The sequence below is a fragment of the Centroberyx affinis genome, unplaced genomic scaffold (assembly GCF_046629955.1).
Source record: "Centroberyx affinis isolate AG114_WGS23_722 - 3 ecotype Tasmania unplaced genomic scaffold, CSIRO-AGI_Caff_v1 ptg002788l_1, whole genome shotgun sequence".
Classification (NCBI taxonomy): domain Eukaryota; kingdom Metazoa; phylum Chordata; class Actinopteri; order Beryciformes; family Berycidae; genus Centroberyx; species Centroberyx affinis.
The window spans coordinates 1-55,209 of record NW_027280939.1 but is presented as its reverse complement, the minus strand read 5'-3'; the positions used below and the strand labels follow the sequence as shown (position 1 = coordinate 55,209).

Sequence of the window (55,209 nt, the reverse complement as noted above, 5' to 3'; positions counted from 1 at the left end):
CAAATTTTCAGAAATTTTCCTTAATCGATTGTCAGTCACATTAATGACCAATTAATCGATTAATCATTATGTAAAAAACAGCTTTTGACATAGAAAATACAAAATGCGTGTTTTTACACCTGTCTTTATGCCTACTCAACAAGTTACTCAACCAAGCAGAATTCAAAAGAGTCGGGAACCCCGACAACAGACCACAGGCTGAAAATATACTTTCTTTAGGGTTCATTACTTTAAATTGTCTTTACATTGTGTCCAATGGAACCCAACTGGTGGAATATGCAATGAAGTCTCTGCACTGCACTCATGTTTACTTTCTGAGTGTTGAGCAGCGTTACAATTGTCCGATTGAAAAGTATCAAATTACTCTTTACCGTTACAACACATGTGAGTTCGCAGAAATTGTGGAATTTTATATTTTTTTTTACAAACGTTTTCAGAACGGGAGACAGACTGTCAGGTTGAGTACAGAGCTGCTGCATCGCCACATGACAGACATGATGTGATGCGCACATTAGACGCATTACAGAGCGATTTAGATCAATTTCTATACATTGATTAACTGTTTATGTTGCCGGCTGTACCGATATTGTAGCGCTGCCACAGTTTATGTATTGGAAACAATGGCACAACAATCTACTGGTTTATTTAAGAATAAGAGCGTCTCTACGTGGTCAGGGATGAGTCCAGTGCAGCCTGGTGACAGTCAGTCCATCCTGAAACACTCGCTCTGGGGGAACAGCTGTCCCGGGTCGGGAGGCACAAATAGTGTCCCGCCAACTTCACCAGCTGGGGGAATGCTTTCTCTTTCATCGTGCTTGTAGAGGTGCTGTATTTCAACTTTGTATTACAATGTTTACAATGAACACTGTTGTCTTTTCGGGTGTAATGCTTCCGCCAGCTTGCTTGGCTTTCTTCTTCCTCTGTATAGGCGGTGAAAGTCAAATCGCGCCCTTGTGGCGGTAAATCATTTCCGAAAAAAAAGAGAAATAGCACATAACGTACATTATCGATTAATATATGCGTGATTGATCAAATTATTAAGGGTGATTAATCGATCGTCGATTAATCATTAACATCCCTACTTACATGACAAGACAGGAATTGGTGTTTAACCCCCTGTCAATACCTGTTAGTTACAGACTACGGTTTCAACCTTCAGATGTGATCTGAGAGAAGAGGAAGAAGGGAAAAAAATGCGATAGGGAGGGTGGGAGAGGGAGAGAAAAGAAAGAAAAAAGAAAATCAATTATGGAAAGAACTAAGAAAGATATAGGGAGAGAAAAAATGGGGGAAAGGGGAGAGGAGAGACCGCAGCGAGTGAGGGAGACGGGTCGTTCTAAGTCTGTTTCTCATGCATAATGTAGGTTTGTGCTTTCCCACCAGATGTTCTATGCTGCATTCTCACACCACCAAACTGGCTGAAGTATAAACAATACATGTGGGGTGAGTGTGTGTGTGTGTGTGTAAGAAAGAGTGAGAGGATGTGTGAGAGAGAGAGAAAGAAAGAGGGAGAACGGTAAATATGAGACACGCTTCAAATATAACATTATAACATGTCTCAAATGTTTTTCTGTAGGTTATTCAATTACAAAAATCTTAATCCTGAAGTGTGATTGGTTGCAGAAACTGAAAAAGTGGGACTTCTATGATATGTACATCTAATAATTGTGTTTACCAGAGAAAGTGTAGAGTCGAGAAGAAATGTGCAAGAGTGTTAGGAAATCAGAGAAGCCGTTTAAGGCAAAATTAAACTTAAAAAAAAAGAGAGCGCAACAAAGAAAAATGTACATGTGCAAACCACAAACCGTCGGAAATACAAAGTTTTTCCGATGGTACGCGGACTGTCCTGGGTAACTACACAAGACGATTTCTACTAGCAGAAACACAGAAATAGCAGAGAGTACGGATCTAAAATTACACACAGTCAGCATGAAGCTGTCAACAAACCGCTTCGAAGTACCATAAACCTCGACAGAAATTTGCTTTTCATCCTCTCATTTAAAAGTCTAATGGAGCACTCATCCCTGAAGTGGGATTTGTGAGGTGAAGTGAAATTGACTTGATTCTACCTGAATCTAACCGCCTGCCACTCTCAATGCTTCTGCACCGCACACAGAGATTTTGCACTTCGCTTCCACTGTTTATTTCCGTGAGATCCTGTTGTGTTTGTGCCATGTGTGTCAGTATGTACTGAGTTACTATGATAGTTGTCAATATGCCTTTGCACCAATGCCACCAAAACCAATTCCTCTTCATCTACTGGGTGTTTCAGAAGAAGAAGGAATACAAATTTTTATAGTAATGGAAAACAAAGCTTTATAACTTTAGTCATTTTTAATTTATTTAGTCAGTTGTCAAATTTCCAGCCATGACCTAAAGCGTACCTGGAAACGAGAAAAACATTTAATAATACAGCGAGTATTAATAATGTATATAAAAATGTACAGCTACTTTTGAAACAGTTTGTATCATCCTTGGCGAGTAGAGTGATGCATGAAAACCTAACAGTCACAAGGAAACGGCATTTTGTTGGAGTCTTGCTTCTGTAATTCATTCATGCATTTCCAGTTGAAACAGGATGTTGGGACGGGACATGATGTGGCGTGGGACTGTTTAAAAGTGTTCAAAAGTTCAAAAATGCTTTGCACTTGATACTGAACTGTCACAGAGTTTAGTTTCTTCAAAATGAATAAATTCCAGGCACCGGGACGCAACCATGGTGTCTTAGAAAAAGGAAATAGGGTTTTTGGGGGTGAACAGCCAGGGTGAAAATGCACTTCATTGTGACTTTAAAGTTTGATGTTTCACTTTCAGCTTTACTTAAGCTGAAAGCGCATGTGATCATTTACATGCTGAAAACATTTAATGAACCAAGGGAGCCTAAAAGATGAAAATAGTATTGCTTGTAAAACCTGATTCCATAGAAAAATCCTGAGCCAACTTCCTTGTCATGTTTGCACCTGGATGTATTCTGGCAATTCTGACACGTTTTTTGGATGCACCTTGGCTCAAGCTGGGGGACACACTGATCTTTCAAACGTGTAAGGAATCTGGAGAATACTGAAGATTATTTTTTCATTTTACACAAGGCAACTGAACCGTGTCTTTCTTCATATCTCCTATATACAGAGATTGCGGGTAATATAGATGTAAATGTTCTAGGCAAACCATTCCCAATCTCACTGAGAGAAGAGATTTTCTTCCCCCCCCGACACTAGATACTAGAGCTTCCTACTGACCCAAATCTGTTATCTGTCTGATAGTAATGTGACATGATACACTTACTGAAGATTATGCCCCATGTGTGGTGTGTGATACATCTATTAAATATGACGCACTGTGTAGGTGCAATGTTTGACACACCTATTGAAGATGATGCTGTGTGAGAGTGTGTGTGTGTGTGTGTATGTGAGTATGTGTGTGTGAGTGTAACACTTATTAAAGATCCAGCTGAATGAGAGAGTATATGAGAACCACGGTCACCCGGCGGTTAACTGTCACTCTCTATAAATCTAACAACCCACAGTAACAACTTCAAATGCACACTGGGACACATATAATCCTCAAAAGGTGCACATAATACCACACTCACACACACACACACACACACACACACACACACTCTGATGCACTCACATCATCAAAGGCAGATACAGAGCAGCACATGCACAGAATCTTCACAAGGTGCACATAACACCACTGTGCGCGCGCGCGCACGCACGCACACACACACACACACACACACACACACACACACACACACCTTTGTTCTTTTACAGTGGCACACTTAGTGTTATGATAATGTACTGATACAACTATTGAAAAATACAACTTTTCACGGCATACAACTACTGCTCCATCCCCAAGAAGAAGAATTGCAAAAGTTTATGGGTAAAAGGAGACGGATGTTGACATCTGATAGCCAGTGCCTCATGCTCGGAAAGCCTGGCATAACAAAATCAAATGAAGGCAAACTGCAGTCTGGACTGATGCTCATGCTGCTTTTCTTCATGTGTTCTTAACTGGTATGAACACCAGAGAAGGTAAATTATGACAAAGAGCACAGACAAGTCCATCACGCTTAGCCAAAAACAAAGAAAAGCACAAAAAAAATCTTCCACTGCATTGTGAAATAAATAAGACCTCTCTTAATACTCTTTAAGACTTTACATTTACATATCTGAAGACTTCTACATACTTTTTAAGGACCAAACCAAAACAAAGAAACAAAGCTGGCAAAAAACAGCCTATTTGTGATTAAAAATACCTACTGAAAAAATATAAATGGCCAGTATCAGAAAAAAGACAACAGGAAATTAATTGTTAAGGGACATGAAGTTCAGTTGTGTTATGTAAATAGATACAATGAAAAGATTTAATATTGTAGTACAAATCCTGTTCTGCATTAATCTAAGAGTGAACATACAGCTGCAGATAGCCTCACATACACAAACACTCTGCATCTGGCTAAATCAACACATGCAAGTCTGTAGTGGTCAGTAGTTTACAGTTCTGTCTGTGTTGTGCTTACGTCCCCCACAAACTGTGACTGACACACACACACACACACCATGCTTCTAACTCACCGCTTCGAGGTCTCCTTCGGCAGGCAGTTTGCGGTTGTCTGCGTTGTTCTCTCCTCCTCCTCTTCCTCCTCCGTCATTATGACTATTGGCCTCCTTCTCCTTCTGCTCAAAGTACTCCAGGAAGGAAGGCTTGGCTGGCTGCATCGTCTCATCTCTCCCTGAAAAACACACAATCAGAGTAAGATTCAGAATCAATTTGTTCACCAAGTGCAGCAAATGCACAGGAATTTGTCTTGATCCTGGTGCAGGACCATACTGACAGCTAACGAAAGTGACAGAAGTGCATCCTAGCACACATGGAACAGGAATTCAGTATAAGAGGAGAGATGCCAGACAGTGGAATACACATATCTCAGTACATATACACATACAATAATTTATTTCTAACAATAAACAGACTGGAATTTGGGTAGATTCACGCGTGTCCTTAACCCATCCTAACTTAAATTACTGGTTTGTTTCACTCTAGAATCAAAACATGAGAGTTGTAAAGAAACCTTTTACAGCCCTGAAATACATGCAAAACTTGTGTTCAGCTCTCGTATTCTGTCAATCCTTGTTGTTAACACTCAGACAACAAAGTTCAGTGTCAAAAAATATCTCAACCATAGACTGTAAAAAAAAAAAAAGATGGACACAGTGAGTGTGACGTCACCCATAGGTTTCTGAAGGGCGGTTTTGAAGCCTGGAGATTATGTTTACGGTCCCCGCCGAGTTGACATTTTTTGGAGCCAGAGTAGCCAAAGCGAGGCCGAGGGTGGAGCCAAGGTGGAGGGGGTGGAGTTTGGGTTGTCTGCAGAGTCGCAGCACTGCCTACTATTGGCCTATAATCGGCGACCTGTCAATCACTAGGAAACCAACCCCGTTTCATATCCATTATATCCCGTTAATGACTCAATTATTTTGAAAATCACCATAAGGACACACATTAGAAGAAGTGAAATTAGCTACTGAGACCATAACCTCTTGTCAAAAAAATGTATAGACTTGAGAGGTTGGGTTGTGGTCCCATTGACTTGCCATGGAGTTGGGCAGTTTGGAGTCTTTTTGGAGCCTCTAGTGGACGTTAGAGGAACTGCTGCTGCTACACTTCAGGATTGGCTTCAAAATTCACCTGCGGTTTTGGCCGCTTGGTCTTAACTCCAGACAGAGACATTAGGGAAGTAGGGAAACCGCCCTTCAACCGAAGGACCTGGGTTCCAGTCCTCATGTCAGCAAGCATCTGTCCTGCTGAAGTGTCCTTGAGCGATTCAGTGAATCCCAGACAGCTACAGGAGTGCTGCACTGACCTCCCTGTGGTGTGGGTAGGCAAAAGGATAATTTCCCCTTCAGTGATCAATGGGGTCATAATTAATATTTTTAGTGTCCGTTAGCAGGAAATTACCATAATATATCTGCAGGGATTTGATACGGTTGCTGATCAATACTAATGACTCAACGATTACTTGGCCAGGTTCTGAGATTTCTGGCTTTCAAAATTCACTTACTACAGTTGAGAAAGAAAAGGCATCAGGGGCCTCATGGCAGTTCTAGTCTACAAGACTAGAAATACAAGGCTATGACATGCAACAGGGGCTGCGAGTCAGATTTGAATGCACTATATGCTCTTTAGCCCACTGAGGCACCAGGACAACCTTTACAGCCAGTTTAGTAGTCAACAGCATGGTCTGGCTGGAGGCTTCATCTTTTATCTCCCTAAAATATGGCCTTATGAATAATGGTAGCACATTTTCAAAATTAACACAGTTATTTATAATGACCTTTCAGTTGATTTTCATAATTAACAAAATTTATAACAGTGCTTCATTTTATTTAATTCACAGAGATGTTAAACTTCAGGAACTACAGCTAGACTGACTCATCTCTTACTAAGCAATCACATCATTCATAATGTCAGTTAACTTCATTTTCATAATTAACAAAATTTATACTGGCTGCAGCTCACCTCTTTTCATAATTAATAATATTTATAATGCTGGTTCACCACATTTGCATAATTAACAGCAACATTTACAGTGTCATTCATTTAGGCCCAATCCACTGAGGCTCTAAGCTGCTGGAGTGAAAGTCTTGGCTGCTTGCATTCTCTCATCTTGCCCAGAAAAAAAAACTAATTTTAAGAAGTGGCAGTTTACTTTGTTTTCATAATTGATTCACACAATTATTAGTATTGTGGAAAAAAGCGTCAGTGTTTTGTCTCTGCCTAAAGGAAAACACCAACATCATTTAGAATGGTGGTTTACATAAATTCATAATTAAATTACATGACAACAACGATGGCTTTTAGTCACTTAGTCCTGTCTCTCTAATAAAACAAAACAAAACAAGCACGCAATCCATTACAAGCTGTGATCAGTTTGGCGCTTGTTAAATAACTCACCTAGGATTTGAACTCGGGTCTTTGGGTGGTGAACTTAGCGTACGCTTTACCAACAGAGCTAAACTGAAAACAGCATTTAACAGCGGCCCATACTTTTTATGAGCAATATTTTGGAAAATGGAAATGTACACAGCCTGCTGCTTTGTGGAGCCTGCTCTTGTCTGCATTTATTTGCACAATGATAAAAGATAGAAACGGAGTACAGTGATAAAATACGATGATTAAGAAAACACAGAAGGAAGAGATGCAATCAACAATCTGTGCAGCGACGATAAAAAGCATAATGGGGATTATAAAAAAAACATCTCACCCAAAAACAATCCCCACTGCACCAGACAACAGAAGCAGCATGGTGGAAAATAGCAGAACAATAAGATCCATAAAATGATAAAGGATGACTGGGAAATGAGCGGGAGGGTATATAAGAGAGGGAGAGAGAGAGAGAGAGAGAGAGAGAGAGAGAGAGAGAGAGAGAGAATTAGTGTGTGGAGTTTCTGGGTTGAGACTGAGGCAGTTTGGTTCATAAGACAAGTCCTTGTCTGCATTCCTAATTTCACCCAGGGGAGTCAATAAGTAGAGTAAAGCAACCAGTGCATCAGTATAGCTCAGTATTTGATGCATGGCTTTAATAAGCTGATGTGGTGTTTGCTATAGTGGCTGAAGTGGGGAGTCTCACTGTGCTCACATAAGGCCATGCTGTAAATGGTGTGTGAAGAATTGCTCTATCTTCTAACAATTAACATCCTTAAATTTCTGTAATATTACATTATTCAACTCATAGACCATTGTTCATTTGTATCATGCCGATTACTTAGAGATTATTCAAAGATTTACAGCAGTCTTGTATTTGTATTTTGCCATTTTGTTATCATGGTATCAGAACGATATCTTATTTACCGACTAGTTCAAAGGTCATATGGATGAAAATATAGCCTAATAATTGGAATGTCAGGATTGTGACTGTCGGAAGTAAGCTGTAATGATCAAAGGCTACGTACACTCTGGCAGAATCGGCTCACACTACTCGAACTAAACAAATTCACACTCAAATTCAGTAGTCAATACCTAATTTTTTTTCCAAGTAGTGAGTTCGGTTGTAGAATGTTGTTGTCGTCTTACTCTGCATTCAGACCGCTACCAAACACACTGCCATGGTACTGTCCATCTAAATGCCAATTTGAACAAAGTTTTACCAGCTGTAGCGGCAATAGTCCTGTAGTTACTGCATATGTGGGACGTTGTACACACTGTGGACGCACTCATTCATAATTAGCTTCCGATGGGCGATGGCTACAGCTGAACTTTTGGATGGAAACTTTTCCATGTCAAACAACAAGGAAAGAAGGCAGCTGTTGTCAACATCTGATATTTAACTGGTGCTCAAAGATGAATGCACTTCAGGTGGTTAGTTACTAGAGATGCTGGTGGTGTGTATGCAGAGTTAGGGCTGATACTGATGATTTCTGATGGGACACAAAGTTGTTGACTCATCTTTCCGCACTCCTAGCATCTCCTTAGAGGTCTGCATGGGCCTGGAAATTAAGCCCGAGCCCACGACGTTCAGGCCCAACCCGAAACTATGCCCGACTGTAATGCAACATTTGAAGCCCAAACCCGACCCGAAATCAAAATGTTCCTATTTAAAAGTCATAGCCTCGTGGTCCATGTATTTTTTGGTCATTTGGTCATTTTCCATTTTGCTGGTTAGAAACGGCAGATACTACAACATTTATAAAGGACTTGATTTTCCCTTTATCATTTGTAAAACAGAAAAATGAAGTAGTAAAACAAAAATGAAAAAAGCCCATTTTGGTACTGTAGCCGCTGTGCGTCTTTCAGCACCAGTGACGGAGAGGAGAGGAGAGGAGAGGAGAGGAGAGGAGAGAGGAGAGGAGAGGAGAGGAGAGGAGAGGAGAGGAGAGGAGAGGAGAGGAGAGGAGAGGAGAGGAGAGGAGAGGAGAGAGAGAGAGAGAGAAAAGTGCTCAGCAGAGGGAGGGGGGCTGTGTGTGCCCACAGAGCTTCAGGAGAAAGCCAGGAGCATAAAACATTGTGCTTTTTTCCACGCATGAAAAAAACAAAAAAACAACCGAGCTCGACCCGACCCGAGCCCGAATTATTTATTTAAAAACCAAGCCCGACCCGGCCAATACCCGACATACTGTCTCGGGTCCCGTCGGATTCGGGTCGGGTTGCAGACCTCTACATCTCCTAGCTGACCTCACTTGTGGCTTGATGAGAATTCCTTCCCGTGAATCCGGCCTTCGGTCTTTTGCTGCATGTCCTCCCCTCTCTCCCTCCCATACCTTACTGTCTCTCTCTCACTAACTCTGTCAAATAAAGCATAAAAATGCCAAAAATAAATCTAAAAAAAGAAAAAAAAAAGAATGAACAGCTCTGAGTTTATTCTCGATAGCTGCTGCCAGGTGACTCGGCACTTAATTAAGCTGCCGAATGCAGCGACCTTGGGAAAGTCAGTGTGTATTTAAAGAAACCAGCCAGTTCTCCCAATATGGATGTTATCTCTACATAATCATAATAATGAAAGGTCGGACTCGTAAAAAGCCATGATCTGCAGTCTCTTTGTTGTACTGTAGTTTATAGTCTTGTTTTTGGGTAGTTTTAGCCAAGCACAATCTGATTGGCCATAGATTCGCTCCAAGTGTGCTTCAAATTCCCATAAACTGTGATGTGACCTGCTGTGTTGGTTGGTTGCTATGCCAACTCATGTGGTCACCAAGGAGTTAGTACGCAGTCTCTTTTTTCCTGCAGTTTTTTTTTTATAGTAATGTATGCACCTTACATTAAGAGAAACTTTTCAGTGACATGCGTTGGTAATTGTTGTATAAAAGCTGTACTACCACCAAGAGTGTTCTTTACTGTGACTATTATTATTCTTTATTACTGCAATAATTGTGTCACCGTCCCAGACCGTCCTCTCACTGCGATATTATCTGTGTATGGAAAATGCACAAGTGAACACAATCATATAATTCTTCATCTACGATCTTGAGAATCTCCCAGTTATTGACAGAAGAAAGTTACCCTGTTCCTTTTTTAAGTTACTTTGTCTGTTATGTAACTCAGTTTAGGAAGTGTTAACCAGCCTCTGCTCAAGATGCTCTTTCTAAAAAGTGCAAAGTATTAGACTGTGAAGTACTGTAATGTTCTCAGACGCCATGTGAGGTTTTGAAACATGATTTTTTACTTTAAATCTACCTTAAGACATCGCTCTAAGACAGTAATGCGTGCAGAATAATTAGTAGAGGAGACAAGCATTCTGAATACTTTGAAAAACATTAGGAACACTTGATCTGTTTGAATTTACAAGGTATCTACCCACTTTTAATACCGTTTAAATTTTTTTGTAATATAAATAATGCGCACCTCAAATAGCTCAAATTTTTCAAATGTTAATGAAATACATTTTGAAACACAACCGCCTCTTCTCAGTCTGGCCTGAATCCCATCTCTGAGCGAGAGAGACATAACTTACAATTGGTAAGGAAACACATCTATAATTTACCTCACCATGCTGGGGTGAAACCATACTGATAAAAACACAGAGAAAAACAGATGGTGAGATGACAGACTGAGACTACTGGGTGAAGGGAAGGAGAAAGGGAAAGAATATGAGAGGAACAGAAAGGTGGAGAGAGGGGATACATGAAGACTTTTTTTTTTTTTTACCTTTTCCCAGCCTACATGAGGATTTTCTATTAATAAAGACTATTAATAAAGCATTTCTGCTTTATTAGTATACAGTGGAGAGAGACAAGAAAGATGAGGGAGAGGATGGGTGGCATCTACCAAAGGTCATGAGGTGGATTGCCACAACCGCACATCTTCCAATGAAAATATCCTCACGTCAGTTTTCTTTTACCTCTTTTTCATCATCCTGACAACAGATGGTTCAGACTACCTGACGAGGGGATGGAGGCCAAACTAGAGGTAGCAGGGGAACATGAAGAGAATAGATTACCTGTTACAGGTGATGGGAAGGGAGGAGAATTGGGATTATGTTCTTTTCCAAAATGTCTGTCTTTACATGCCCAAACAACTTTTCCTTTACCTCCCTCATTTTTACAGTGCTTTTTTTCCACTGCTCATGTCCCTCATCATGAATATATTTCATATCTATCCTGCATTATGGCTGCAGTGGCCACTGCTGCACATTCTACTCCTAAATATAGTGCAGTAACACTGAACATGATATATGTTAACGCAAAGCCTTTGCCTCCAAAATGTGAACAACTCCTTTTGGGTGTGAGCCACTGTTGAAGCAGCAGATTCACTGCTGTATACAGTATAACATGTGACTTCTATAAAGGCTTCATCTGTAGATTTTACTAGCAGTGCTGGAGAGAAAAGCAAGGAGCTGACGGTGTCATTACAGGAAGCAACATGCACAGAGATGATTTTATAGCAATCTAATAAATACTTTTAATAGTTAGCCAGCCAAAACACACCACTGCATATACACTGCAGGGTTCAGAAACAAGGATTGCCTGATGGCCCGGGGCCAATAAGACACTCACTTGGGCCAGTTGATTAGACTAGTGCCTGAAAAAAAAAAGTTTCTGGTCTTACTGTTTCTCACCCTGTTATTCAAGCCTGTTATTTCTGCCTCTCTGCTCTGCCTCTGACTCACTCTCCTCTCTGTTGTGCCTTTTCTGATCCATCAGTTTGGATGCCACCTCAGAGTTAGTATGTGTGAACAGACATGGTGACAGGTACGCTGAATTACAAAGCAAAAAGTAAAAAGCTGCTTCCTTGTTTCCTCGGGTTGAAAATGATGATCAATCCCGTACCGTACTCATTTATAAGAATTACACACAATTACAGAAAACACTCACTCAACTCCCATGACAAGAGCTGGCAGCACCTAGCGTCTATGGTGGCAAAGCGGCCAGCTGAAATCACCAATCTCTGGAGTCATCTGACAAAAGCGATAAATGCAACTTGATGGATGTGTTTATCCAAAGAAACTTAGAGTACCATCGAGCTCATTTAATTTTAATAAAGGCCTCAGTAGGAATGGAAGCCCTAACCCTGGCAGTGCTAGTGCCTTGGTCTTCTCACTGAGCTACACAGGTAGTGGAGCCTCTAAACTCGGCTACACACACACCACAGATTTAGGACAGGAAAGATTTTAGCAGGAGTGGACTCCAGAGAGGACCGTCGCCTGCTCTTGCAACTTCCCAAAACAAAATAAAACTTTAATAAAAGAAGAGAGAATTACAGCCATCTCAACTCAGCAGACACAGAAAGCAATTAAATCTTTATAACCAAAACCTTCAGAAGAGAGTGATAGGCTAGTATTCACTTTACCGCTGGCAGCTGTTGTAAGTTGCTCTGTAAGAATGCGTAAGCTAAATGTAGAATGTAATTGCTAACTTACATCCATTTATTCACAAAGCAAAGCATTTCAAGGTTGGAGAACATTGTGAAGCTACAGGGAGATGGAGTAGTCAATCTATCGGATTCATCTAACTCAACATAATGGTTCCATCTAAATGCATTTAAAACAACAATGGTGAAATCTAGATAACGTCAGCTGCTGTTTATATGTATGTGAGAGACAGGAAGACAGATAGAAGAAGTGTGGAAGAAGGAATCAATGACAATGCTGCATCCGCCTTACGGTGTGTGTGTGTGTGTGTGTGTGTGTGTGTGTGTATGACTGGGGGACAGAGCAGTGGCAGAAAAACAGATCTGCACACTGACTGCATGAATAAACTTGCTTTTACTTGTGTAGCCTACATTTTATGTAAACGTAATAAGTTGATTTTACTTTTGTAATCTGTGATCTTAAATGCATTTCAGGACTGAGAGTTGTAATTTACTGTTTTGATGTAGCCACTTTCACTCAATCTGCCTCATCTACTTCTACTTGTCAGTGATTTCCTACATTTCGCAGAATTTCACCACCGCTTTCAACAGCCCCCAGAGAACGGGTGTGAACTTGCTGCATTCAGTTGTGGATTATAAATGTGGGTGGAGAGAGCGATAGTGATAGCGATAACAATGGCATAGCAATAGCAAGAGAGTGAGTTTTTCCAGTTGAGAAAAAGTGAAAGTCTGTGTCCCTTGGTAAAAACACAACATGTCTTGTGGCTGCATTGCATTCTGGTCTATTGAGGCTACTGTGGGTGGAGAAATTGGCCCCTCTGCCCCTTCTGTGATGGATTTCTCCCTGAATGACTATTGAACATCGGTGCAAAATGGCGGCTGCAGAAAGAAGCCCTCGTTCTTTGATTCTGAGGGACTGACACCAAAACCTGTCATTTACTGTTGATGTAGCTGTGCTGGAAATATCTTGGAAATAATCTAACCACTTAAAGATACACCAAACAACAAATTGGGCCCAGAAATGCAAGGTACATCACCAAATCTTAAAAGTGTTAAAGTATTTCTATGATTTTTCCTTTAGGATCCATGAGTGCTTTGGCAACACAAGTATACTTGTCATGTTAATAAAGCCATTCTGATTGTGAATGAGTTAGTGAAATAGAGCGGAAGACAATGTGAGATAAGTGAGAAAGAGAGCAAGATGGCTAACATGCATTCTAGTGTGTGCATGTAAGTGTGGGATGGAGGCTAATCAGTGCAAATGAAAAGGCTTTTTATTGTTCAGCACCATTAGGAAAGATCAATATCTGATCTAATATCTTATCCTGGTCCTCAGGGCCCCTTCAGCATCAGACCATGGCCATTAGCTCAGGACGGACACACACACACACACACACACACACACACACACACACACACACACACACACACACACACACACACACACACACACACACACACACACACACACACACACACACACACACACACACACACACACACACACACACACACACACACACTGAAGATGCACTTGCGTAAAACACACACACAGGCAGACACACACACATAACCTTGAGCAAAAATGCACAGACAAACATACATACACTCAAATGCACAAGCAAAAAGGACGCAACGGGAATACATATGCAGACACGCACACATACACACACACACACGCACACACACACGCGCACACGCACACACACACACACAGCTGAAGGATATTGGAGTGCTAATGCAATTATAAAGTCTAAATGTTCCTGTGTTAATGTGGTTTTAACTTCCAGCAGTAGAGATCCATACTAACTCAATAGCAGGACATTAGACAGGAGACAGTGGTGTGTGTGTGTGTTTAGGTGAATGTGTGTCTAGGAAATATATGTTGCCACTGAGTGTGAGTGTCTATGTGTGCAAGCTAATGGCTCAAATGATTGTGTGTGTGTGTGTATGTGTATATATGTTAATAGCTGCATGCGCGTGTATATTTCTATGTATTCACATTAGTCTCAAATATGAGTGGGTGTAATCTAGTGTCTCTAATGTATATATTGTGTATGTGTATGTGCGTGTGTGTGTGTGAGAGAGAATGTTTATGTGTGTGGGTTAATGTCTCAAATATGTGTGTGTAATCTAGTGTCTCTAATGTATATATATATATTGTGTGTGTGTGTGTGTGTGTGTGTGTGTGTGTGTGTGTGTGTGTGTGTATGTGTGTGTGTGTGTGCAAGGTGTCTGAGTTATAGCGTCTTCACTCTGCTTCTGCATGTGTTTTAGCTAGCATCCCCTGTGTGTGTGTGTGTGTGTGTGTTTTAATCAGCTCCATTAATCAGCCAGCAGTGGTGAGCAGACCCATACACTGTTCCTCTGCAGATGGCTCATTACTGTGTGGCTCAATTCCCATTACTGCTGAGGATTTTGACCGCTCCAACACAGCGCTGCAGGGTGGGAAGTCACCAGCAGCCACCAGCCAACATGCTGCTAAACTTTTTGTTGCTGCTGAAACGGATTAGATGTGGTTAGCAGTTGTAATATTACAACATAAATTTTTCGTTGCAGCTTTGTTTTCCACCATGAAAACTTCACAGAGAGCAAAGTAGAATAAGTGCACTAGCGCTTTTTAGATAGAGCGACAGTAAATACACACATCCAAACTCAACTCCATCTAGTGTCTCATTGGGGCTGATTCTGTGCATGCGTCCCCACAGACACACGAAAGCACCCACAACTCTTACGTTCACACTGCAAGCCTTAGTGCTCAATTTGGATTTATTGCTCAGATCCGATTTTTTGTTTGGCTGTTCACATTATTTTTTAAATGTGGCCAATATCAGATTCCAGTGTGAACCGGTCACGGTCCTGAACTGACCTGCATGCGCAAAAGAACAATAACAAAGACGTCACACGCAGCACGGTGTCGTATGGAAGTAAACATGGAGGCCACTGAAGTCAGCGTTTACGGTTTCATTTATAAGTTGATGTGCAGTGGAAGCCAGCGAATTCATGAGCAGATGATAACGAGGATGAGGCTGAGGAGAAAGAGAGCCAAATTTTTAATTATGGCTTTTTGTGGAGCAATGGCTGTTACTTCTGTACGGTGTGTGTGGATGCGGAGTCGGGAGTGGTGGGATCGTGACGTGAATGGCTTCACCGAAACAGATTTCTTCCAAAATTTCACCCCAAATACTTATGAGGTCTAACACCTCACTGTCCCTCCACTGACTACCTCCATCACAGCTGTCTTCCATGTTTATATTCACAGAGTGACTCCCGCCAGCGCAGAATTGTGACAAATGTTGATCTCGAGTGACGTAAAAGTCCCATGAATTCCGATATGACTGTTCAGACTGAGGTCGCACTGCAAAATATCAGACTTGTATCTGATTTAGGACCACATATGAAAGTGGCCCAAATCAGAATTGAAAAGATCAGATTCCATGTAGGGTTGAACGATTTAGAAAAAATATCTAATTGTGATTATTTTGACTGATATTGCAATTGTGACATGATTTGCGATATTAGAGGGAATGATAATTTTTACATCATTATTCTCATTTTAATTGAAAAACATATTAAAATGATTATGGTGTGATTTTTGGGGGGATCTGTACCAAACAAAGATGTTTTCTTAAGTCTGTAGAATATGATGTGTAGTCCAGGACATCTCTGCAGCACCACAATATTTAATTTAAATTGGTATTTTGACACACATTTCGGCTTTAACAAATATTGCGCCTCCTGCGATTTGAAAATTGCTGTAGGCCATATTGCGATTTCGATAAAATTTCGATTAATTGTTCAGCCCTAATTCCATGTGATTTGTGCTGTTCACACTGTTATGAAAAAAACTGATCACCGAGTCACATATGAGCAAAAAAATCAGATTTGGGCCACTTTTGCCTGCAGTCTGAACGTTATTGAGGCGCTTCATCCCAAGCACCCAATAAATCCAATGCATGTGAAATCTGCAGTGCAAAGCAACTGAAACAGAATGATGCAGTGCTCACGGCTTCTCTCACATGAAATAAATGAACTTCCAGTGGAGATTAATGCATTCAGTGCATCAAATGTGATTATATAAGTTTGTCTACTCCGCCAGCCACTTCGCCTAGTTCCCACCAATTATCTACAGGTTGTTTTCAACACTAAAAATAATTATTTGGCGAGTAAAACAGTGGCCAAATTTTGGTATCCATCAGCTTCTGTGGCAGGTGGACAAATAAGCTTATTTCCTTCCCTGCAGCACTGGTGTAAGCGGATAAACAATTTTTTAAATATAATTTTTCATGGCATTTCTGCTTTTTTACCTACAGTTGAGAGAGACGGGAAAGGGGGAAGAGAAAGGGAGATGACATAATACATTAGGAGGTTGCAGTTACATGGTACGCGCCTTAGACTGCTGAGCCACCAGGACTCCCCCATAAGCAGATAAACTATTGTCCAACACACATTACATATCGCAAGCACAAATGGGCGAGCTCAAACAGACACATCCCAACACCTGCCGGCAGATGACGCACACACACATATATATATATATATATATATGTATATATACGTATATAGTGATCCTCCAGGTCACAGAAAGACAGTCAGGGACCCCGGGTCATTGTCATGGTGTGACTGTGCCCTCTAGTGGCTGTGAAGGAAGCATCACTCTGTTTCAGTAGCTACCTGCCTCAACATCCAGCTTCCAATGGTTCACAGTGTAGAAGAGCAAGGGCAAGCACTACAGGCTGCTTTTATTTACGCCATTGAGTATCCCCCATCTGAATTACTAGGAGGAACACAACCATTAAGTGCCTTGCTCAAGGACACTTCAACAGTTGGGGTGGAGGGACGAGAAAGTGTTTCTCATTCCCTTTCGCTCTGGATTGCCGAGCCAATCCAGAGGTTTGAACTGGTGATGTTCCCGTCACATACCTGCTTTTCTAATCCTCAGCAACAACTGTTCTAGCAGTGATGGTGTATGCTGAATTTGAATTTGTACACATAGCAGCAGAAAGCTGAATAAAATTACATATTTACTTTAGATAAAATAAAGCACAAGAATCAAGGTTAAAAAGCATAAGCATTAGCATGGGAGAAGTGTTCGGTTAAGGAGCCTGTGTTCAGTTCTACAATGGTTAGGTCTAGTTTCATCGACCACCAGGTTTGACAGCAGCTTATTGCTGTTTGTTCTCTTGTCCCGTTGCATACACTAATGAGTAAGATCCTTAAAATTCCATAGCATACTAAAATTCAGTGGTCAAATCTTCCAAAATGTTTAAAAACATAATATTCTAAGAGCGCAGATGATTGCATGCAGCTGCCACCCTGCTATTGACTGTGGCCATGGCTTCCCCTTCCTTGCCGATTTTGAAAACACACTGCATCACAAACATAACGTAAACGTGTTCACAATAGACAATTAAATAGGTACACATTATTATCATTCATATGAATTTGTAGTCTAACACTTCTGCCTCACCTCACTGTAAACTCACTCATTTTCTATTGGCGGTTTGTGATCCCCACACACTACAGGACTTGTTCAGGAACATGTTTGACATGTTGGGAGCGGCTTACATTAGTGTGTGAGTCGATCAGGTGGTTAAGACTGAATCTGACTCCTCACATTACCAGACTATCTTTGTTGACCATTGTTCCTGACTAAGCCTCCGATCTGAATTCCCCCCCTTCCCAATTCTCAGAATGGCTAAATCTGGTGTGAATCAGCCTGATAATCCCCTAGCAACTTTTTTTTTTTTTCTAGTGCCAGCATGTTCCTCCTCAGTTCATTCCTTACACTCTGTCTAACTCTCTCTCTCTGTATGTACAATGTCTCTATTTCACTTTTCTTCCTCATCCTCTTTGTCAGAGTTGATTATCCCTCTTACATATATATTTATTTAAAGATTCATGATGATAAATGATTGACACATATTTTGTTAACAAAGACACGATACGTAACCGCCGTATGTGTGTGCACTTACTTTTCATAGTACCAGCTTCTTCCTCATCCTCTTCGTCGGAGTTGATGACCATGGTGCCCAGTTGTGACACCATGGTCCCCGTGTCTCCGTGTGCGATCATGGTGTTCGCCGTACCGCCTAACGACCCTGTTAACGAGCCGGCTGCCCGGATGGTTCCCGAGTCGCCCGTCCCCGCCCGCACCATGGTGCCCTGGTCAACCTCATCGTCATCCTGGAACATACAGACAGAGAGTAAAGCCTTATTTCAACTGGATTCATTTTACTGGTGAAGATGTAACTGTAACTGTTACCAACAGCATATGTCATTTTAACTAACTAACTAACGTCCATAATTTTACAAGCCTAGAGAGTAGAAAAAATCCACAGCAAATTATCTAAATGAACACACTTGCATCTTTTACCTAGGGTTATTTGCCTTGTAAAAAAGTTACATCAGGTAAAGTTATCTAGCCCAAATAGAAACCCCCCCCCCAATATTTTGCAGTTCAGTTGACATTTTATGGTAGGAGAAGTCTGTTTTTTCATCAACCTGGAGCTCAAAGAAACTTTTTGCCTCAGTCCCAGGCTCAACTTCAGCCCCTTGGCCGCTACAGATGTATTATAGAAATGATGGCCAAAAACTAATGCCATCCAAACAGGGCTTAAGAGAGAAAAAAAGAAAGAAACTGTGAAGAGAGACTGAAAAAGATAGAACACTATAGACCAATTACAGTATCTAGAGACCAATACAGAGAACCAGGGAGTCAATTTCCCCACTGCAGTTAATTTGCTTAATTTGCACATGAAATGATGTAGCTTCTTCTGCCTGAAGAACTTTATATTCTGTACTGATGAGCAACTTCTTATTCGCACTATAATCTGTTTTTATTACGTGTCTGCAAACCAAATTTCCCTTAAGAGATAATAAAGCATATTGAATTGTGCTGAAATGAAATGGGCCTGGGTCAAATAGTGGGAGCAAAAAATTCAAATATACACTTTTATCCTGCAGGTGGGTGGGGTTTGTCAGGCAAGTGGTCGGTCACTAAGAGGTATATTCAATTACTTTCAAATACTTGCCTGTAATTGTCTAAACAGATTGCACCATCCTATGTGGTCCAATCATTTGAACTTTAAGTAGATAGCTAAAATATTGGCTCCCAAAATTTTTCCTCTGGGATAAATAGAGTATGTATGTATCTATCTGGATCAAAGACAAAAAAGAGCAGAGGACTAAACACATGGTACGCACCTTAGCTCCAGAATCTACCAGAGTACCCCATGTGTGTTTTGCATGTCCTCTGTTAATTTTCTTCTGTCATTCTGTATGTCCTGCTTCCTCCCGTCTCTTCAGTTTGATACTTTGTGAGTGTGTGTGTTTGTGTTTTAATGTGTATAATTCTGCATGTCTGTACCGAATTGTCGTCATCCTCTGCGTCCTGCTCTCTCTGTTCTGCCTCCTGCATCTTCAGTTTGATGTCCATGGCGTCTGTGATCATCGCTCTGAGGATGGAGCTGGGCTTGGCTGACCTGATGAACGGATGCTGGAGAGGGAGGGAGGAAGAGAGAAAAGAGGGGGGGGGGGGAGAGAGAGAGATTAAATGAATGAACAGAGAGGGTTAGTGAAAGGAGAGAGGGGCAAAGAGATAGGTTCCCACACATTTTCCTTTAAAGACTATTAGTATCTGTAATAGTGTTAATACTAATAGTCACAATTGTAAGTTGTGACATAGTGTGACACAGTTTTTATGGGTCTTACATGCACACTAATAAACTAATCTTAATCTGATATAGGCAATGCTCTGGCTACAGCAAATGAGAAAGGTTATAATGAGCATAAGAATAACCCAATTAACACACCTAGATTCCTGCTCAATCTTTATATTTATTTGGTTATGTACATGCTAAAGCTCTGTTTCAATGTGTCAAAACGTTCACAGGACAACTTGATCTGGACGCAGTGGCAGTGTTTTTGTTTGCCTAAATGACAACACTTGTCACATTTTTGTGAGCATTACAGCATGTCAGCAAACGCTGAGAATAATAAGCACACATAAAAGTATTCTGTAAGCACATCAGTTGCAAATTTTTCTATCTGATATCAACATGGCTGCGAGCTAGATCTCATTTTGTCACTGAGTAAATTTACACAAATAGATCCATGCAAACCTGAGTTATTAAGGGAAATTGTGTTACTTCAAACCACATAATTGCCTTAATCAAACAACTACCTTAATCTGATTATTCAAAGTACTGGGAGTATTCTGTGCATGAAAATGTACCCACTGACTCCTAAACTCCTAAACTCTAGAAGAACAGCAATAGTAGCAGAAGTAGCAGTTGTGGTATTGTATGTAACAACATTAGGCAAAGAGCACTAGAAACTGGCTGACTAAGTCTGCTAAACCTAATGTAATGATTCTTAAGACAGTAGTGGGCTGCAGGGTTTCCCACAGCGCTTTACTGTAAAACCCTACAATATCCAAAACCCCAATATTTATGCTTTTATTTTCATTGAGACCAAAGCAATGATAAACACAGTGTCCAACCATGACGTGCTGGCAAAAAGTGACACTGCAACCAGTAAAGACCATAGTATTTTGGAAACATCACACTGTCTTAATGAAGTTACACATTGTCTTAGTAAAGTTAAACAACTTTAGCTAACATTAAAGCCAAGTACAAATACCAAGTACACCTCAAAGTATTTCCTTCAAGCCATTGCAAAGCATGACTTTGCGCTGCCTTCCTCCCTGTATTTACTGGTGTACTTTGTTAGCCTACAAGCTGATATGAATTTGACTTTTCAAACACAATGCAAACTAATTCAATCGAGTTTATCTGTCCTTGCATATAACAGAACTAGAAGGTAGAAACATGTGTGTTACTAATTTAGGTATCTAAGTTAGTCAGCTACTAACACCTTGACTAACACATTTCTTGTGGAAAACCCTGGGTTGTGATATCGATACCTCTAACTGTGCAGCCCTGTTTTCAAGATTTCTGAGCAAACACTCCTACTTCATCCTCTAGCAGTAATACAGCGGCAGCAGCAGGGTTTGACATAGTGTTACCTGTAGTAACTGTGTGGCGGCTGCCCTGTTTTCTGGGTTTTTCACCAAACACTGGCCAACAAAGTCTCGAAATGACTGAGACCACAGGTCCGGGTTCCGAAACGTTGGGGGAGGGTTGGTGGGGATCATGAAGATGGCCTGGAGGGGGGAGCATATGCGCGCGCACACACACACACACACACACACACACACGCTCTAAGTTATGGAGTTCAGTCTTCATAAAGCAAAATTTCCCTCTACATCTCCACACACACACTTCCAAACACACTTCCACTTTACACACGCTTTCATTTAATCACACACGCTCCCTCTCACCTTTAAACACAAACACAAATACTGTCTCTCTAACACGTACTCTCTCTCTTTAACCCACACACACTTAAACACACACTCCCTCACCCTCATGGGGTGTATGTCTGCGTAGGGCGGCTTCCCCTCTGCCATCTCTATAGCTGTGATTCCCAGGGACCAGATGTCGGCCACACAGTTGTAGCCGATCTCCTGTATGACCTCCGGGGCCATCCAGAACGGCGTGCCGATCACCGTGTTACGCTTCGCCATGGTGTCCTGGAGGAAGGAGGAGAGACAGATAGCGTTAGAGGGAGAGAGAAAGTGATTGTCAAGCCCAAGAATGCCAGGCTGAACGGCAAGATACTTGTGTCGCTCTTCCCAAGCTGTCTTGGAGAGAACAAATTTCTCAAGAATACGAGAACAGAGAAGCATCTTTACAGTTTGAGATTGACTTCACATTATCAATTAAGATGTACAGCTGTTGTCATTTTCCAGTTGTTTCAATCAGCTCTGTACAATAGACTACACTGCTGTATGGACATGATGTGTCGTTCTCCCAACAAATCTTGGGGCTTTCCATTCTTTCTCGTCGGCCAAGTCACCATCCAATGCATCCCCGGTGCAAATTGAGAAAGACCCAGAGTGAAGAAAAAAGGCAAGAGATAATATTTAACATATTTCCTTGACTTCTCCAGATCTATTTTTAAAGGAATAGTGCACCCAAAAATTACAATTCTGTGATTATCTACTTATAAGGTAAATATTGGTCTTTTGGGCCCACAGTGCAATCCTTTGACTTCAGAACACTTGGATTATGCTGTTTGGAGTAATTTCATGGTCATTTTTTTGTCCTTTTTGTGTGTTATCGATAATGACCGATATTTCATTTGTGGGTGAACTATTCCATAGTACCATTGCCCTTTCAAAAACTTTATATTTTTCATTCTTTGCATAAGTTGTCTTTGAATTTGTCATCCTGTCATTGAACAGGATGATGCCTGCTTTATTCCTATCAATAGGACACAATTTACAATTACAATTTACAATTTACAATTTCACATTTGGCAGACGCTTTTATCCAAAGCGACTTACACATGAGATTTGCATACAACACAAGCAAGTTTCTAGATAGCACAAGCAAGTTTCTAGATAGGACACCACATCTAACATATCCAATTCATTAAATAAATAATGATTTAAATGAATATAGTTATTTTCCTTACTGTGAGTTGTCCAGCGACTCCAAAGTCGGCCAGTTTGGCCTGACCCTCTGCGTTGAGCAGGATGTTTCCTGCTTTGATGTCTCTGTGGATCTTCCTCATGAAGTGGAGATATTCCAGACCCTTCAGGGTGGACTGCACAATGGTGGCTATCTCCTCCTCTGTTAGCTACAGGACACACACACACACACACACACACACACACACAAACACAAACACAGGTAAAAAGAGAGACACATTAATCAAAGCACACCAAATCTGGTAGAGTGGGCGAAACATGAGCGCCCATCTCCCTCTCTGTTCGCTATAACACACACACACACACACACACACACAGTGAAAGAGGTACAGTGTTGGCTGACATGTCACATGTAGAGGTACTGCACTGACTACATTTCTCACTCCTTCAGTGCCTAGGTGTGTTTTCACTGTGATGCCAACTTGTATGATATCAGAGACAGACCCTGCTCCGCAACTCTCTATACAAACTACCGTGTGTGTGTGTGTGTGTGTGTGTGTGTGTGTGTTTGTGAGTATTGCATTACCGTTTTGTTGCGTAGTCGGATGATGTCAGACACTGATCCAGCTCCACAATATTCCATGACGATCCACAGGTCGCTGTTCTTAAAGTAGCTGCCGTAGTACCGGACTACATGAGGACTGGACACACAGAGATTCAATTCAGTTTGATACGTACTGTACAACAGGATTGGGACCATTTTCCATTCATTTCAGTCAGATAAAAAATATAAAATAGATCTAACTGGGTAAGTGTTCTTGAAGTGCAGTTAGTATCATTGTTCTCTAAGTAGCTGCCATAGTGCCACATTACATGGAGACTGAAAAGGTGAACACACACACATATATGTGCATTACAAACACACATGCAGGCAAACGTCTCTCTCTTCACTGAAAAGAAAAAACATATTGGTGGTGATTTTTCCACAGGGATTTCACCCTTTCCATCATCAGCTATTGTGGGAAACTCTGAAAGCTTTAGCTCTGTTTGTTCTTTTTTCTGCCGTAAAGCAATCTCCCTCTGTGTCGTAAAGCGATCTAGCAGACTCGTTGCGAAATCTGATCCAGTGGAACATAATGTAAAATACAGTCTAGGTTGCCAATCGCCGACGGTCTCATTTGTCTCAAATTATTGTGTTAATGATTTATTGATGTTAAAATGCTACACTTTTAATGAAGCCACCACGTAAGAAATAGGCAACGAAATGAGAGGGGAGTCAAAGAAATGTATGTGGTGAGCCATGCAGACATAATGTGCACCCACATGCACAAATGTTAACGTACACACAAACCATGAAGTACCTGTTACACTGCTGCATGATGGAGATTTCTTTGATGATTTCCTGAAGGTCCGACTCCACAGGAACCTGTTTGATGGCTACGATCTCCCCCGTCTCCTTATAGTGGGCCTTGAACACACTGCCGTACGACCTGCAGAGACACAGAGGAACAGGCTCAAAATGTGTGTTTTTGTCGCTGGCAGTATTTGTGAATGGGCTTGTGACCGTTAAGTCACTGGTTCAGATCCCCAGAGCAGTGAAGAAGGCACACTCTCCCCTCCCTCAACAGCTACAGTCAAAGTGCTCTTGAGCAAGGCATTTAACCCTCAAATTCTCCATTGGAGTTGCTAACTGGCCAACATTTTAAGACAATTTCCATATGCTTGTATGTAAACACCCCATAACTACTTACAGTTGTGCTCATAAGTTTACATACCCTGATTTTTTTGGCCATTTTTCAGAGAATATGAATGATAACACAAAACCTTTTTTTCACTCATGGTTAGTGGTTGGGTGAAGCCATTTATTGTCAAACAACTGTGTTTACTCTTTTTAAATCATAATGACAACAGAAACTACCCAAATGACCTTGATCAAAAGTTTACATACCCCAGTTCTTAATACCATGTATTGCCCCCTTTAACATCAATGACAGCTTGAAGTCTTTTGTGGTAGTTGTGGATGAGGCTCTTTATTTTCTCAGATGGTAAAGCTGCCCATTCTTCTTGGCAAAAAGCCTCCAGTTCCTGTAAATTCTTGGGCTGTCTTGCATGAACTGCACGTTTGAGATCTCCCCAGAGTGGCTCAATGATATTGAGGTCAGGAGACTGAGATGGCCACTCCAGAACCTTCACTTTATTCTGCTGTAGCCAATGACAGGTTGACTTGGCCATGTGTTTTGGATCATTGTCATGTTGGAACGTCCAAGTATGTCCCATGTGCAGCTTCCGGGCTGATGAGTGCAAATTTTCCTCCAGTATTTTCTGATAACATGCTGCATTCATCTTGCCATCAATTCTGACCAAGTTTCCTGTGCCTTTGTAGCTCACACATCCCCAAAACATCAGCGATCCACCTCCGTGTTTCACAGTAGGAATGGTGTACCTTTCATCATAGGCCTTGTTGACTCCTCTCCAAATGTAACGTTTATGGTTGTGGCCAAAAAGTTCAATTTTGGTCTCATCACTCCACATGACTTTGTTCCAGAAGTTTTGAGGCTTGTCTCTGTGCTGTTTGGCGTATTGTAAGCAGGATGCTTTGTGGCATTTGCGTAGTAATGGCTTTCTTCTGGCGACTCGACCATGCAGCCCATTTTTCTTCAAGTGCCTCCTTATTGTGCATCTTGAAACAGCCACACCACCTTTTTTCAGAGAGTCCTGTATTTCAGCTGAAGTTATTTGTGGGTTTTTCTTTGCATCCCGAACAATTTTCCTGGCAGTTGCGGCTGAAATTTTTGTTGGTCTACCTGACCGTGGTTTGGTTTCAACAGAATCCCTCATTTTCCACTTCTTAATTAGAGTTTGAACACTGCTGATTGGCATTCTCAATTCCTTGGATATCTTTTTATATCCCTTTCCTGTTTTATACAGTTCAATTACCTTTTCCCGCAGATCCTTTGACAATTCTTTTGCTTTCCCCATGACTCAGAATCCAGAAACGTCAGTGCAGCACTGGATGAAAGATGCAAGGGTCTGTCAGGAGCCCAGAAACTCACTAACCTTTTATACACACACACTGATTACAAGCAAACAGATCACAGGTGAGGATGGTTACCTTTAGTAGCCATTCAAACCCGTTTGTGTCAACTTGTGTGCATGTTATCAGGCCAAAATCTCCAGGGTATGTAAACTTTTGATCAGGGTCATTTGGGTAGTTTCTGTTGTCATTATGATTTAAAAAGAGTAAACACAGTTGTTTGACAATAAATGGCTTCACCCAACCACTAACCATGAGTGAAAAAAAAGTTTTTGTGTTATCATTCATATTCTCTGAAAAATGGCCAAAAAATCACAAATTCTGCCAGGGTATGTAAACTTATTAGCACAACTGTATGTGAATGTGTTCTTAGTCAATTGGCCTGGTTAAATAAGGGCTAAGAAATCTGTCCAATGTTGTTTTAGAAAACCCTGTAAACAGCCAGATTGTAAATTATTAAAATTCTGTATTTTCTATTTTAATTACTTGAAAGCAAGGCAACTTTTCTGGGATCAAAACTACAATCTCATTCCAGTTCCTGTAACTTTATTCAAGCATGAGGGATTTGTCTGCAATCTTTGCCACATCAGTCCAGGCTGCGGTTTGCCCTCAGTTCATTTTGTTATGCTTGGCATTATAAGCATGAGGAACTGCTGACTATCAGATGTCAACATCCGCCTCCTTATACCCATAAACCTTTTGGGGTCGTTTCCTGTAGTTGATTCAGATTGTTTTCTCACTCCTAACACATCGCACCGCAGTTCTCTTGTTAGAGGACTGAGACTCACATTTTCAGGCGTCTCGGAGGCGTTATTTGGTGACACCCGAGTTTGAATGGCGTTGTTGTCACCTGCCATAACAAACTTAGCTCTGAGTTTGAATAAACCACGCCAAGCATGCTCTTAGTTAACTAGTCTGATAAGGACCAGAGTAGCTGCTAACTGGCTTATGTTGCATAAAGTATTTGTATACCAAGCCCTGTAACATGAGTTATGGTCACTGGAGAATCGCTAGTGGTGGGAAGATAATGATGACAGTATCAGTCACCTCACGCACACACACACACACACACACACACACACAAACACACACACACAAACACACACACACACACACACACACACAGCCGTTCAGAAAAGGAAGTGAGTTGAGAAACAGGAAATGAAGAGGCAATGTCTATGATGATGGGCACCAGAGAGGGAGGGGCTTAATGCATGACTGAGAAGGAGGGGGAAGAGATATGGAGAGAGAGAGAGAGAGAGACAGAGAGAGAGTAAGTGAGAGAAAGTAAGGAAGAGAGAAAGAGGAAGGATAGGTGATTACCTCAAACTCAAAGACTCCCATTTCATAGAAAGACAGAAAGTCTGAGAGAGAGACAGTCTCATCCATCACTACAATGCTATAGAAGGTGGTGTCTCGCTGACTGACTGACTGACTAACTGACTGTCTAACTGACTCAGTGACTGTATGACTCACCCTTCACCCAGCTTCTCCAGGACATCAAAGACTTCCTCTGGCTGCTTGGTGAGGCTGTCTTCACTCAGCTTCTTTAACTGTCTGTAATGACACAGAGAAAGACAGACAGGCGGAGGGAGGGAGGGAGGGGGAGAGGGAGAGAGAGAGAGAGAGAGAGAGACCAGAGAGAGAGACAACAGAGAGTGAGACAACAGAGAGAGTTAAATTTCAACATTTCACCATATGCATTTCATATATCCTCATCACCTTCCCATATCTAAGAAATATAAGAAATAGAAACTTCATGGTCACAGGGAATTGATTTTTTACTGTACATTTATACTGAATTTGGGGAATTTAGCGGACACTCTTATCCAGAGTGACTTACAACAAGTTGAAGAGTAGAAAAAGCTTTAATTCCAAGAATGCCAACATTGAAAGTAGTAGTAAAGAGTTAAACGGTCAGCATCCAGACAATCCAGACAAAAACTATTCCTGTTTCCCAACAGCGTTCATGTATAACCAAGATGTGCTAAGTAAAGAAATAAGAGCAGCAATTTTAATTCATCTTCCTTTCGGGTCTTACTGTTCACCCTTTGCTCTCTTTGAGGATGTGAACAGTACTAGACAATCTTCACATCTTTGATCAGCCCACAGACCAAAATAGTCTCAATATACGGACAAAAATAGATCCAAACATGTCCAATGTGCAGCTTTTGACAAGGAAAGGGACTGCAAAAATAACAGGACAGGAGATATGAAAGTCCTAGACTAAGCTTTCTCTCATTTACATTCTACATTTTGGGTATTTAGCTGACGCTCTAATCAGAGCGCCTTACACTGAATGATAGGTAGAGGTTTGATGCCATGCTCAAAGACACTTCGACAGGAAATACGGTTAATGACACAAACCACAATGCCAAACTTCTCCACTCTCCTGTTTTCTGTGTAAATCAACTATATGACTTCTGTTAGGATTGGTTCGAATTATGTACCCCCAGTCACTTTGGTGTGTTTATATGGGGATCTGTTAATCTGGGCAAATAATGAAGGAGTTTAGTTTAGAGCAGACCTAAGTCAGCGTTGCACTGAAAGAGGTCTTCATGCTGGAAACTACAGCAGCATGAGACAGGGAATGGCAGCTTTACCTTTTGGCAAATAAGCACTGTGATCAATTTACTGCTGTGTAATGAGAAGATGGGTAGAAGTTTCTAATCCTCTGCAGCGCATGCCAATGTTTTAGCACACCGTGTGCGTACAGAGGACAGTACAAACTAGCTTTGCATCATCTGAAAAGCTCTTTCTGTGTACACTGTGGTCAAACTGCAACCAATCTTCTGGCTGCAAAGAGGTACATCGATCAAAGAGCTTATTTACCAAAAAAAAAGTCTGTTTCTTTCTTTAAAGCCTCTAGGCCTAATTCCCATTCAGCCTAGCTGCCCACCGAATGGGCTAAGGGCCACAAGCCATAGTTGATGTAGAGAGTTGAGTATTGAAATGCTAATCTACCCTCGAACCCCTTAATCTGGTTTTCCAATGAACTCCATGACGATCTACAAATGTGTTTGTGTGTGTGTGTGTGTGTGTGTGTGTGTGTGTGTGTGTGCGCCTGCCTGTGGCTAAAAGAGCTGGACACACCAACAGCCAACAGAGTTTAGATTACGGAGATGAATTTTTCCTTGTAATTATAATTATTTATTTTGTTGTTATTTCTTATTTATTTTCCAAGGATTTCTTCTTCTTCTTTTTTACAGGGAAAGGCCCTTTTCACATCGTCATGGTAACAGCTCCTGCATTGAGAAACAGGTGCATTCCAACTTCCTGAACCAGCTCTGGCCTTCACTAAATCGCTCCATAACCTGCCCAAAATGAACATTGGTGAAGTACAAAGACTAAATTAGAGAAAGGCAACAAGTCCTTCGCTTCAGGTTACCTCTTCGCAAAAATAAAATTCCCACATGAAGTTGTAATGCACCTGTTTCTGACACCGTGAAAAGGGCCTATATTGTCAGGACACCACAGCTCTGACTGTTGCACTCCTTACTAACGGTCGCTTATAATGTTGGTGATCGAGGAATTAAAGCTTGCTCTATTGTTGCACTCATTGTAAGTTGATAAGTATCAGCTAAGTGCCTAAAATGTGAAAAAACAAATGTAGATGCACTCTCAGACTTTCTCAGAGTGGTCCCAATGACTTTAAATTCTGTGTGTATTTGTGACGTTTGGGTCAACACACTTTCAATGCATTTCATTCAGAATGTTGATTTTCCTAAAAATGCAAAAACTGGAGTTCTTCTGCCATGAAAGTCTCTTATATTCATTCAATAAAGAAAACGTGAATTGCCATCTCTGGCATAGCTGACACATATAAAATCTAAATCTGTGGTTTTACATTACATTTTACCTCGTCCGTGAAGTGACAACCTAGCAGTATGTTAAAGTAGATAGCACAGTATTTGCCGAACTTGTTTTCTGCCTATAATCCCATCAGAGTGTTTATTTTATTTAACGGTTATTTACTCAAGTTGGTCTCATTGAGATAGGATATCTCATTTTCAAGAGAGACTTGCAACAGAAAAGAAGTTACAACAGGAGGGAAACATGGTTCACACAGGGTTGAAAAGTTCCACTTTTGCGTCCCGAACCACTAGTTGAGAAACACTGGGCTAAATGATGGGATACTCAACTCACCATGGCTCACAGGAAATGACAGCTCCTTCTGTATTAATTCAGCAGTGAGGCTCCACTGCAGCACAAAACTACTACCACTGCTAGAGAAAATGTGAAATAAAAGTATAATTTTGCCAAATTAAACACAACGAATGGTAGCTCTGATTAGAGCTTCAACATTCTATACTTTTACCACAGCTTAATTTATTGATTTAATTTGAAGACTTTGCTGTTCAGAATGATTTACACAGATAGTCCTCTTATCCCTACAAACTATGCCATATTGCTCTAAATGTCTATATATATATGAAGACTATTCTTCACAATAACAAAATCTGAATATGTGAGATGACAAGGATCTAAAACCACAGAAAAAGGGCAGTGGTATTTATATTGAAACAGTGCAATAATATTTTCCCATACTTTTCCAAACCTTTTTGTGCAGTTTCCAAGCTTAAGACCTGAAAATTACCAAATCCTCTCTTCCATACATTTCAGGACTTTTCATGCTTCCAGAACTAGGTTGGAACCCTACCTGATGCTCTGGGACATATTACTGCCTTTAAATGAAGAATTTACAAAAAAAAAAATAACTCTTTGTTGCAGGTTGTACAAAGTGCTTCATGTAGCTGTGGTCTACTCTAAAAGACCAATATCACTCTAACCCCAACCGACACTAGAACCATAACTGGGACCAAAACCGGTGCAGATGTGGAACCAAAACTAAAATGACCTCCAAGCTCCACCGCAACGTAAACGTACAGAGGAAACACTGGATGAGTGATAACAGGACAGCTGTGTGTTTTACCAGCAGCCTCCTGATAGCTGGACAGAGGCAGTAATAGGAACTCCTCACTTCCTACTGCCATGCCTCATACTTGCCTAACCGACCAAACAAACCAGTTTCTGCACTGGACATGGCAGGTGTAGATCAGTTTATCTGCCAAGTACAATAGATGTACAACAATTTGTCTTGGCAGCAATGGTGTGGAGACATGACGACAACTAATCCAGTAACACACAGTAGTACACACTAACATACATGATGGTGCAGGGGCTAAACTCACATGCAATGCATCTGAATGAACTCTGAATTCAGTAGTTTCTTTTTCTTAACCAGAGCGTCAGAAAGGAGTCCAATGGCCTAAATTTTTACCACAAAATTCGTGGTGTGGTCTCTGAACCTTCACACTCCTGTCGCCATGTAAACCCCCCTCTCAACCATAGTCTTCTCTAAAAAAAAATGGCTTTAAAACCAACACTTAGATCTGATAATGTAAATTAACTACTTTTTAACTACTACGTTTGAGCTGATTAAGTTAAACCTCGCCAAGATCCACAATCCACAGCTAAGCCTCGATTTACAAAATAGAGTTAAGGCATTAAATGGGATCAGCATGGCTTTACTGGTGACAAGCCTGGGATTTGGCACAACAAGGATCAAGACAGGACAATCACTCCATCTCCATTCATTAACAAGTGGAATACTGTAGGTTTTTGTTGTCGTTTTACTTTTTCAGTCCAAGACCCAAATGAGAAATTTATCCTGGATCCACCAGTCCAGGCTTACAGAAACACACCGGTCTGCTCTCTTGTTAAATGTGGGGTCTCACAAGACAAACCAGACCATTTGGGGTCTCAACCCAGAGCTTAAAACCAGTTGCCACACAGTAACATTGAAGAAAAATGTCTCCACTTCATACAGCAACAGGCATTAGAATAGAAAATTGTCTTTAACTGAAGTCCTTCCAAAATCAAGTCAAAAATTGTTGTTTCTACGAGGTGTTTTATTAAGTATGGCTAATTTCTTATTAAACTGTCTCACCACCGAGTCGGTTATGTTATCTGTCTACAAGCTAAGAGGTTGTTATGGCCGAATATTGTCTAATTTCCAGTCCAACACGTTCGCTAACGGGCTAACATGATGCCAAGTTCAACAGATAAAGTCAATAGAGATGTCAGATGGCAAAACCTAGATGTTTTCATTTAGCAAAACATTACCTGCGAGGATGATTCCTCATCTGTACTTTGTCCTTGCTCTCCATGTTGTCCTTTTCGGGTAGCTGGACTCCTTCAATCCAACCGTGTACAAGCTTGGGCAAGCTCGTCAACCCCAACGTTTCAAACTGATACTGTATGCTAATTCTAACCGACTGCCGTATGCTAGCTCGCTAACTGGCTAGCAGTAGCTAGCAGCTAGCCTGTTTCGGTTTACAGCAGTGTGTCTGCTGCTGCTGCTTGTCTCGCAAAACTTATCGTCCGTTTATCATTTTGTAAAACGAGGTTTGCTCTGTGTTCACACGTCGCCCCGCTGCTGTATTCCCGTTCTCGGTTTCATCCTCCCGTGTCAGGACAACTTTGAACTTGTTTGACACACCGCTTGCCGCTTGGCAGACGCCTTGACATCCACTTCAAACCAGGAAGAGTAGTCTGTGTGTAGGAGGAAGGCGGTCCAGACAAAGACTGTAGTGCGGCAGCTCGCCGACAGGAGGCGCTGCGGACCGCACGGCCTGACAGGTGGGTCGGGGTCAAATCATGAATGAACTCATCAATTCCAGTTCAACTGAAATTGAAATTTGAAAAAAAAACTACAGGAAACTGAATTTGAATTTCAGGAAGTTGAATTTAATGCAATGAAATTATGTGAAATTCCATGTTTTCTTGTTTGTTTTTTCTAACCACATATCTGAAATTACACATAGTGTTATTATAAATACTGAATATCATAAAAAGTTAAAGGGACCTTCCAGGTGGTAGGCTATTTGAGAACATAATGCATATATTATGATTGAATGTATTTGATTTGTTTGACTGTCTTTTATTTGATTCATAATGTTTGATTTATGTTTAGCAAGTCGAGACAACCTCTCTTAGAAGTGGAATTTCATGGAATTTAATGGAATAAAATTCTGTCTCCTGTCATTCCAATTCGATTCCAGTTCTGTTTCCTTACAGCTGGGAGACATTCACACTCCAACTCCAGGAACTGAACTGGAATTTACCATGCCATCTCAGTTCAGTTCATGAACTCTGCTGAAGGGGTCCGTTTGACTCTGAGATCCATTAATCTGAATACTTTCAACGATGCACACAAATGCACAACCTGCATGCAATGTTCATACACCTGCCCTACTTAAAAACACCTATAAAAAAAAATAAAAAATAAAGGACACAAACGGCTCAAGAAATCAGCCATGAAGCACAACAATATTTGATACTATCATTACACAGTAGATAAGTTCATACACGTTTCTAGCAACACCATGGCACATAAAACTCCTACATTACAACGCTCATTGGTATGAATCAGAATCTGGTGTTGCTGGTGTGTATCAGGAATGTTATCTGACAGATTTACCTCATGCATACTATTAGTACACAGTGCAATTGCTTGGTACAAAGGATTTTTATGTTCATATTCCTTTTTTCCTTCCAGTTTTATCTTGTTTTACTCTTTTATTTTGCAGCAACTATTTTACTGCTTGTTAAGTATTTATGTTTAACTCTAAATCATTATGTGAAGCACTTTAGGCTACATTTCTGTATGAAAAGTAATAGAGTTATATATAGATATTATTATCTTTGCAACATTTTGCTTGATGGGGCCAGGTGTCAGAATATTTCATTTCCCCCCCCCCCCCCCAAATTTGAATATTTAAAAAATTAAGACAACGAGGCTGACATTAACAGAATAGTTTATTTTAGAGGAACATAACAGCACAGCGATGTTCACATCTGATCAGCAAATAATGTCCAGGAGGCGAGAAGGAACTTCAGCTTCAGACCGGGAATGCACAATAAGGGACAAACAGCTGGAAGAAGAAAAACACAAGAACGGCACGATTAGATACAACATCTTATTTTTTCTATTGCTGCCCACCCAGTCTTCATTCCTATGCTTATTAAAAAAAAAAGCACAATTCTGGCAGCAGTGTGAGAAATTTGACATGATATGATATAATGAGTTTTATAAGCCTAGGGGAAAAAGGGGACCAGGTAAAGTAAAGGGTAATTATTTCAACCAAAAAAAAGGAACCTGTATAGTAAAATGTGCTCAACACTAAGTTCTAATATTTGACGAAAACCTCCACAACTTTCTTCCCACATGGGCATTCGAGGTGAAGTGTCTTTGTTCTGATAATAGTGGCAGTAAATATCTGTCTGTGCTAAATATCCATTCAAAATGTATCACTGTTAATATAAAGTTAAAAAGATGTGTGGTGCTGGATTTTATATTACAACAATCCCAGCAAAACCAGTTCAGGTCTAGTTGACAATACAGACTGAAACTGACATGTTAACTGCACTCGATTTCTAAAGGCAGCATTTGAAAAAGACAATTTGGTCCTGCTAATAAATGTGAGCACTGATATACACATATGTTTCCTATGCCGTGTCAGTTATTTATATTACTCAACATTCACCATTCTCTCTCATGGACAGAAACGACAGAAGAGTTAGTGCTGTCCCCTAATCAGTCACAGCAATGAATGTATGGTTCAATCAGGCATAAAAAGATGAGAGAAGTGACAGTTTCATCAGTGGTGATGTTCTGAGGATCAGGGTGTGCTTTCTAGTTTTTTGAGGCCAGAACACAAATACCACACAAATCCAGAAATTTAGTCCGTTTCACCACTAGTTTAGCGGCTCCAAATTATAAAAGAGTCTTAGTTGTCTAGTTTCTAGTTTTAGGAGTTGTTTTATGATCAATTGTCCTTGATCATAAAAACATCTGCAAATGCTCCAGCTGAGTGATATTCCCCATAATGCATCGTGACTGAATGTTGAATATATATTTGTAGTGTGATGTGTATGGTCTACTGTCTAATTAAGCTCTTGCACTGTGCTTTGGTACTGCATGTGAAGTTCCAATGTTGTTGAATGAAGTTTGCTGATGAGTCCTTGAATGCCACATGAAAAAATCCCTGTGTTTTTATTGTACTTGACAAATAAAGAGATCATCATCCATTAATCGAACCCAACCAATGAAATACTCACAGCAGGTTTATTCGCCAGAGGGACGCACACTTTCGAAGATGCCGGCTTCCCTCATGGCTTTGAACTCCTTGGTGGCATCGTACTGCTTGTAGAAGTCAGCATAGGCCTGTTTCCTGGGCTCTGTCACTGTGTACTGTGGGGATCAAAACACAATTACAGTTAAAAAATTATGAGTCAAACTGTGAGGACATTTTTGCTAATCCTGAGAGAAAACGTTAGCATTAAGCTCCAAATGTTTTTACTTTCTCAGTCCCTTAATGTATATTTAAAAAAAAAAACTCCCATGCATTGGCCTGTTCTGAGTGCAGAAAAATAACTTTGTTCCTCAAATCATCAAGACTAATAAGCGCTATTATAATCACAATATCTGGCTAAATAATCAGAATTAAGGTTTTAGCCAAGACCGTGTGGCCCTACTCTCACCTTGAAAGCTACTGCAGCCAGTATGGACAGAGTGAAAGCGATGGGCAGATGGAACCTCAGGCGCTTTCCCAGCAGCCCCCTCATCAAAGGCTTTGGCAGAGACATGGTGGATTACCTGGAGAGAAAAAACCAAGACAGAAAAATCAAGCTGAATCGATTTCTTGGGACGGCCTGTGTGGTCGACGTCAGGGACGAGCCAGAATAGTCGACTAGTTTGTGAACAGCTGACTATTCGACTAGGCTTATTGGTTATTTTTTTCTTTTACAGCTGAGATTCATATGATAACATCAGCCACTGATATTTGAGATAGTGTCTGATTGTTTTGTAACCTCTTAGATTAAGGTAACCTATTTATCTCTGTGACGACACCAAAATTGCCTAATCCCACCAATTTTATAAAGGTTGTGGAAAGCCGTCTTAAATCTGCCCTATTAAAGTTTCATCATTCATCTTGAATATGTCATCAAAAAGAAACTGTAAAATAGACCAAAGCTGCAGGTCCATGTTCAGCATGAGCACAGAGGAAGAAAAATAGACCAGAAAGATCTTTTACATATCTCTTTGCCCTTCTACTTAATTAATTTAACAAGTAATTGATAAGCATTCTGCCTCAAGAAACGCACAGTTCATGCTTTTTCATTGTTAAGATAGCGAAGAAACTTATTCTTAAGCCTGTCCACAGTAAAGCCTAATTTAAATATACTCTCGGCCTTTCTTGAGACAAACTAGTCGACTAATCAATCAGACAACCGACAGTCTAGTCCACGTTGAAAAAGTGGGTTTTTGCACATCTATAGTCAACATGTCAATCCCTATAACTTGACTATACCTAAGAATGAATGTACTCTCCCTGTCACTGCCCTTAATAGAAGACTTCACATTAGTATAAGGCCCACATACAGAGCACTTCTCAGAGAAACAGATATACATCTATACATCACTGACATGCAGTTCAATTATATTATTTTATGTATTTTCCTTTTGTATCTTGTTCATTTTTGTCCTTTGTCAAATATATTGCAACCTTGTAGCAAAAGCATCGAAGGTTCTATTCATTCAATTTGTTTTATTTGTTTTTATTCCCCATCCAGTGATTTCAACAACAAGTGAAAGGTTTTTATCCAGGCCTCAGCAAAAACAATTATGTGTTTACAGGGAGAGTTGGAAGCAACAACTTCTTTACCAATTTATTCAGACACTGGTGGCAATTTCTGACCCAACCTGCACTGCTACATTAATTACAATTAAGCTAAATTTGATTTAAATTTTGACTAGTAGAGGTACTCTTCGTTTTGAGATGAACAGTGGAGCTTACAAACATCAACAGGGTGATAAGGTTACTCGAGGGACGATTTCAGAGAGAAATCATCATTACTATAATGTTTTAACTTTTGTGTATCATGCAAAGTAATTATGAAGAGTACAATGAACCCTAAGTTCAAGGTACGAGGTTTGAACACGTTTTGTGGCTGTTAAGCTCTCACTGAGCTGACACTATAGAACTCTAAATCAATTATTTTTGTTGTGCTTTTTTCCTATCCTAGTTCAGCTGGCCCATACAAAAAACGCACTCAGGCCCCAGCTCTGACCCAAAGATCAGCAATTTCTCTCACTGCTTAGTATTCCTGGTTGTTTTGAAGGAATTATCTTGAATCTTGAATTCACTGAACGGGTAGAACGTTATTCAACCCCAGACATTTTTTCAAATTGGTGATTTTGATTCTAACTTTTAATTTCCTTTGCACAGTAACATGTAACAGATATGCCACATACACATGATCGGATACACGTGAGGTCCTTTTGTAAGAAAATGTTGATAACAGCCAATATAACTTTATATCGGTATGAATGTGGGAAATGCTCCTGTGTGGCAGGACGCCATCAACCACCAGAGTCAAGTCAGGTCAGCACGGACACCGTGTCGTGTGACCTCACTTTACCGAGCTGCTGCACCATGTGTCTCCGTGTCCTACACTGTATCATACAAATGCATCTAATAAAGAACCTGCTATATAGCGTGTTCTCAACAATTACAATTTGTTTACAATAAATGACACGACGTTAGGTCATGGCAGTGAAGGGTGCTGCTCATCGGCTTATTATAACGTTAGCTTTCCCCTTCAAAGGCAGCGCAAGTGAATAATTCACTAACAAATTGAGCTTTCCCGTCATATTTGGCCTGTGAAGTCATATTACACGTTACACTACCAAATTAATCGCTTAATTTGCTTGTACCAGACTCCAGACCGTAATAAGCTAAGATAACTTTAGTAGCATTGCTGGCTAATGTCTGATAACGACAGCACGATAAGCTAGCCTGCAAGTGTTAGCTTGACAGTTTAGGAACAAGCTGGCGACATAAGGTGAATAATGCGAATGCTGGTTAATCAGTGAAAGTCAGACGCCATTAACAAGTCTAAATAACTTTAAGATGTATATCTAAGACACAACATATACCATTAAATGTCTCAGTTTAGTGAATACTCACCAGTAAGACTCACGACCTTCACAGAAACCGCTAATACTGTTCTGCTGCGTTGTTCTACCGGAAGAGATTCTACTGGTGCCGCGGAGGGACAATTTGCACGACTGTCAATAACACAGCAGGAACCAATGCAAAGGGCAAATGTACGAGTTATGGGTATACCAGAATAAGAACACTCATTAATAATTGACTTGTTGTACTTACCAACATAATGGTATACGGCATTAATGTAAGGTTATTAGCATATAAAGAACAAAGTGTATAGTATACTAATTTACAAACGTCTGTAAAAACGCGATTTACAGTACTTTTGGGGTCCCAACTTTGGTGTCTAATTATCGAGAGGAAGTGCTTGACGATGATACCAATGATGATGATGATGATGATGACGGTGATGATAGTGATGATGATGATGATGATGATGATGACGATGATGATGAATGACCAACAGCTGAGCATCAGTTCTGCACCTGCTAAACATTATATTGTAGTTTCACAGTCTCACCACAAGAGGGAAGCAGCGCACCACTGAACTGACTCGCCAGCACATGTACGTCCTGCTGTAGTTTCCCCCAAAGCTTTTTTTTTTATTATTATAAATCTGTATTGACGCTGGGCACGTTGAGAAAGTGTGAACCCAGTCTGTGGGAGAGTTTGCAGGGAAAGTCACTTACAAAGCACATGTTGCAGCTTTATATCTGAGCAAAAACCAATCTGGTCCTGTTTCTCAACTGAAGTGTATTGTAATACATTCACAGATGATTATAGTCAAATGACAGCCACAGCCAGTGAGCTGTGTATGTGGTAGGCTAAAGCAGTGATTCTCAACCTTTTTCATATCAACGACCCTTAATTTACTACACATTAGGGCAATGGACCCCCATTTGATGAGATTTTCTCTCTCGGACCCAAATCTGAGAATATTTTTATTGCTAGATATGATTTTGTCCAGAATTCCAAGACTATCTGTATTGTAGGTAGAGAGATAACAGAAACTGTGATCAAAATTGTGTTAACTTCTTGTAAATTAAATAATGGTGAAGTTTACTGGGGACCCCCTGGAACCCCCTCAAGGACCCCTGGTGGTCCCCGGACTCCACATTGAGAACCACTGGGCTAAAGCACTATATTGTTAGGAAATGCATGTGACATCATGGGACAATATGTGACGTATGACAATACTATGAATTGACAACCAGTAGGACCTGCAACTACATCAACAGGCCTCTACAACAAAAGTCTCACCCCTCTCATCCCCTCACAGAGTAAGCTACAGGTAAAATATATCACCATGTTAAATGCTAGAATAATAACACACTGCTTTGTCATTTGCTTTTTTGGCTTGAGAATGAGACTTTTTAGCCTTTGTAGGTGAAATGTGTTGTGATGCCGGTCACTTGATGGTAGCACTGTCTTACACTTGGGGGGGGGGGGGGGGGGGGGTTGGGAGAGTCTTGAAACTGAGAAAGTGAGTTTTGAAAGCACCTGGTGCAGTAGTTGTTGAGTCACTGGTGTTGATCAACAACCCTATCAACCCCTGCACATATATTATTGTCATTTTGTGCAATTGGACAGTGAAAATCTTAATTATTTGCTTGAAACCAATGTGCCTCTTATAGGGCATTATGGGATGTTTTTCCATATCAAAGTCCATTCGCTCATTACATGTTTTTGGGGAAAACCTGGAAAATATTTTGACATTTCTGCATTATTACAGAGAGTTAGAGGAAAGACAAGAGAGAGAGAGAGAGACATAGAGAGAAAGAGACAAAGAAACAGACATGAGAAACAACGAGAAAGAGAGAAGAATAAAGAGAGACGGGAGCAGGTCTGACATCCAGATTCTCCTGATGAAGACGTCACAGGTACAGTTCACGCTGCGCACTTGTCTAAAATAGAAAACCTTCATCACGCTGAGGAATGTCTCTGTCTGTGGTGAGCGGACACAAACAAAACAAACACCGAGGAGAGGCGTGAACACACTCTGACAGAGGAGCTGCGTCAGCCAATCAGAGCACAGCGCTGATCACGCTCAAATGACTCGCTGCCAAACAGCAGGACAAGTTTGTTCAGGTGTGTGTGTGTGTGCGTGTTATGAGACACACACACACACACATATATACAGGACACACATTCATGCAATGACACACACACACTTGTGAATGTGTCACACACACACACACACACACACACACACACACTGGGCTGGTTGTTCATGAGAGACATAGTCAACAATTAAATGGTTGGTTTTAAAATTGATTATCATGGGGTGAATTTATGCTGACAAGGGGGCGTCATTCACCATCATATTGCTTTCTACACCACACACACACACACACACACACACACACAGACACACACAGACACACACAGACACACACACACACACACACACACACACACACACACACACACAATACCCCTTGCATCCTGCACACCCTCTCTCTGCTCCAAATATATTCACAAAATGACAGACTTGCATGCACCACACACACACACACACACACACACACACACACACACACACACACACACACACACACAAATTGTCTTTTATCTATGTATCTATGTTTTAATGGAACAGGCTATTCCATCTAATGGTAATCAGCTCTGGTTTTTGCTGTCAGTGGCTCTTTGTTGGACAGTCTGCTGGATCTGATGTTTGGTGAAAGCAGAGTGAAGGAGGCAGCAGATAGGATCAGTGGAGCGTTGAGTGTTTCCATGTGGATGTTAACAGTTTCACCATCACGTCTACACTCTGTCAGCTGGCACACAAACATATATGCATGTGCTGTACCTACATATGCAGAAAGTGTATTTGCAGGTGCTTGTATCTCTAACAGTATCTTGTCTTCTAAAATGTCTCTGAGACGAATCATTCATTCTGTGGTAACACAACAGTTTATGAGTCTTTTGATGTGGTTCTCTCACTCTGTCTCCATCTATCTGCCTGCTGTTTATTTAACTATCTGTCTGAGACAAATTTCATCTTCATATTCCCTGTTTTTTTGTTTTTTTTTGCTGGAACATTGTGATATCTATTTGTCATGAAATACAAGGAACAACACACAAACAAACACTTGAGATGTTGAGACAGACTGAGAACTATGCTGATAAAAACAGGAGCAAAATATGTCAATATTATAAGCTTAGCCCAATAACATTAATATTTGTGTGTGTGTGTGTGTGTGTGTGTGTGTGTGTGTGTGTGTGTGTGTGTGTGTGTGTGTGTGTGTGTGTGTGTTGTCTCGATGTTGCTTTTAAAGGTTCATTCTGACCTTTTCAGCACCACGCCAAGACCAATAGTAAAATCGTTGAAATCAGAGTGGTAAAACCTTAACCTTCTCTCTCTCTCTCTCTCTCTCTCTCACACACACACACACACACACACACACATACACACACACACACACACACGCTCACACATACACAAACATGCATAAATACACACATTTATAACCTTTTTATGACACAGCTGTCACACGTGAAATACTGCTGAGACAACGGTTCACATGTCGAAGTGAAACTCCGCTCCCTTTTCACTTTTTCATTGTCTTTCTATCAAGTCACTGTTCTCTAAATGAAAATACGTAGGCGACACAATCATCACTTCTTTAAAGAAAGTTGATATTTCACAATCAGCTCTCCATAGTTTACACATTCAGGCCTGCATTAGGAACCTTTAGTTTCATAGCTGCAGTATAATTGATCTTTAGAGATGACAAAGTGTCCAGTGGAAGGCAGAACCTGACACCAAGGTGGTATTATTTTCCATTTTCTGCAAGTCTTCACAGAGTCTCAGTGACAAATCCTAATGAAAATATGTGCTGACTATGAAAAGACACAAACAATAAACATATGTTGAAGTTCACTGCTTGGAGTTTCATTCCAAAATGCAACATCTACCATTTGAAAAAAATCGACATCTACTGTAAGAAAGTGATTGCTGGCAGGAAAGTAAAGCACATTATGGTTTGGGTCACTTTAAGCCCTCTGCTTACAAACTTGTTTATGAGGATACTATTGTCTGTATTTTCTGAAATATCACAGGAATTTCGGGCAACAACATCTTTCCAAAATGGACTGTTTAGTAACATTTTCTCTCTTTCTGAATGAAATTTAAAGTAAAGTACAAAATGCTGACAGGTTCCCTTACAAAAGAGTCATGTGAAAACCCACATTTCATTCAAATTCAAAGCACATGTGCTTTCTGGACACATGTTGTTTTTCACATGTGAACAAATTTTCTCACATACTCTGACTTGACGTGACAGTTTTTACTTCAGATTTCAATTTCTAGATGAAGTGTTTCTTTCTACATGTGAACTCTTTTTTTTTCACATTTTCACCTGCCTTTAGACATGTCAATATTTGTTTCACATGTGAAAACCTAATTTCACATGCAACGAGATAATTCACAGGCAAAAATGTCAATGGGAAATTTCACATGTTCACCTATGAAAACCCAACATGTGTCCAGAATGCACACATGCTTTGAATTCACATGTGGGTTTTCACATGTGACTTTTTTGTAAGAGTAAATTATGAGAAAAATGCATTATTTTTATTCAAGTTTCTGCTCTGTTCTGCTTTATTAGACAGCAGAAAGACAGGAGAGGGAAAATAATAATGACACATGACAGATCTGGGACTTCACCAGGACACCAAGACCGGCTTTGTTAACATATTTTATTGTACAAAATACTGCAGACGGTTTACATTTGAGTGGACAAGCTTTGTTACACATACACAGTTTATAAAAAACTTTTAAAGCCGAAAAAGAAATGTGAAATCTCTTGAATCAACCTCTGAACGCAGCCTCAGAACATACAGTAAAACTTAACACTGAAAGCAGAGATTAAACCATATACTCCATCTGTCCGGCACCTCGCCACTGTCTTTTTCATAAAGTGCATCTTTAAAAGGGTGAAGGAAGAACAGACATCTTTATTCTGACAAAGAAAACGTGGCAGCATGAATCTGAAGTTAGTTTTACAGAAAAAACCTGGAAAAAGCTTTATACATATAAAACTGGACAGACAGATACTGTGAGGAGCGAGAGGCAGGGAAACGACAAACATCATCTCTATCTATTCATTCCTGGTTCTTCAGATGTGAGATTAGTTTCCGTCCTGAACACACAGATCATGTGACAAATTACACAAATGATTTTTACCCGAACACTGACTTTCACGGACTTCTTTAACAGACGCATCCAATCCAGTTTTTACACAGTGCTAATGAACAAAACATAAACCTTAGCCGACAACATTGACCATATGTGAGCTAGAGCAGTGACAATATACAGCAAAAATATGTTTGATATGTTTGAAATATCTGTTAAAATGTTAAAATGTGACACTGCAGTCTCTCCACAGGCTCAGCCAGGATCCTGGTTTTTCTTTTTTCTCTGAAACTGTGTCATTCAATGGGTTGTTACTGTTTGTCAGATTGCGTGCATGTGTGTGTGTGTGTGTGTGTGTGTACCATCTGCAGGCATTGAAAGATCACAGGGGTGTTGTGTGTGTGTGTGAGAGAGAGAGAGAGAGAGAGAGAGAGAGAGAAATATTCCACTTGTTGACAATGACAACCCTGGAATACTTTGAATACTATAAATATGTGTGTATGTGCTGTAAACCTAACCCATATGATGAGTGTGTGTGTGCACGACACAATGAGTGTGTGTGTGTGTATGTGCATGTGTGTGTGTGTGTGTGTGAAATAGAGAGAGAGAGAGAGAGAGAGAGAGAGAGAGAGAGAGAGAGAGAGAGAGAGAATATTCCACTTGTTGACAATGACAACCCTGGAATACTTTGAATAATATAAATATGACAACCCTGGTATATTGTGTGTGTGTGTGTGTGTGCGTGCGTGCATGTGTGTGTGTGTGTGTGTGTGTGTGTGTGTGTGTGTGCGTGCGTGTGTGTGTGTGTGCTGACTCCAGCAGTAACGTGGTCGCCGGGTCAGACTCCGGAGAAATGAAGAATGCTGCAGCTGAAGAACATAATCAGACTGTTTGCATTAGGAAGATAATTAAAGCAACATTTCCTGCTTTGTTTGTTCTTTCTTTCTTCCTTTGTTGCTTTGTTTGTTTCTTTGTTTGTTTCTTTGTCTCTTTCTTTCGTTCTCTCTTTCTGTCTGTCTTCACTTTTCGTCCGATTTCTGCCAGACTGTCTGCCCAGCGTTCCTGCCTCAGCCAACCGACCCGAAAAGGTTGATTTGAAGTTCATGAGTATTGGGTGTTTTTTTTCCCTCTCTCTCTCTCTCTCTCTCTCTCTCTCTCTCTCTCTCTCTTTCTTTCTTACTTGCCTCAACCACAGTCCTTGCCATCCATCCGCGACCAAAACCAAATGTGTTGTCCATGTGCCTGATTACTTTTCCCACATCATTGTCTATGGCCACACTTGTCATGTCAACATGATTTTTGAAATCTGATACAAATGATTTCATGAAATCACAGCGCTGTCTGTCCACAACTGCCACGCATCTCCTGTTGCTGGATTTGTTAAACTCTCTGTCTGAATGACTCTCCTTCTCCATCTCTTTGTATTTTTCTGACTACAATCTGTTTTGTAGATCTGACAGCAAAGGGAAATTTGCGTGTCCAGACCTTAATGTCACTTAATGCATGAAACAACAAGTGTAACCGCAGCCGCTGTTGGATTTATCTCTCTGGGAGTCTGGAGATGATACTTGTGTTGTGATAAATTTAACTTTTATACACATTATACACATTACTGTCTGTCTGCCTCCACCTGGTCTTTGTCCACTGGTCTTTCTGTCGGTCTGTCTCTCTGTTACATGTCAAATCATATACAAGAACACGTCTCTTCAAGCTGTTCCATTTCCAGTCTGTTGTGGGGTTTGCAGTTGACTTCCTCTTCCATCTGTAGGCTACAATAAAAACGCTCAGAAATACAGAGTAGAGGCTATGATATGTCACTTAGAGTCAGAGATTTAAAGTGTTGCCATGTCCAACCACTGGCACGATGGATGAAAGTTTGATTACTTACAAAATGGTCAACCAGCACAAAGTTCAGTCCTGTTTCCCCTCATGAATAATGGCTGAAAATAATAATGTCCAACCTCTGTCCAAAAGCATGTCTGCTGTCTCATCTCTTTTTTCTCAGAGGGAAAGAGAGTAGCTCTTCATTCGGCATGGTAAAGATAGACAGAAAGCAGAGGAGAGAGAGAACTGTGACAGTATTATCATGTAAAAGTCAATCTCTCTCTCTCATTTGGTCACAGTATACAGTAAGCGCAGCTTCAGTTGCTTGGATATTTGTCCACTTGGGTATTCGGGCACCTCAGGCGTCCTTTAAAAAGAAACATCCGTGGGAGTTCAGACATCAGTGGGTTATTTTGTCGGCACTTTCATGGTTGTCAAGTCTCCTTGAGTTTGAAGAGGATTTGCTACATTATTTTTTATGGCGTTTCTGTTTCATTCAACTGCGTACAGTAGAGGGAAGATAGTAGGAAGAGAGAAGGTTGTCATGAGACGTAAGTTGTGGAACAGATCTGAAACCATCACACTGCATGATGTGCACTTTTGCCCCACCAGGATATCTCTGAAGAAGGCATTTTTAAAAGAAAACATCACATAATTGAAATGTAGAGCAGGTGCGCTTCTTCTGGTTTCCTCCGTTTTTGGCTGGTTGCTCTGATAAAACATGAACAAAACCATGGGGAACATGGGATAGCAGCACACCAAAAATCCAGAAAACAGCAAGACTTGGTCTCACTTTACCATTTTTATATTTTGGCTTCATCAGGCTAACGCGTTTTCAGCATTCAGCCTTCAGCCTCTGATGAAGGCTTTATGCCGAAACGCGTTTTCTGGATTTTTGCATCGCCGCTGGTTTTCGAATCGTTTTTCTGAGGTGGGAGTCGGCCATACCATCAAGGCTGGACAACAGAGGGGTGTTCTTGGGTTGCAGGGCCAAACCATCATGGTTATGAACTGGGGGAGCTACTCTGAAGTCGATTTGGCCGTACCATCTCCAATCCAAAATCATTTAGGGCTGAACCATTATGGATCCGAGGAGTTCATCCATCACAGATCCAAGGTTCTTAGAAGAAGTCGCAAGGTTGCTCCATCTAGACTGTAGACTGAATCCAAGTTGAAAAGGGATCTGGACTGTACCACCATGACTGTGGATCAGAGGGGTGCTGTGACCAGTCATAGGGCAAATGGGTTTTCAAATGGGTTTTACCATCATGTTTGTGAATCACAAGGGTTCTCAAAAGTCATAGGGTTGTACCATGGTGGATTGGAGGGTGTTGTTAGAAGTCGTAGGGTCGTACCATCATGGCGGTGGAGCGGGGGGGGGGCGTGGCTAGAAGTCATAGGGCCGTACCATCATGGCGGTGGAGCGGAGGGAGTAGCTGGGGCCTCTGAAGTGGTGCCACTTGATGCCGTTGAGCTTCCGGATGTTGTGGCCGACGGTGTAGTAGATACCGTTCAGGTTAGAGAGACCGCAGGCATCGAACCACCAACCTGACAGAGAGAGAGAGGGAGGGAGAGAGAGGGGGAGAGAGAGAGAGAGAAAAAAGAGAAAGAGCGTGACATGTTGCTATATTTACAGTTATAGTTTTACTGTAGTTTTTCCTTCAGTAATTCCTCCTCTCCTTTCCTCCCCTCTCCTCTCCTCTTGTCTCCTCTCCTCCTCTTGTCTCCTCTCCTCTCCTCCCCTCTCCTCTCCTCTCCTCTTGTCTCCTCTCCTCTCCTCCTCTCTCCTCTCCTCTCCTCCTCTTGTCTCTTCTCCTCTCCTCCTCTTGTCTCCTCTCCTCCTCTTGTCTCCTCTCCTCTCCTCTCCCCTCTCTCCTCTCCCCTCTCTCCTCTCATCTCCTCTCCTCTCCTCCTCTTGTCTCCTCTCCTCTCCTCTCCTCCTCGTCTCCTCTCCTCTCCTCTCTCCTCTCCTCCTCTTGTCTCCTCTCTCCTCTCCTCTTCTTGTCTCCTCTCCTCTCTCCTCTCCTCTCCTCCTCTTGTCTCCTCTCCTCTCCTCTCCCCTCTCCTCTCCTTTCTCCTCTCCTCCTTTTGTCTCTTCTCCTCTTCTTGTCTCCTCTCCTCCTCTTGTCTCCTCTCCTCTCCCCCTCTTGTCTCCTCTCCTCCTCTTGTCTCCTCTTCTCTCCTCTCCTCCTCTCCCCTCTCTCCTCTCCTCCCCCCTCTCTCCTCTCCTCTCCTCTCCTCTCCTGTCTCCTCTCCTCTCCTCCTCTTGTCTCCTCTTCTCTCCTCTCCTTCTCTCCCCTCTCTCCTCCCCCCTCTCTCCTCTCCTCTCCTGTCTCCTCTCCTCTCCTCCTCTTGCCTCCTCTCCTCTCCTCTCCTCTCCTCCCCTTGTCTCCTCTCCTCTCCTCCTCTTGTCTCCTCTCCTCTTCTTGTCTCCTCTCCTCCTCTTGTCTCCTCTCCTCTTTTCTCCTCCTGTCTCCTCTCCTCTCCTCTTCTTGTCTCCTCTCCTCTCCTCTCCTCTCCTCTCCTCTCTTCTCCTCCTGTCTCCTCTCCTCTCCTCTCCTCCTCTTGTCTCCTCTCCTCTCCTCTCCTCTCCCTTTCTCTCCTCTCTCCTCTCAGATTAAGTTCTCTCACTCTCAGCAGATCTTCATTGTTTTGAATGGATGGGATTCCCTTTCAAATATAATTACATCCACATTGCAGCTCAGATGACACACATGATACAGCAGATCACCTCTCATTACCAACACTTCTATTGAACTTGGCTCTCTCTCTCTCTCTCTCTCTCTCTCTCTCTCTCAGTATATTTCTTTCTCTCTTTTAGTCTCTCGTTCTCTTGCTCTCTTTCTCTCCCCCTATCATTGTCTCTCTCTTTCTCACACTCTCTCTCTCTCTCTCTCTTTGTCTTACTCACTCTTTCTGTGTTTCTCTCTCTGTCAATTCAATTCAATCAGTTGTATCGGCATGAAGTGCAATTCAGTATATATTGCCAAGGCTTTGGTAGTAATCAATAAAATTAATATTGATAATGATGAAAAAAAGTCTAATAAAACCAAAAGAGACAATTATTATGATGTTAATAACAATACTGTCTGTAAAATATTTCTCTTTCTCTCTCTGTCACTTTATCTCGTTCTCTCACTATCTTTGTCTCTCTGTCTTTAGCCTTGTTTCTCTCCTTCCCTTCCCTCACTCTCCTCTTTCCATCTCTTTCTCTCATTTTCTCCATCTCTTGCTCTCACTCTTTCTACATCTCTATATTTCTCTCGCTCTTTGTGTTCCCCTGTCTGTTTGCTGCTTCTCTCTCTCTCCCTTTCTCTTTTTCTCCCTCTCTCTTTCTTTACTTTCACTTCAATTCAGTGAGCTTTTATTGGCTTGACTACGTACATATTGCCAAAGCATACAACAACAAAACAACAAATGTAGGACAAAATAATAAATAGTATAAATTAAAAACAGATCAAATTCTTCTTTACATCAAATATATTTCTTTCTCTCTCTTTCTTCAATCAAACGCTCTTTCTGTGATTCTCTTTCTCTCTCCTTATTTCTGTTTGTATCTCTCTCTTTCTTTTCCTCATCCTATCTCTCTCTTTTTCCCTTTGTTCCTCTGTTTCTTTGTCTTTCTTTGTCTTACTCCCTCACTTTCTTTCCCTCTCTCTTTCTCTTTCTCATTCTCCGATTCTCTCTTTATCTCACTCGCTCTTCCTTTCCCGCTCTCGTTCTCTCTTTTCCTTTGATTTTAAATGACGGCACTAACAGTAACAGTAAGAGTTGGATGTTTTCCTCAGAGAGGTTGAAGTTGTGCCGGAGCGATTAAGTTAAACGGCGATCAGAACCAATCGAGAGGAGAGCTAAAGAGCTGTTTGTCTTGGCACAGCGTGACGCAGGGCGAGGCACGGGGGAAACGTACAGAGGAGCGAACTGATGGGTGACACAGAGATGTTTAAAAACCGCACTATTTGAGAAATCCACCACTTATTTTGATTCTCAACCATGTAATGCTGTGCGTATTTTTGGAGTCGTGACTCTGTGTGAAGTGTAGGGTGGTCGGTGTGATTTATGACAGGAAGATATTGTTTAAAGAGTAGTTAAGACGTCTCTTTTAATTTCGACTTTCCTCTGTGGAAATACCGTTGTCATTTTTCTGGTTCCGCCCAGTGAAACCACTGATTTCCTTGAGAAGCCTGTTTTTGACACGTCTGTTAATTAGATATTCACTAAGTTTATCTTTTCCAAATCAGAAATAACTTTAATTGTATTTGCTTTTACCAGGAATTTGACCTGGAAGATGGTACAATCCATAATAACATAACATAACATAACATAACATAACATAACATAACATAACATAACATAACATAACATAACATAACATAACATAAAAGACTGTAACGCAACACAATAAAACGCAACACAATGCAACTGAACATAACTGAATGTAAGTGAATATAATGGGCCGTAATGTAAAGGAATGGAATCAAACGGAACCACAAAAGAACAGAACAGACTAAATCAGACCAGAACAGATTAGAACAGAAAAGACCAGACCAGACCAGACCAGACCAGTCTGGACCGGACCAGACCGGGACAGTGTTTACCTCCAGTGAGCATCAGCGCACACTTGCAGTGGTCACAGTTGTCGTTGTCCTGGTCCCGGGTGCTGAAGCCGGTCCCATGGGTGACCAGGCTGCTCTGCTTCCCCGCCGTGCCGCTGTAACCCCTCAGATACAACCTGGGGATGGGAGAGAGAGAGAGAGAGAGAGAGAGAGAGAGAGAGAGAGAGAGAGCGACAGAGAGAGAGAGAGAGAGAGAGAGAGAGAGAGACTGATGGATTAACTGATTCATTCATTTATTGATATAATGACTAATTTAGTGGTAAACTATTTCTTATCATCATTATTTTTGTCATTAAGATTGCTGGACATACATCAGGTGTGGTGTGTGTGTGTGTGTGTGTGTATTGTAGTTACCTGTACTGCTGTCTCTCACTGGGCCAGATTGAAGCGGTCGTACTGGGAGAAGGCGGTGTTTCCCTCCCAGTCCCTCAGATCCACTCTCAGGGAGTACTGGCCCTGACTGGTCAGCTGGTGGACCGCCTCATTACCCAACCAGTGTTCCCCTGACAAGTCCCCGAAGCCCTGGAGGAGGGGGGGGGGGGGGGTAGATAGGTAGATGAGCACATTTATTGTTACTTTATGTTTTAACCTTTATTTATCCAGGCAAAATTGACTGAGCACACAGGCTTTTTTCCAGCAACACCCTGCTTCACATTCATTCAGTTACACACATGCAGACCTGGGATCCATTGGTGGTTAAAGGAAAACGACAAGTTTTTGGCAGATTGTCCCATTGGTCAACTTCGCTGTTAAGTGATGAGAACATAGACACCAAAATATGTGTGTATGCTAACAGTTTAGCATACACTATGTTAATCGATGGTATCTCAAAAGTGAGAAGTGAAATACCACAATGTTTCAACAAAATAAACGAAATTAAAACTTTAGCTTCATGTTAGTCTTTGGTTAGTAGATAGATAGATAGATAGATAGATAGATAGATAGATAGATAGATAGATAGATAGATAGATCCTTAGAAAATGACAGATAAACTATCATATTAGAACAAAATGAAAGATTTGGCTCTGAGGCTTTAGACAACCAGATCTGGTTAATGTGACCCTCAGTCACTGACAGGTTTCCAGTGTCAAACCTTCCATCCCAGCCAGATTTAGCTTCCCATGGATCACTCTGTGTCTGACTGAGAGAAACGCACCAGCTTGTACTCCCTCCAGCTCCTCTGGAAGTCCACACTGCCGTTCACTCTGCCGCTGGAAGACCGTCCAGCCTCCGCCGCTGGTCTCCATGTCACAGTACACCTGCAGGGAAAACAGTTTAAAAGGAAATTTAAAAGAATTTTAGTCTATTTAAGTTTGAATTTTCCACACAGTCACAGTGTGGGTGAATTTTCAGTCAATTTTTGCATCAAAATCAACCGAAATTTGTTTTCAACCATTGTTTTGAATCTAATAAGTAATTTCATCAGTTGACTCAAATGTATTCTTATTCTTATGATGCAAAATCATAATAATACAAATGTCTAAAAACACATTGATATTAGCTGTTATTCAGAAACTTAATGAATTTAAGTTGAAGCCCTAAATAAAAGAACAAATGCTTTAGTGGCACTGAACCTATTTACAGTGTAAGATAGCAACAGACTATGTTAACCTGTGAAGGGTCAGTCATGTTTCCTGAACTGAAACGCTCATTACCAAAATGCTATATATACATTTTGGGAGAAAAAATACTACTTCATCATTCAGTGTCTCTAAAATATATAGAAAACCTCGTCTGTAAAAGTATCTTCATTTGTCAGCCAAGGACTTCACTTACTGATAATACCGAATAAAATAAAATATACCATAATTTATTTGAATTCGGTGCTATTAATCATTTTGTAAGCGTAGGTGTCACTCTTTGAAATAGTGGATACTCTTCATTTACAGCTAGGTGAAACACTTCATTTCACCAAAGCTGCTGTATCAGTTTCAGACTGCTGTGCCTTTAGTGAGGAGTCAGCTATAGGTGACTTTGCTGACTCAGGTGTAAAACTGAGTTAATGATCCAAATTGCTCCACAGCTGTAGCAGTGGCTTCACTCTGCCAAAAGACAGGGAGACCGCTTTTACATGTTTATGCAGAATGATTGTGATCAAAACCTTGTCAGTCACTTCCAGAGGTGGGATGTAACAAAGTAAAAATACTTCATTACTGTACTTAAGTAAGTTTTTCAAGTATCTGTACTTTACTCAAGTTTTTCTTTCACTGAAGACTTTTTACTTTTACTCACTACATTTCAAAAGAAAAATCTGTACTTTCTACTCACTACATTTTCAAAACAGACTCGTTACTCTTGGGAAATCATCAACTGATTTTCTATGAAGATTGATGACTGATGTTTTTGTGCATCAGACAGCTTCCATCCCGGAGCAGCTGATCAAGAGCCAAATGAGATTGGCTGCTTGTTCAGCAAAGCGCCACCACAGAGGAAGGAAAGGGACAGAGAGAGAAGCAACGAGAGAGAGAATTAACGTAGTGAATTCAGCTGCTAGAATTAACGTTTGTGATTTGAGCTGCAGACTTTCTCATCTGGGATTCAGAGGAACGCTCAACAGAGAACCAGTGTAGTTCATTAGAAAGTACTTTTTTAGAGAACAACTTTTACTTTTATACTTTAAGTTAATTTAAGACCATGTACTTTTTATACTTTGACTTGAGTAAAGGATTTGAAACGGTACTTCAACTTCTACCAGAGTATATTTTTAGATGAGTATTTGCACTTTTACTTGAGTAGGGAATTTGTGTACTTCTACCACCTCTGGTCACTTCACTATAGAGCTACTTATGTCTTGCTTGCCTGGATGCATCCAATACAGGCCTATAGGACCAATGGACACTCAAAAATCAATCCCAAAAGAATACAAAAGCTCACTCTGACTCTGAAATGGTCTAAAGTCAGGCCTTCTTCTACAGTTTTGATGCTTCCTTGGCCGTTGCCTCTGCACTTCCTTGTTTACTTTTTGCCTGTCTGCATGCACTGCTGTGTAAAATTGTGCAATAGTGGAAATTGTCAGGTGTCAATATGTTGAAAAAAATACATGTTTTGGGTGCTTTTCAGGTTGTTTTTCAGAGGATCCATTGGCCGTGTAGGACAAGATGAGGCATGATGTAAGTAGCTCTATAGTGAAGCAGTTAATCGATCAGTATGATGGAGAATGATGGGAAACAGGATCCAGGTGGGAAATGGGTAAGTTTTCTTCACCTGTATTGCTCGGTCATGTTGCCGATGTAGATGTGGTACAGGCCGCTGACAGAGTGGCCCGACCTGTAGGCGTCGGCACAGTCCTTCCACCTCTGGTTCTTAGGAGGTGACCCTTACACACACACACACACACACACACACACACACACACACACACAAACACACCCACATGCAAGAAGCCACATACTCAGAAACAGGAATAAACTCTGTGATAGCTCTTATTTTCCATTATGGTAGTCACACTTCTGTTTGCATGTGCTTGCCCATACATGCACATGCACTTATGAGTGTGTGTGTGTGTTTCAATTTCTATATACATGTGTGTGTGTGTGTGTATGCATCTATGCTTGTGTGTCTTGAAGAGGTGAATGAGGGAAACACACACACACAATATGAGAAAGAAAAAGAAAGAGAGCGTAGCATGACTTTGCACGGGCCCACATTGTATGTGTGTGTGTGTGTGTGTGTGTGTGTGTGTGTACCTGTAGTACTGGCCACCATGTTAATGAGTGTGTGGACAGACTCCATGAGCTGGGCCTGCTGCCTCTGCAGAGCGGTGTTGTTGGTGCTGGCGACTCTCAGCTGCCTCTCCAGAGACTCGATGGCTGCCATCTGAGTCCGGACTACAGACTGCAGGAACAGGATCACACACATTAAAACACTTTTACTCTCACTCTGCACTTAGTATATGTATTTTTATTGTTCTGAATTACATGCATGGTAATCAAATTATTGCTGTCTTCCATCTCCTATGGTGGTGTTTGCCATTTTACTTAACAATTACATACTTTAACATTTACATACTACTTAATTGTGTGTAGAAAGTCCACCACTCATCCCGCTGAGTCTTTGATAAGGTGCTGGAGAACCAGTCAAATCCACAGTAAAATAGATCTTCTGCACACTTAGATGCAATGCAATTTACATGTATTAGGTGAAGCTTTCAGTCTCAAGACTAATAAATGTAAATTGCATAGATCTAAGTGTGCGGAACATACTGATCCTGATTAATTCACTTATAAATTCCCCTATAAATAATTGAACCTTTCATTTACAGTACACTACTAATGATTCTAAGATTGTTGGACACCATAAACAGACGTCGGCCAGAGGCAATGCTTTCCTAAATTGTGTACAAATGTCATTTTTACTGTTGTACCTGCAGTCTGTTCTTCTCCTCTTTCATGTCCTCCAGCTCTCCTCTCTGCTGAGACTCCAGCAGCTGAACTTTACTCTCCAAACGACTAACAGAGAGAGAGAGAGAGAGAGAGAGAGAGAGAGAGAGAGAGAGAGAGAGAGAAGAGGAGAGAGAGAGAGAGAGAGAGAGAGAGGAGGGTGGAAAAAGGAGAGAGAAAAAAGATAAAACTTTTGACATTAGATTGATTAGATGAATTCATCCACTCCACTCTTTGAGCACACAATTAGGAGTTACATTTGATATTATAGATATACTGTATATAATATAAGTTTTCAATAGATTCATCCATTTCCCTGAATACAAATGTAAAAACAATTTAACACTATTGAAAAACAGCTGTTGATGATGTAACTTGCACTTCTGGGTGAATTCTTTTGTTTGCCGGTGCATTTTTATTATTCCTGTGGATAACTGGCTTTTTGTAATTTGAACAACTGGGCACGGCACCACGGCTCGCTCACTTTCTCTCAACTGGAATAATTTACTACGTTATCACTATCGCTCTCTCCACCTGCAAGCGTACAGCACAGAGAACCCCCTTTTTTCGGGGGGTTGTTGAAAGTCATTCTGGAAACGTAGGAAATCACTGATTGAAGTAGAATTAGACGAGGCAGGTTGAGGGAAAGTTGGCACACCACAAAAAAGTAAATTGCAACACTTCATCACAGACTGATGATGTCTAACAGTGAGTGAGTATCTGAGGGTGGACTTTTCCAACTTCTATCCTCTTAATGATGGTTTAACAGGAACGCTCGGTGAGCTGCAAGAGGGAGGACTCCAACCCAAACAATTTGTACGACAAATCTGTCTATAATGGACCAGAGGCTGTAACTCCTAAGTTCCTCCCTCCTGTTAGAGAAGAAACAAAGATTAATAGCCCAACCATCACTCTTCCTGCCTGTACAGACTGCAGTCCACTTTATCTGTGTGGCTCAACTAGCAATGCAGCTGCTGAAAATAGACTCAAGCCAAGGTTGGATCAACAAACTAGGAGACAAATGAATGAAACCTGTTGAGAGAGTGGCAGAGGCTTCAGAGGGAGAGATGGGACTCTGAAACACTTGCTTTCCAGGGAGGGAGACTAGGTTTGTTCATATTTAACAAAGGCAGCAGCAGGGAGGGAAGGCCTATCTTTTCCTCAAATATTCAAATATTCCCTAAAATAATAATTTGTATTAAGCAGAGAGATGGCATCATCACACCACTGCAAACTACCACCTTGGTGCTTTCATTTTCATGTATTTATTCATTTTATTCATCGATGTTATGTTAAATAAAATATGGGTAAACTGTGACTGGTTGTTGATCATCATAAGGCAAATATGTAAGTAAATAAGTAAAATGTATTTATATAGCACCTTTA

At 41.0% G+C, this 55,209-nt stretch overlaps 3 protein-coding genes across 3 annotated transcripts; all 3 read right to left on the bottom strand.

Annotated features, from left to right (window-relative positions):
* Positions 1-4,586: 4,586 nt before the first annotated feature.
* LOC139657940 (serine/threonine-protein kinase 4-like) lies at positions 4,587-32,376 on the bottom strand (the record flags this gene model as incomplete). The annotated part of the gene is made up of 10 exons (XM_071535931.1): positions 31,974-32,376; positions 27,324-27,404; positions 24,175-24,303; positions 23,400-23,514; positions 22,858-23,022; positions 21,743-21,910; positions 21,344-21,481; positions 19,685-19,813; positions 18,291-18,501; positions 4,587-4,744 (listed from the first exon to the last, which is right to left on the bottom strand). Coding segments are annotated over exons 1-10 (1,338 nt in total), but the record flags the coding sequence as incomplete, so codon positions are not given.
* A 1,274-nt stretch (positions 32,377-33,650) lies between these two features.
* cox6c (cytochrome c oxidase subunit 6C) lies at positions 33,651-37,976 on the bottom strand. The gene is made up of 4 exons (XM_071535930.1): positions 37,883-37,976; positions 35,394-35,508; positions 34,971-35,103; positions 33,651-33,784 (listed from the first exon to the last, which is right to left on the bottom strand). The coding sequence occupies exons 2-3, from the start codon at positions 35,496-35,498 to the stop codon at positions 34,978-34,980; spliced, it is 231 nt and encodes a 76-aa protein (XP_071392031.1). The 5' UTR covers positions 35,499-35,508; positions 37,883-37,976; the 3' UTR covers positions 33,651-33,784; positions 34,971-34,977.
* Positions 37,977-46,215: 8,239 nt separating this feature from the next.
* On the bottom strand, positions 46,216-53,892 carry LOC139657938 (angiopoietin-1-like; the record flags this gene model as incomplete). Its single annotated transcript, XM_071535929.1, is given in 10 exon segments — positions 46,216-46,376; positions 49,427-49,560; positions 49,799-49,818; positions 49,820-49,966; positions 50,601-50,651; positions 50,653-50,703; positions 52,404-52,410; positions 52,649-52,760; positions 53,131-53,278; positions 53,808-53,892. Coding segments are annotated over 10 exon segments (916 nt in total), but the record flags the coding sequence as incomplete, so codon positions are not given.
* Positions 53,893-55,209: the final 1,317 nt, after the last annotated feature.

Bases quoted from the DNA above. Each gene is read 5' to 3' on its own strand.
- cox6c (XM_071535930.1), bottom strand. From the start codon at position 35,498: ATGTCTCTGCCAAAGCCTTTGATGAGGGGGCTGCTGGGAAAGCGCCTG. The intron at 35,104-35,393 runs GTGAGAGTAGGG...TGATCCCCACAG, and splicing joins TGGCTGCAGTAGCTTTCAAG to TACACAGTGACAGAGCCCAG.